The following is a 72,089-nucleotide window of genomic DNA, read 5'->3' as shown; positions in this document are numbered from 1 at the left end:
GAGATGTGATGTCTGGAGCCGCTCCTCTGTATTGAGGTGTGATGTCTGGAGCCGCTCCTCTGTATTGAGGTGTGATGTCTGGAGATGCTCCTCTGTATTGAGGTGTGATGTCTGGAGCCGCTCCTCTGTATTGAGGTGTGGTGTCTGGAGCCGCTCCTCTGTATTGAGGTGTGATGTCTGGAGCCGCTCCTCTGTATTGAGGTGTGGTGTCTGGAGCCGCTCCTCTGTATTGAGGTGTGGTGTCTGGAGCCGCTCCTCTGTATTGAGGTGTGGTGTCTGGAGACGCTCCTCTGTATTGAGGTGTGATGTCTGGAGCCGCTCCTCTGTATTGAGGTGTGGTGTCTGGAGCCGCTCCTCTGTATTGAGGTGTGATGTCTGGAGCCGCTCCTGTGTATTGAGGTGTGGTGTCTGGAGCCGCTCCTCTGTATTGAGGTGTGATGTCTGGGGACGCTCCTCTGTATTGAGGTGTGATGTCTGGAGACGCTCCTCTGTATTGAGGTGTGGTGTCTGGAGCCGCTCCTCTGTATTGAGATGTGGTGTCTGGAGCCGCTCCTCTGTATTGAGGTGTGATGTCTGGGGCCGCTCCTCTGTATTGAGGTGTGGTGTCTGGAGCCGCTCCTCTGTATTGTCTGTATTGAGGTGTGGTGTCTGGAGCCGCTCCTCTGTATTGAGGTGTGGTGTCTGGAGCCGCTCCTCTGTATTGAGGTGTGGTGTCTGGAGCCTCTCCTCTGTATTGAGGTGTGGTGTCTGGAGCCGCTCCTCTGTATTGAGGTGTGATGTCTGGAGACGCTCCCCTGTATTGAGGTGTGATGTCTGGAGCTGCTCCTCTGTATTGAGGTGTGGTGTCTGGAGATGCTCCTCTGTATTGAGGTGTGGTGTCTGGAGCCGCTCCTCTGTATTGAGGTGTGATGTCTGGGGCCGCTCCTCTGTATTGAGGTGTGGTGTCTGGAGCCGCTCCTCTGTATTGAGATGTGGTGTCTGGAGCCGCTCCTCTGTATTGAGGTGTGGTGTCTGGAGCCGCTCCTCTGTATTGAGGTGTGGTGTCTGGAGCCTCTCCTCTGTATTGAGGTGTGGTGTCTGGAGCCTCTCCTCTGTATTGAGGTGTGGTGTCTGGAGCCGCTCCTCTGTATTGAGGTGTGATGTCTGGAGACGCTCCCCTGTATTGAGGTGTGATGTCTGGAGCTGCTCCTCTGTATTGAGGTGTGGTGTCTGGAGATGCTCCTCTGTATTGAGGTGTGGTGTCTGGAGCCGCTCCTCTGTATTGAGGTGTGATGTCTGGAGCCGCTCCTCTGTATTGAGGTGTGGTGTCTGGAGCCGGTCCTCTGTATTGAGGTGTGGTGTCTGGAGCCGCTCCTCTGTATTGAGGTGTGATGTCTGGAGCCGCTCCTCTGTATTGAGGTATGGTGTCTGGAGCCGCTCCTCTGTATTGAGGTATGGTGTCTGGAGCCGCTCCTCTGTATTGAGGTGTGATGTCTGGAGACGCTCCTCTGTATTGAGGTGTGGTGTCTGGAGCCGCTCCTCTGTATTGAGGTGTGGTGTCTGGAGACGCTCCTCTGTATTGAGGTGTGATGTCTGGGGCCGCTCCTCTGTATTGAGGTGTGGTGTCTGGAGCCGCTCCTCTGTATTGAGGTGTGATGTCTGGAGCCGCTCCTCTGTATTGAGGTGTGATGTCTGGAGACGCTCCTCTGTATTGAGGTGTGGTGTCTGGAGCCGCTCCTCTGTATTGAGGTGTGGTGTCTGGAGCCGCTCCTCTGTATTGAGGTGTGGTGTCTGGAGTCGCTCCTCTGTATTGAGGTGTGATGTCTGGAGCCGCTCCTCTGTATTGAGGTGTGGTGTCTGGAGACGCTCCTCTGTATTGAGGTGTGATGTCTGGGGCCGCTCCTCTGTATTGAGGTGTGATGTCTGCAGCCGCTCCTCTGTATTGAGGTGTGGTGTCTGGAGCCGCTCCTCTGTATTGAGGTGTGATGTCTGGGGCCGCTCCTCTGTATTGAGGTGTGATGTCTGGAGCCGCTCCTCTGTATTGAGGTGTGATGTCTGGAGATGCTCCTCTGTATTGAGGTGTGGTGTCTGGAGACGCTCCTCTGTATTGAGGTGTGGTGTCTGGAGCCGCTCCTCTGTATTGAGGTGTGGTGTCTGGAGCCGCTCCTCTGTATTGAGGTGTGATGTCTGGAGCCGCTCCTCTGTATTGAGGTGTGGTGTCTGGAGACGCTCCTCTGTATTGAGGTGTGGTGTCTGGAGCCGCTCCTCTGTATTGAGGTGTGGTGTCTGGAGACGCTCCTCTGTATTGAGGTGTGGTGTCTGGAGCCGCTCCTCTGTATTGAGGTGTGGTGTCTGGAGCCGCTCCTCTGTATTGAGGTGTGGTGTCTGGAGCCGCTCCTCTGTATTGAGGTGTGGTGTCTGGAGACGCTCCTCTGTATTGAGGTGTGATCTCTGGAGACGCTCCTCTGTATTGAGGTGTGGTGTCTGGAGCCGCTCCTCTGTATTGAGGTGTGGTGTCTGGAGCCGCTCCTCTGTATTGAGGTGTGGTGTCTGGAGCCGCTCCTCTGTATTGAGGTGTGGTGTCTGGAGCCGCTCCTCTGTATTGAGGTGTGGTGTCTGGAGCCGCTCCTCTGTATTGAGGTGTGATGTCTGGAGCCGCTCCTCTGTATTGAGGTGTGATGTCTGGAGCCGCTCCTCTGTATTGAGGTGTGGTGTCTGGAGATGCTCCTCTGTATTGAGGTGTGATGTCTGGAGACGCTCCTCTGTATTGAGGTGTGGTGTCTGGAGCCGCTCCTCTGTATTGAGGTGTGATGTCTGGAGCCGCTCCTCTGTATTGAGGTGTGGTGTCTGGAGACGCTCCTCTGTATTGAGGTGTGATGTCTGGAGACGCTCTTCTGTATTGAGGTGTGGTGTCTGGAGCCGCTCCTCTGTATTGAGGTGTGGTGTCTGGAGATGCTCCTCTGTATTGAGGTGTGGTGTCTGGAGCCGCTCCTCTGTATTGAGGTGTGGTGTCTGGAGCCGCTCCTCTGTATTGAGGTGTGGTGTCTGGGGCCGCTCCTCTGTATTGAGGTGTGGTGTCTGGGGCCGCTCCTCTGTATTGAGGTGTGGTGTCTGGAGCCGCTCCTCTGTATTGAGGTGTGGTGTCTGGAGCCGCTCCTCTGTATTGAGGTGTGATGTCTGGAGCCGCTCCTCTGTATTGAGGTGTGATGTCTGGAGACGCTCCTCTGTATTGAGGTGTGATGTCTGGAGCCGCTCCTCTGTATTGAGGTGTGGTGTCTGGAGCCGCTCCACTGTATTGAGGTGTGATGTCTGGAGCTGCTCCTCTGTATTGAGGTGTGGTGTCTGGAGACGCTCCTCTGTATTGAGGTGTGGTGTCTGGAGCCGCTCCTCTGTATTGAGGTGTGATGTCTGGAGCCGCTCCTCTGTATTGAGGTGTGGTGTCTGGAGCCGCTCCTCTGTATTGAGGTGTGATGTCTGGAGACGCTCCTCTGTATTGAGGTGTGCTGTCTGGAGCTGCTCCTCTGTATTGAGGTGTGATGTCTGGAGCCGCTCCTCTGTATTGAGGTGTGATGTCTGGGGCCGCTCCTCTGTATTGAGGTGTGGTGTCTGGGGCCGCTCCTCTGTATTGAGGTGTGGTGTCTGGAGCCGCTCCTCTGTATTGAGGTGTGATGTCTGGAGACGCTCCTCTGTATTGAGGTGTGGTGTCTGGAGCCGCTCCTCTGTATTGAGGTGTGATGTCTGGAGCCGCTCCCCTGTATTGAGGTGTGGTGTCTGGAGCCGCTCCTCTGTATTGTCTGTATTGAGGTGTGATGTCTGGAGCCGCTCCTCTGTATTGTCTGTATTGAGGTGTGATGTCTGGAGCCGCTCCTCTGTATTGTCTGTATTGAGGTGTGATGTCTGGAGCCGCTCCTCTGTATTGAGGTGTGGTGTCTGGAGCCGCTCCTCTGTATTGAGGTGTGATGTTTGGAGCCGCTCCTCTGTATTGAGGTGTGATGTCTGGAGCCGCTCCTCTGTATTGAGGTGTGATGTCTGGAGCCGCTCCTCTGTATTGAGGTGTGGTGTCTGGGGCCGCTCCTCTGTATTGAGGTGTGGTGTCTGGAGACGCTCCTCTGTATTGAGGTGTGGTGTCTGGAGCCGCTCCTCTGTATTGAGGTGTGGTGTCTGGAGCCGCTCCTCTGTATTGAGGTGTGATGTCTGGAGCCGCTCCTCTGTATTGAGGTGTGGTGTCTGGAGCCGCTCCTCTGTATTGAGGTGTGATGTCTGGAGATGCTCCCCTGTATTGAGGTGTGATGTCTGGAGCCGCTCCTCTGTATTGAGGTGTGATGTCTGGAGCCGCTCCTCTGTATTGAGGTGTGGTGTCTGGAGCCTCTCCTCTGTATTGAGGTGTGATGTCTGGAGACGCTCCTCTGTATTGAGGTGTGATGTCTGGAGCCGCTCCTCTGTATTGAGGTGTGATGTCTGGAGACGCTCCTCTGTATTGAGGTGTGATGTCTGGGGCCGCTCCTCTGTATTGAGGTGTGATGTCTGGAGCCGCTCCTCTGTATTGAGGTGTGGTGTCTGGAGCCGCTCCCCTGTATTGAGGTGTGGTGTCTGGAGCCGCTCCTCTGTATTGAGGTGTGGTGTCTGGAGTCGCTCCTCTGTATTGAGGTGTGGTGTCTGGAGCCGCTCCTCTGTATTGAGGTGTGGTGTCTGGAGCCGCTCCTCTGTATTGAGGTGTGGTGTCTGGAGCCGCTCCTCTGTATTGAGGTGTGGTGTCTGGAGCCGCTCCTCTGTATTGAGGTGTGGTGTCTGGAGCCGCTCCTCTGTATTGAGGTGTGATGTCTGGAGCCTCTCCTCTGTATTGAGGTGTGATGTCTGGAGACACTCCCCTGTATTGAGGTGTGGTGTCTGGAGACGCTCCTCTGTATTGAGGTGTGGTGTTTGGGGCCGCTCCTCTGTATTGAGGTGTGATGTCTGGAGCCGCTCCTCTGTATTGAGGTGTGGTGTCTGGAGCCGTTCCTCTGTATTGAGGTGTGGTGTCTGGAGCCGTTCCTCTGTATTGAGGTGTGGTGTCTGGAGACGCTCCTCTGTATTGAGGTGTGGTGTTTGGGGCCGCTCCTCTGTATTGAGGTGTGATGTCTGGAGCCGCTCCTCTGTATTGAGGTGTGGTGTCTGGAGACGCTCCTCTGTATTGAGGTGTGGTGTCTGGAGCCGCTCCTCTGTATTGAGGTGTGGTGTTTGAGGCCGCTCCTCTGTATTGAGGTGTGGTGTCTGGAGACGCTCCTCTGTATTGAGGTGTGGTGTCTGGAGCCGCTCCTCTGTATTGAGGTGTGATGTCTGGAGCCGCTCCTCTGTATTGAGGTGTGATGTCTGGAGCCGCTCCTCTGTATTGAGGTGTGATGTCTGGAGACGCTCCTCTGTATTGAGGTGTGATGTCTGGAGACGCTCCTCTGTATTGAGGTGTGGTGTCTGGTGCCGCTCCCCTGTATTGAGGTGTGGTGTCTGGAGCCGCTCCTCTGTATTGAGGTGTGATGTCTGGAGCCGCTCCTCTGTATTGAGGTGTGGTGTCTGGAGCCGCTCCTCTGTATTGAGGTGTGATGTCTGGAGACGCTCCTCTGTATTGAGGTGTGATGTCTGGAGACGCTCCTCTGTATTGAGGTGTGATGTCTGGAGCCGCTCCTCTGTATTGAGGTGTGGTGTCTGGAGCCGCTCCTCTGTATTGAGGTGTGATGTCTGGAGCCGCTCCTCTGTATTGAGGTGTGGTGTCTGGAGCCGCTCCTCTGTATTGAGGTGTGGTGTCTGGAGCCGCTCCTCTGTATTGAGGTGTGGTGTCTGGAGACGCTCCTCTGTATTGAGGTGTGGTGTCTGGAGCCGCTCCTCTGTATTGAGGTGTGGTGTCTGGAGCCGCTCCTCTGTATTGAGGTGTGATGTCTGGAGCCGCTCCTCTGTATTGAGGTGTGGTGTCTGGAGCCGCTCCCCTGTATTGAGGTGTGGTGTCTGGAGCCGCTCCTCTGTATTGAGGTGTGATGTCTGGAGCCGCTCCTCTGTATTGAGGTGTGGTGTCTGGAGCCGCTCCTCTGTATTGAGGTGTGATGTCTGGAGCCGCTCCTCTGTATTGAGGTGTGATGTCTGGAGACGCTCCTCTGTATTGAGGTGTGGTGTCTGGAGCCGCTCCTCTGTATTGAGGTGTGGTGTCTGGAGACGCTCCTCTGTATTGAGGTGTGGTGTCTGGGGCCGCTCCTCTGTATTGAGGTGTGATGTCTGGAGACGCTCCTCTGTATTGAGGTGTGGTGTCTGGAGCCGCTCCTCTGTATTGAGGTGTGATGTCTGGAGCCGCTCCTCTGTATTGAGGTGTGGTGTCTGGAGCCGCTCCTCTGTATTGAGGTGTGATGTCTGGAGCCGCTCCTCTGTATTGAGGTGTGATGTCTGGAGACGCTCCTCTGTATTGAGGTGTGGTGTCTGGAGCCGCTCCTCTGTATTGAGGTGTGGTGTCTGGAGACGCTCCTCTGTATTGAGGTGTGGTGTCTGGAGACGCTCCTCTGTATTGAGGTGTGGTGTCTGGAGCCGCTCCTCTGTATTGAGGTGTGGTGTCTGGAGACGCTCCTCTGTATTGAGGTGTGGTGTCTGGAGCCGCTCCTCTGTATTGAGGTGTGATGTCTGGAGACGCTCCTCTGTATTGAGGTGTGGTGTCTGGAGACGCTCCTCTGTATTGAGGTGTGATGTCTGGAGCCGCTCCTCTGTATTGAGGTGTGATGTCTGGAGACGCTCTCTGTATTGAGGTGTGGTGTCTGGAGACGCTCCTCTGTATTGAGGTGTGGTGTCTGGAGACGCTCCTCTGTATTGAGGTGTGGTGTCTGGAGCCGCTCCTCTGTATTGAGGTGTGGTGTCTGGAGACGCTCCTCTGTATTGAGGTGCGGTGTCTGGAGCCGCTCCTCTGTATTGAGGTGTGGTGTCTGGAGCCGCTCCTCTGTATTGAGGTGTGATGTCTGGAGCCGCTCCTCTGTATTGAGGTGTGGTGTCTGGAGCCGCTCCTCTGTATTGAGGTGTGGTGTCTGGAGACGCTCCTCTGTATTGAGGTGTGGTGTCTGGAGACGCTCCTCTGTATTGAGGTGTAGTGTCTGGAGACGCTCCTCTGTATTGAGGTGTAGTGTCTGGAGACGCTCCCCTGTATTGAGATGTGATATTTCCTTATTTTTTTCAATTAAGATGACATTAAATTACACAGAAGTCCCCTCTATACATTGTTATGTGGTAAATGACTATTCTCGCTGGAAATGTGTTTTTTTATGCAATATCTACATAGGTGTATAGAGGCCCCATTTCCAACAACCACCGCTCCAGTGTCTAATGGTACATTGTGCTTGCTAACTGTGTTAGAAGGCTAATGGATGTTTAGAAATCCCCTGAAAACCCTTGTGCAAGTATGTTATAGCACAGCTGAAACCAGTTTTGCTGATTAGAGAAGCTATAAAACTGACCTTCCTTTGAGCTAGTTGAGAATCTGGAGCATTACATTTGTTGGTTCCATTAAACTCTAAAAATGGCCAGAAAAAGAGAACTTTCCTGTGAAACTCGACAGTCTATTCTTGTTCTTAGAAATGAAGAATATTCCATGTGAGAAATTGCCAAGAAACTGCAGATTTCCTACAACGGTGCGCGCTACTCCCTTCAGAGGAGAGCACAAACAGGCTGTAACCAGAGTAGAGAGAAGTGGAGGCCGCGCTGCACAACTGAGGAGAGCACAAACAGGCTGTAACCAGAGTAGAGAGAAGTGGGAGGCCGCGCTGCACAACTGAGGAGAGCACAAACAGGCTGTAACCAGAGTAGAGGGAAGTGGAGGCCGCGCTACACAATTGAGGAGAGCACAAACAGGCTGTAACCAGAGTAGAGGGAAGTGGAGGCCGCGCTGCACAACTGAGGAGAGCACAAACAGGCTGTAACCAGAGTAGAGGGAAGTGGAGGCCGCGCTGCACAACTGAGGAGAGCACAAACAGGCTGTAACCAGAGTAGAGAGAAGTGGAGGCCGCGCTGCACAACTGAGGAGAGCACAAACAGGCTGTAACCAGAGTAGAGAGAAGTGGAGGCCGCGCTGCACAACAGAGGAGAGCACAAACAGGCAGTAACCAGAGTAGAGAGAAGTGGAGGCCACGCTGCACAACTGAGGAGAGCACAAACAGGCTGTAACCAGAGTAGAGAGAAGTGGAGGCCGCGCTGCACAACTGAGGAGAGCACAAACAGGCTGTAACCAGAGTAGAGAGAAGTGGAGGCCGCGCTGCACAACTGAGGAGAGCACAAACAGGCTGTAACCAGAGTAGAGAGAAGTGGGAGGCCGCGCTGCACAACTGAGGAGAGCACAAACAGGCTGTAACCAGAGTAGAGAGAAGTGGAGGCCGCGCTGCACAACTGAGGAGAGCACAAACAGGCTGTAACCAGAGTAGAGAGAAGTGGAGGCCGCGCTGCACAACTGAGCAACAAGACACGTACATTACAGTCTCTAGTGTTAGAAATCCACGCCTCACAGGTCCTCAACTGCAGCTTCATTACATAGCACCCGCAAAACACCAGTCTCCACTGCTCCCAGCACAGATTCCTGTGGTCCCCGCTGCTCTTAGTACAGATCCCTGTGGTCCCCGCTGCTCCCAGTACAGATTCCTGTGGTCCCCGCTGCTCCCAGCACAGATCCCTGTGGTCCCCGCTGCTCCCAGTACAGATCCCTGTGGTCCCCGCTGCTCCCAGCACTGATCCCTGTGGTCTCCACTGCTCCCAGCACTGATCCCTGTGGTCTCCACTGCTCCCAGTACAGATCCCTGCGGTCCCCACTGCTCCCAATACAGATCATTGCGATCTCCACTGCTCCCAGTACAAATCCCTGCGCTCTCCACTGCTCCCAGTACAAATCCCTGTGGTCTCCACTGCTCCCAGTACAGATCCATGTGGTCTCCACTGCTCCCAGTACAGATCCCTGCGGTTCCCACTACTCCCAATACAGATCACTGCGGTCTCCACTGCTCCCAGTACAGATCCCTGTGGTCTCCACTGCTCCCAGTACAAATCCCTGCAGCCCCCACTGCTCCCAGTACAGATCCCTGTGGTCTCCACTGCTCCCAGTACAGATCCCTGCGGTCCCCACTGCTCCCAGTACAGATCACTGCGGTCTCCACTGCTCCCAGTACAAATCCCTGTGGTCTCCACTGCTCCCAGTACAGATCACTACGGTCTCCACTGCTCCCAGTACAGATCCCTGCGGTCTCCACTGCTCCCAGTACAGATCCCTGTGGTCTCCACTGCTCCCAGTACAGATCCCTGTGGTCTCCACTGCTCCAGTACAGATCACTGCGGTCTCCACTGCTCCCAGTACAAATCCCTGTGGTCTCCACTGCTCCCAGTACAGATCACTGCGGTCTCCACTGCTCCCAGTACAGATCACTGCGGTCTCCACTGCTCCCAGTACAGATCACTGCGGTCCCCACTGCTCCCAGTACAGATCACTGCGGTCTCCACTGCTCCCAGTACAAATCCCTGTGGTCTCCACTGCTCCCAGTACAGATCACTGCGGTCTCCACTGCTCCCAGTACAGATCCCTGCGGTCTCCACTGCTCCCAGTACAAATCCCTGTGGTCTCCACTGCTCCCAGTACAGATCACTGCGGTCTCCACTGCTCCCAGTACAGATCACTGCGGTCTCCACTGCTCCCAGTACAGATCCCTGCGGTCTCCACTGCTCCCAGTACAAATCCCTGTGGTCTCCACTGCTCCCAGTACAGATCACTGCGGTCTCCACTGCTCCCAGTACAGATCACTGCGGTCCCCACTGCTCCCAGTACAGATCCCTGTGGTCTCCACTGCTCCCAGTACAGATCCCTGTGGTCTCCACTGCTCCCAGTACAGATCCCTGTGGTCTCCACTGCTCCCAGTACAGATCCCTGTGGTCTCCACTGCTCTCAGTACAGATCACTGCGGTCCCCACTGCTCCCAGTACAGATCACTGCGGCCCCCACTGCTCCCAGTACAGATCCCTGCGGTCCCCACTGCTCTCAGTACAGATCACTGCGGTCTCCGCTGCTCCCAGGACAGATCTCTGTAGTCTCCACTGTTCCCAGTACAGATCCCTGTGGTCCCTACTGCTCCCAGTACAGATCCCTGTGGTCCCCACTGCTCCCAGTACAGATTCCTGCGCTCCCCACTGCTCCCAGTACAAATCCCTGCGGTCTCCACTGCTGACTATAGCCCAATTAGAGAATGTACCATTTATGACGACTTTTTCTTGTCCATCTCTTAGGCTACTTTCACATTTCCGCTGTTTGAAATCCGCCAGGTACTTCGTTGTGACGGAACGACGGATTCGTTGTTTTTAGCTGTCAACGGAGGAGTTATTTTACAGGATTCCGTTTGCAGAATGCTGTGAAATAACTGATCCGTTGCATCCGTTGTGCATCTGTTTTATGACAGATCTGTCATGATCAGTTTTTTTTTGGACAGCCCAATGGGAGTGCAACATATTTTGTAGACCTATAGAGCTCAACAAAATATGGAGGACAATGGGTCTCTGATTTTCCTCACCCTGGCACTGGTGGGTCCTCCTGCAGAGTCTCGGGGGCTTCTGGTGGTGGTCCTTTGCAATGTCTTCTGGCTTTTGTAAGGTATATGCAGCATTGTCTGGGTCTTAATTAGGGCTACTTTATATACCTTTCCTAATTTGGAGCCTTGCAATGTGATTGTGTACATACTGGGCATGCTCAGTAGAAAATGACGGAATCCAGCAACCATAGACAACCATTATACCTCTTGACGGATTACGGCGGAATCCTGCACCATAGACAACCATTATCTTTCAGCCAAGAATTGTCTTATTGCACTGATCAACGTGACTCTGAAAATGTCATATATACATTTTCCTCCAAATAAAAAATCCCCCCCACATTGTGTCCCTGAATGCAAATATGGACTGCACCCATTCAAAATGTCATTTGAGAAGGCAGCGCTGTGTCCCCCATTACCTATAGTCACTTTTCTGTAATCAAATAAATATACATACATTCATTAGCCACTGCGACACTCCTTCAAATTCATTACGAATCGTCTATCCTCTCTCACTCCCCCCAATTCATTATATGTCCATATACAGTGTCCTCTCTCACTCCCCCAATTCATTATATGTCCATATACAGTGTCCTCTCTCACTCCCCCAATCCATTATATGTCCATATACAGTGTCCTCTCTCTCCCCCAATTCATTATATGTCCATATACAGTGTCCTCTCTCTCCCCCAATTCATTATATATCCATATATAGTGTCCTCTCTCACTCCCCCAGTTGATTTATATGTCCAAATATAGTGTCCTCTCTCCCCCAATTCATTATATGTCCATGTATAGTGTCTGTAAAGACACAATCCTGTAAAATGTCTGTCAGGGGTTAATATTCTTAATTTGGCCAGACAAGAGCCCCTTTTGTGTGGTAACTCGTGTTTGTTGGGTCATGGTTTTCCCCAAGACTATTGGAGCCTCCCATTGTCTGAGGTTGTGTATTGCTCAGTTAATGTAACTTCCCTTAGCCTCTCTGTCTACGTCACTCAGAGGAGAATTACCTATGTGGATTGAAATGCCACCCAATCAGAGCACAGCCTTATTTCACCAATCCGGTGAGACCACATTCCCTGGAATGAGTGCCCGGGAGATATAAAGAGGGACTGTTGGAGTCACCAGGCGGTTCTTTTGCTACATGCTTTCAATCTAGGGGTTTCGGTCCCGGTTGGAATCCATTACCCAGTCTGGGCACTTCAGCACCGGCTAGGGAATCTGAAACTGGATTACATTGTGCAGGAGCATTGCCGAGGATCCTAGGATTCGGCCTGAAGAAACCAGGTTACGACGATTCGGTTACCTGGCTATGGACCTTGCTGTGCTCGTGAAGCTTCCTACACTTGCCACTATCCTGTTCTCGGTGGTGCTGATGGTTTGGGGTATGTGCCCTGGAGGCTCCGAAGGCACAAATATTCTATTCCCTGGTGAGCCAACAGAAGGGTGAGACTTTGTTACATGATGTGGTTTGCATAGTTTTGTGTCATGCCTTTGACTGTTGGGGACCCAATAAAGTCTAATTATTGTGGTTCCCTCACCCTGTGTTGTCTGAGTTGTCTTCTGCCCATGGGTACGGAGTGCAGGCGTTCAGTGGGCATGAGCCCTGGTCCATGCGGTCTTTCTAATGGCGGCCCGGCCAGCGGACAAGAGCACCCACTGACCCCCCGTGTCTCCACAGGAGAGCACTCACTGACCACCGTGTCTCCACAGGAGAGCACCCACCGACGCCAGTATCTACACAGGAGAGCACCAACTGACCCCCGTGTCCTCTGCCCTCCCCCAATTCATTATATGTCCATGTATAGTGTCCTCTCCCCTCCCCAATTCATTATATGTCCATCTATAGTGTCCTCCTTCCTCCATCTTCAATTCATTAGAAGTCCCTGTATTTTCTTCACCGGTCTCTAACTAGGCTGCACTCACTGAATGTATTGGGTGACACTCACTTGGCTGCCATAACTGAGGCACACAGGAACACATTTCCATTTAAAAGTCCAGTTGGTTTATTAAAAGCTGCATAAGCCACACTTGCAACTTAGGCCCCTTTCAAACATCAGTTTTTGCCATCAGTCACAATCCGTTTTCTCGACGGATCTGTCGCAGATTGTGGCTAAACTGATGCGATGGATCTGCTTTTCGACGGATGCGACTAGCTGAGGGCTAAATAGTAAATTGGAGCATGCTCAGTTAAAAAAAACGGATTCCGTCGCCGGATTCTGTCATTTAACGGGTGATGACGGACCCTGCGCCCATAGGCTTCCATTCTACCAAACAATGGACGGCGACGGATGCGTTGCTGTCCGTTTATTCGACGTACACAAAAAACTGTGGACGTTGTCTCCATTCGACGGACAAACATATTTCGATGGATCCATCAAACGACGGATGAAAAGTGAGGCCATCCGGCGCTAATACAAGTCAATGAGAAAAAAACGGATTAAGCGGCATCAGTTGACCGAATCCGTTTTTCTCAAAATTTGATGGATTGTGATTGATGGCAAAAAACTGATGTGTAAAAGGGGCCCTAAACACAAAAACCTCTTCCGGCTTAAAGGAATATACACGGTATTACAGTCCATTTGACTGTGGACTCACCCAGTGATCACACTGACCCCGGTCAGGATTAATGCACAGATTCTCAGTCCGTTCCTATCAGGAGATTTATCAGTCTCTGCACACAGTCACTAAAGTGAGTCCACACACCTCTCCATGAGGTTTCTTCATGGAAGCCTGGCAGCTTCCTCACACTCTGCCTCCTGGCAGCTTCCTCACACTCTGCCTCCTGGCAGCTTCCTCACACTCTGCCTCCTGGCAGCTTCCTCACACTCTGCCTCCTGGCAGCTTCCTCACACTCTGCCTCCTGGCAGCTTCCTCACACTCTGCCTCCTGGCAGCTTCCTCACACTCTGCCTCCTGGCAGCTCCCTCACACTCTGCCTCCTGGCAGCTCCCTCACACTCTGCCTCCTGGCAGCTTCCTCACACTCTGCCTCCTGGCAGCTTCCTCACACTCTGCCTCCAGGCAGCTTCCTCACACTCTGCCTCCAGGCAGCTTCCTCACACTCTGCCTCCAGGCAGCTTCCTCACACTCTGCCTCCAGGCAGCTTCCTCACACTCTGCCTCCAGGCAGCTTCCTCACACTCTGCCTCCAGGCAGCTCCCTCACACACTCCCTCCTGGCAGCTTCCTCACACTCTGCCTCCAGGCAGCTTCCTCACACTCTGCCTCCTGGCAGCTTCCTCACACTCTGCCTCCTGGCAGCTTCCTCACACTCTGCCTCCTGGCAGCTTCCTCACACTCTGCCTCCTGGCAGCTTCCTCACACTCTGCCTCCTGGCAGCTTCCTCACACTCTGCCTCCTGGCAGCTTCCTCACACTCTGCCTCCTGGCAGCTTCCTCACACTCTGCCTCCAGGCAGCTTCCTCACACTCTGCCTCCAGGCAGCTTCCTCACACTCTGCCTCCAGGCAGCTCCCTCACACACTCCCTCCTGGCAGCTTCCTCACACTCTGCCTCCAGGCAGCTTCCTCACACTCTGCCTCCTGGCAGCTTCCTCACACTCTGCCTCCTGGCAGCTTCCTCACACTCTGCCTCCTGGCAGCTTCCTCACACTCTGCCTCCTGGCAGCTTCCTCACACTCTGCCTCCTGGCAGCTTCCTCACACTCTGCCTCCTGGCAGCTTCCTCACACTCTGCCTCCTGGCAGCTTCCTCACACTCTGCCTCCTGGCAGCTTCCTCACACTCTGCCTCCTGGCAGCTTCCTCACACTCTGCCTCCTGGCAGCTTCCTCACACTCTGCCTCCTGGCAGCTTCCTCACACTCTGTCTCCTGGCAGCTTCCTCACACTCTGCCTCCTGGCAGCTCCCTCACACTCTGCCTCCTGGCAGCTTCCTCACACTCTGTCTCCTGGCAGCTTCCTCACACTCTGCCTCCTGGCAGCTTCCTCACACTCTGCCTCCTGGCAGCTTCCTCACACTCTGCCTCCTGGCAGCTTCCTCACACTCTGCCTCCTGGCAGCTTCCTCACACTCTGCCTCCTGGCAGCTTCCTCACACTCTGCCTCCTGGCAGCTTCCTCACACTCTGCCTCCTGGCAGCTCCCTCACACTCTGCCTCCTGGCAGCTCCCTCACACTCTGCCTCCTGGCAGCTTCCTCACACTCTGCCTCCTGGCAGCTCCCTCACACTCTGCCTCCTGGCAGCTCCCTCACACTCTGCCTCCTGGCAGCTTCCTCACACTCTGCCTCCTGGCAGCTTCCTCACACTCTGCCTCCTGGCAGCTTCCTCACACTCTGCCTCCTGGCAGCTTCCTCACACACTGCCTCCTGGCAGCTCCCTCACACTCTGCCTCCTGGCAGCTCCCTCACACACTCCCTCCTGGCAGCTCCCTCACACTCTGCCTCCTGGCAGCTCCCTCACACTCTGCCTCCTGGCAGCTCCCTCACACTCTGCCTCCTGGCAGCTCCCTCACACTCTGCCTCCTGGCAGCTCCCTCACACACTGCCTCCTGGCAGCTCCCTCACACACTGCCTCCTGGCAGCTCCCTCACACACTGCCTCCTGGCAGCTCCCTCACACACTCCCTCCTGGCAGCTTCCTCACACACTGCCTCCTGGCAGCTCCCTCACACACTGCCTCCTGGCAGCTCCCTCACACACTCCCTCCTGGCAGCTTCCTCACACTCTGCCTCCTGGCAGCTTCCTCACACTCTGCCTCCTGGCAGCTTCCTCACACTCTGCCTCCTGGCAGCTCCCTCACACTCTGCCTCCTGGCAGCTCCCTCACACTCTGCCTCCTGGCAGCTTCCTCACACTCTGCCTCCTGGCAGCTTCCTCACACTCTGCCTCCTGGCAGCTTCCTCACACACTGCCTCCTGGCAGCTTCCTCACACACTGCCTCCTGGCAGCTTCCTCACACACTGCCTTCTGGCAGCTTCCTCACACTCTGCCTTCTGGCAGCTTCCTCACACTCTGCCTCCTGGCAGCTTCCTCACACTCTGCCTCCTGGCAGCTTCCTCACACTCTGCCTCCTGGCAGCTCCCTCACACTCTGCCTCCTGGCAGCTCCCTCACACTCTGCCTCCTGGCAGCTCCCTCACACTCTGCCTCCTGGCAGCTTCCTCACACTCTGCCTCCTGGCAGCTTCCTCACACTCTGCCTCCTGGCAGCTCCCTCACACACTGCCTCCTGGCAGCTCCCTCACACTCTGCCTCCTGGCAGCTCCCTCACACTCTGCCTCCTGGCAGCTCCCTCACACTCTGCCTCCTGGCAGCTCCCTCACACACTGCCTCCTGGCAGCTTCCTCACACACTGCCTCCTGGCAGCTCCCTCACACACTGCCTCCTGGCAGCTCCCTCACACACTCCCTCCTGGCAGCTTCCTCACACACTGCCTCCTGGCACCTTCCTCACACTCTGCCTCCTGGCACCTTCCTCACACTCTGCCTCCTGGCACCTTCCTCACACTCTGCCTCCTGGCACCTTCCTCACACTCTGCCTCCTGGCACCTTCCTCACACTCTGCCTCCTGGCAGCTCCCTCACACACTGCCTCCTGGCAGCTCCCTCACACACTGCCTCCTGGCAGCTCCCTCACACACTGCCTCCTGGCAGCTCCCTCACACACTGCCTCCTGGCAGCTCCCTCACACACTGCCTCCTGGCAGCTCCCTCACACACTGCCTCCTGGCAGCTCCCTCACACACTGCCTCCTGGCAGCTCCCTCACACTCTGCCTCCTGGCAGCTTCCTCACACTCTGCCTCCTGGCAGCTCCCTCACACACTGCCTCCTGGCAGCTCCCTCACACACTCCCTCCTGGCAGCTTCCTCACACTCTGCCTCCTGGCAGCTTCCTCACACTCTGCCTCCTGGCAGCTTCCTCACACTCTGCCTCCTGGCAGCTCCCTCACACTCTGCCTCCTGGCAGCTCCCTCACACTCTGCCTCCTGGCAGCTTCCTCACACTCTGCCTCCTGGCAGCTTCCTCACACTCTGCCTCCTGGCAGCTTCCTCACACACTGCCTCCTGGCAGCTTCCTCACACACTGCCTCCTGGCAGCTTCCTCACACACTGCCTTCTGGCAGCTTCCTCACACTCTGCCTTCTGGCAGCTTCCTCACACTCTGCCTCCTGGCAGCTTCCTCACACTCTGCCTCCTGGCAGCTTCCTCACACTCTGCCTCCTGGCAGCTCCCTCACACTCTGCCTCCTGGCAGCTCCCTCACACTCTGCCTCCTGGCAGCTCCCTCACACTCTGCCTCCTGGCAGCTTCCTCACACTCTGCCTCCTGGCAGCTTCCTCACACTCTGCCTCCTGGCAGCTCCCTCACACACTGCCTCCTGGCAGCTCCCTCACACTCTGCCTCCTGGCAGCTCCCTCACACTCTGCCTCCTGGCAGCTCCCTCACACTCTGCCTCCTGGCAGCTCCCTCACACACTGCCTCCTGGCAGCTTCCTCACACACTGCCTCCTGGCAGCTCCCTCACACACTGCCTCCTGGCAGCTCCCTCACACACTCCCTCCTGGCAGCTTCCTCACACACTGCCTCCTGGCACCTTCCTCACACTCTGCCTCCTGGCACCTTCCTCACACTCTGCCTCCTGGCACCTTCCTCACACTCTGCCTCCTGGCACCTTCCTCACACTCTGCCTCCTGGCACCTTCCTCACACTCTGCCTCCTGGCAGCTCCCTCACACACTGCCTCCTGGCAGCTCCCTCACACACTGCCTCCTGGCAGCTCCCTCACACACTGCCTCCTGGCAGCTCCCTCACACACTGCCTCCTGGCAGCTCCCTCACACACTGCCTCCTGGCAGCTCCCTCACACACTGCCTCCTGGCAGCTCCCTCACACACTGCCTCCTGGCAGCTCCCTCACACACTGCCTCCTGGCAGCTCCCTCACACTCTGCCTCCTGGCAGCTTCCTCACACTCTGCCCCCTGGCAGCTTCCTCACACTCTGCCCCCTGGCAGCTTCCTCACACTCTGCCCCCTGGCAGCTTCCTCACACACTGCCTCCTGGCAGCTTCCTTACACACTGCCTCCTGGCAGCTTCCTCACACTCTGCCTCCTGGCAGCTTCCTCACACTCTGCCCCCTGGCAGCTTCCTCACACACTGCCTCCTGGCAGCTTCCTCACACACTGCCTCCTGGCAGCTTCCTCACACTCTGCCTCCTGGCAGCTTCCTCACACTCTGCCCCCTGGCAGCTTCCTCACACACTGCCTCCTGGCAGCTCCCTCACACACTGCCTCCTGGCAGCTTCCTCACACACTGCCTCCTGGCAGCTTCCTCACACACTGCCTCCTGGCAGCTTCCTCACACACTGCCTCCTGGCAGCTTCCTCACACTCTGCCTCCTGGCAGCTTCCTTACACACTGCCTCCTGGCAGCTTCCTCACACTCTGCCTCCGGGCAGCTTCCTCACACACTGCCTCCGGGCAGCTTCCTCACACACTGCCTCCTGGCAGCTTCCTCACACACACTCAGCCTCCTGGCAGCTTCCTTACACACTGCCTCCTGGCAGCTTCCTCACACTCTGCCTCCTGGCAGCTTCCTTACACACTGCCTCCTGGCAGCTTCCTCACACTCTGCCTCCTGGCAGCTTCCTCACACTCTGCCTCCTGGCAGCTTCCTCACACTCTGCCTCCTGGCAGCTTCCTCACACTCTGCCTCCTGGCAGCTTCCTCACACTCTGCCTCCTGGCAGCTTCCTCACACTCTGCCTCCTGGCAGCTTCCTCACACTCTGCCTCCTGGCAGCTTCCTCACACTCTGCCTCCTGGCAGCTTCCTCACACTCTGCCTCCTGGCAGCTTCCTCACACTCTGCCTCCTGGCAGCTTCCTCACACTCTGCCTCCTGGCAGCTTCCTCACACTCTGCCTCCTGGCAGCTTCCTCACACTCTGCCTCCGGGCAGCTTCCTCACACTCTGCCTCCGGGCAGTTTCCTCACACACTGCCTCCTGGCAGCTTCCTCACACACACTCAGCCTCCTGGCAGCTTCCTTACACACTGCCTCCTGGCAGCTTCCTCACACTCTGCCCCCTGGCAGCTTCCTCACACACTGCCTCCTGGCAGCTTCCTCACACACTGCCTCCTGGCAGCTTCCTCACACACTGCCTCCTGGCAGCTTCCTCACACACTGCCTCCTGGCAGCTTCCTCACACACTGCCTCCTGGCAGCTTCCTCACACTCTGCCTCCTGGCAGCTTCCTTACACACTGCCTCCGGGCAGCTTCCTCACACACTGCCTCCTGGCAGCTTCATCACACACACTCAGCCTCCTGGCAGCTTCCTCACACTCAGCCTCCTGGCAGCTTCCTCACACTCAGCCTCCTGGCAGCTTCCTCACACTCAGGCTCCTGGCAGCTTCATCACACACACTCAGCCTCCTGGCAGCTTCCTCACACTCAGCCTCCTGGCAGCTTCCTCACACTCAGCCTCCTGGCAGCTTCCTCACACTCAGGCTCCTGGCAGCTTCCTCACACTCAGCCTCCTGGCAGCTTCCTCACACTCAGCCTCCTGGCAGCTTCCTCACACTCAGCCTCCTGGCAGCTTCCTCACACTCAGCCTCCTGGCAGCTTCCTCACACTCAGCCTCCTGGCAGCTCCCTCACACTCAGCCTCCTGGCAGCTTCCTCACACTCAGCCTCCTGGCAGCTTCCTCACACTCTGCCTCCTGGCACCTTCCTCACACTCAGCCTCCTGGCAGCTTCCTCACACTCTGCCTCCTGGCAGCTCCCTCACACTCAGCCTCCTGGCAGCTTCCTCACACTCAGCCTCCTGGCAGCTTCCTCACACTCAGCCTCCTGGCAGCTTCCTCACACTCTGCCTCCTGGCACCTTCCTCACACACTGCCTCCTGGCAGCTTCCTCACACTCTGCCTCCTGGCAGCTTCCTTACACACACATTGCCTCCTGGCAGCTTCCTCACACACACTCTTCCTCCTGGCACCTTCCTCACACACTGCCTCCTGGCAGCTTCCTCACACTCTGCCTCCTGGCAGCTTCCTTATACACTGCCTCCTGGCAGCTTCCTCACACTCAGCCTCCTGGCAGCTTCCTCACACTCTGCCTCTGGCACCTTCCTCACACTCAGCCTCCTGGCAGCTTCCTTACACACTGCCTCCTGGCAGCTTCCTCACACACTCCCTCCTGGCAGCTCCCTCACACTCTGCCTCCTGGCAGCTTCCTCACACTCTGCCTCCTGGCAGCTTCCTCACACTCTGCCTCCTGGCAGCTTCCTTACACACTCTGCCTCCTGGCAGCTTCCTCACACTCTGCCTCCTGGCAGCTTCCTTACACACACATTGCCTCCTGGCAGCTTCCTCACACTCTGCCTCCTGGCAGCTTCCTTACACACTCTGCCTCCTGGCAGCTTCCTCACACACTGCCTCCTGGCAGCTTCCTTACACACTCTGCCTCCTGGCAGCTTCCTCACACTCTGCCTCCTGGCAGCTTCCTTACACACACATTGCCTCCTGGCAGCTTCCTTACACACACATTGCCTCCTGGCAGCTTCCTCACACACACTCTGCCTCCTGGCAGCTTCCTCACACTCTGCCTCCTGGCAGCTTCCTCACACTCTGCCTCCTGGCAGCTTCCTCACACTCTGCCTCCTGGCAGCTTCCTCACACACACTCTGCCTCCTGGCAGCTTCCTCACACTCTGCCTCCTGGCAGCTTCCTCACACTCTGCCTCCTGGCAGCTTCCTTACACACACATTGCCTCCTGGCAGCTTCCTCACACTCTGCCTCCTGGCAGCTTCCTTACACACTGCCTCCTGGCAGCTTCCTTACACACACATTGCCTCCTGGCAGCTTCCTCACACACTGCCTCCTGGCAGCTTCCTTACACACACATTGCCTCCTGGCAGCTTCCTTACACACTGCCTCCTGGCAGTCTCTCTCTGTCTGGCTCCTGCCAGTCTCTCCACACAGACGGACGTCCCTCAGCTGTTTTCCATCCAGAGGCTCCTGTTTCTCAGAGATTAGCTCCTCTCTCAGGAGGCTTCTCCTGCAGTGCTGCTGCACACACTGCTCACAGACTCCACACCACCTGCCATGTGTCAAACAACAGACTCCAATAAAGAACCATGCGGCCTGTCAGCCACATGTCAGACACACCCATGGGCGGGGTATGTGATTATCCAGACCTGTCCAGCACACTCATTATTCTTAAAGGGAATCTGACCCTTAGATACAATACCAAGACTTGTGGAACTACAGTTCCCATAGTAACATTTTCACGTTCATTTCGCTGGGGATTTTCTCCACTGCAACACATAGCGACCATTTACAACATAGGTGGTGGCTATCTCACAATATATATATATATATATATATATATATATTTTCATTTTATATATATATATATATATATATATATATATATATATATATATATACATACACACACACACAGTATATCACAAAAGTGAGTACACCCCTCACATTTTTCTAAATATTTTCTTACATCTTTTCATGAACAACACTGAAGATCTGACCCTGTGATACAATGTGCAGTGTCAGTGTGCAGCTTGTATAACACTGCACATTTGTTGTCCTCTAAATAACTCATCACAGCCATTAATGTGTAAACCTCTGACAATAAAAGTGAGTACACCCTAAGTGATAATGGCCACATTGTGCCCCTGGTGTGAATATTTTGTGTGGCCACCATTATTTTCCAGCAAAGCCTTACCTTTCTTGTGCCTGGAGGTCAGTAGACCTTTATAGGAGCCACTGGATCCTCTTCATCCTCCATGACGACATCCTGGAGCTGGTGGATGTTACAGACCTTGTGCTCCTCCACCTTCTATTTGAAGAGGCTTCACAGATGATCCATAGAGTTTAAGTCTGGAGACGCTCGGCCGGTCCAGCACCTTTACCCTCAGTTTCTCTATTTAGGCAGTGGTGGTCTTGGAGGTGTTTGGAGTTGATATGTTGGAATATGAAGGGAGGGGATCCTGCTCTGCTTCAGTAGCTCACAGGACATGTTGGCATCATAGTTCCCTCAATGATCTATAACCCCCCATAGAGGGTAGCACTCATGCAGCCCCAAACCATGACCCTCCACCACCATGCCTGACTGTAGGCAAGACACACTTGTCTTTGCTCTCATCACCTGGAGCAGCTGCACACGCTAACACCATCTGACCTAAATAAGTTTATCTTGGTTTCATCAGACCTCAGTATGGTTCCAGTAATCCACATCCTTAGTTTGCCTGTCTTCAGTAAACGGTTTGTGGGCTTTCTTGTGCATCATGTTTAGAAGAGGCTTCTTTCTGGGACAACAGCCATGCAGAACAATTTCAATAAGTCAATAATAATATCAGCTGCTTCAACTGATAGCTTATAAAAAAAAGTGTCTGATTACCAAGGTGCCATACAAGAAACATCTTATGATGGGTAAAACCAGTGAGCTGTCTCAAGACCTTCCTTCACAACCCTATTGTTTCAAAACACACTGATGGCATTGGTTACAGAAGAATTTCCAAACTACTTAAGATTCCAGTCACTGTTGTGTCCATAATCTGGAAATGGAAAGAACATAATTTCACCATAAACCGGCCATGACCAGGTGCTCACACAAGATTTCAGACAAAGGAGTGAAAAGACTTATCAGAAGAGTTGTCCAAGAGCCAACAACAACTGTAGAGGCTACAGAAAGAGCTGGAATTAGCAGATAATGCACCCCCCCTTCATGGTCTGTATGCACGCTCCTGTATGCACGCTCACCACAAAAGACTCCATTGCTGAACCAAAATCAGGTTTCCGAGAGCCATAATGTTTTCAGTTTTTGGGATATGTAGCTGTTTGACTGTTTTTTTGTGCCATGCCGTGAGCTGATATATTGATATTATTTTGTGGTATATAAGATGTTTTGAATACCTATTATTACATTTTTTTATATAAGGACTATGGTTGCCGGCTGGAGCTGGATACATGTGCTCCGGTCGTGATATCCGTTATGTGGAGGGGTATAGGGACTATGGTTGCCGGCTAGAGCTGGATACATGTGCTCCGGTCGTGATATCCGTTATGTGGAGGGGTATAGGGACTATGGTTGCCGGCTGGAGCTGGATATATGTGCTCCGGTCGTGATATCCGTTATGTGGAGGGGTATAAGGACTATGGTTGCCGGCTGGAGCTGGATACATGTGCTCCGGTCGTGATATCCGTTATGTGGAGGGGTATAAGGACTATGGTTGCCGGCTGGAGCTGGATACATGTGCTCCGGTCGTGATATCCGTTATGTGGAGGGGTATAGGGACTATGGTTGCCGGCTAGAGCTGGATACATGTGCTCCGGTCGTGATATCCGTTATGTGGAGGAGTATAAGGACTATGGTTGCCGGCTGGAGCTGGATACATGTGCTCCGGTCGTGATATCCGTTATGTGGAGGGGTATAGGGACTATGGTTGCCGGCTAGAGCTGGATACATGTGCTCCGGTCGTGATATCCGTTATGTGGAGGAGTATAAGGACTATGGTTGCCGGCTGGAGCTGGATACATGTGCTCCGGTCGTGATATCCGTTATGTGGAGGAGTATAAGGACTATGGTTGCCGGCTGGAGCTGGATACATGTGCTCCGGTCGTGATATCCGTTATGTGGAGGAGTATAAGGACTATGGTTGCCGGCTGGAGCTGGATACATGTGCTCCGGTCGTGATATCCGTTATGTGGAGGAGTATAAGGACTATGGTTGCCGGCTAGAGCTGGATACATGTGCTCCGGTCGTGATATCCGTTATGTGGAGGAGTATAAGGACTATGGTTGCCGGCTGGAGCTGCATACATGTGCTCCGGTCGTGATATCCGTTATGTGGAGGAGTATAAGGACTATGGTTGCCGGCTGGAGCTGGATACATGTGCTCCGGTCGTGATATCCGTTATGTGGAGGAGTATAAGGACTATGGTTGCCGGCTGGAGCTGGATACATGTGCTCCGGTCGTGATATCCGTTATGTGGAGGAGTATAAGGACTATGGTTGCCGGCTGGAGCTGGATACATGTGCTCCGGTCGTGATATCCGTTATGTGGAGGAGTATAAGGACTATGGTTGCCGGCTGGAGCTGGATACATGTGCTCCGGTCGTGATATCCGTTATGTGGAGGGGTATAAGGACTATGGTTGCCGGCTAGAGCTGGATACATGTGCTCCGGTCGTGATATCCGTCATGTGGAGGAGTATAAGGACTATGGTTGCCGGCTGGAGCTGGATATATGTGCTCCGGTCGTGATATCCGTTATGTGGAGGGGTATAGGGACTATGGTTGCCGGATAGAGCTGGATATATGTGCTCCGGTGGTGATATCCGTTATGTGGAGGGGTATAAGGACTATGGTTGCCGGCTGGAGCTGGATATATGTGCTTCGGTCGTGATATCCGTTATGTGGAGGGGTATAGGGACTATGGTTGCCGGCTAGAGCTGGATACATGTGCTCCGGTCGTGATATCCGTTATGTGGAGGGGTATAGGGACTATGGTTGCCGGCTGGAGCTGGATATATGTGCTCCGGTCATGATATCCGTTATGTGGAGGAGTATAAGGACTATGGTTGCCGGCTAGAGCTGGATACATGTGCTCCGGTCGTGATATCCGTTATGTGGAGGAGTATAAGGACTATGGTTGCCGGCTGGAGCTGGATACATGTGCTCCGGTCGTGATATCCGTTATGTGGAGGGGTATAAGGACTATGGTTGCCGGATAGAGCTGGATATATGTGCTCCGGTGGTGATATCCGTTATGTGGAGGGGTATAAGGACTATGGTTGCCGGCTGGAGCTGGATATATGTGCTCCGGTCATGATATCCGTTATGTGGAGGGGTATAAGGACTATGGTTGCCGGCTGGAGCTGGATACATGTGCTCCGGTCGTGATATCCGTTATGTGGAGGGGTATAAGGACTATGGTTGCCGGATAGAGCTGGATATATGTGCTCCGGTGGTGATATCCGTTATGTGGAGGGGTATAAGGACTATGGTTGCCGGCTGGAGCTGGATATATGTGCTCCGGTCATGATATCCGTTATGTGGAGGGGTATAAGGACTATGGTTGCCGGCTGGAGCTGGATACATGTGCTCCGGTCGTGATATCCGTTATGTGGAGGGGTATAAGGACTATGGTTGCCGGATAGAGCTGGATATATGTGCTCCGGTGGTGATATCCGTTATGTGGAGGGGTATAAGGACTATGGTTGCCGGCTGGAGCTGGATACATGTGCTCCGGTCATGATATCCGTTATGTGGAGGAGTATAAGGACTATGGTTGCCGGCTGGAGCTGGATATATGTGCTCCGGTCATGATATCCGTTATGTGGAGGAGTATAAGGACTATGGTTGCCGGCTGGAGCTGGATATATGTGCTCCGGTCATGATATCCGTTATGTGGAGGAGTATAAGGACTATGGTTGCCGGCTAGAGCTGGATACATGTGCTCCGGTCGTGATATCCGTTATGTGGAGGGGTATAAGGACTATGGTTGCCGGCTGGAGCTGGATACACGAGCTCCGGTCGTGATATCCGTTATGTGGAGGGGTATAGGGACTATGGTTGCCGGCTGGAGCTGGATATATGTGCTCCGGTGGTGATATCCGTTATGTGGAGGGGTACAGGGACTATGGTTGCCGGCTAGAGCTGGATACATGTGCTCCGGTCGTGATATCCGTTATGTGGAGGGGTATAGGGACTATGGTTGCCGGCTGGAGCTGGATATATGTGCTCCGGTCGTGATATCCGTTATGTGGAGGAGTATAAGGACTATGGTTGCCGGCTAGAGCTGGATACATGTGCTCCGGTCGTGATATCCGTTATGTGGAGGGGTATAAGGACTATGGTTGCCGGATAGAGCTGGATATATGTGCTCCGGTGGTGATATCCGTTATGTGGAGGGGTATAAGGACTATGGTTGCCGGATAGAGCTGGATATATGTGCTCCGGTGGTGATATCCGTTATGTGGATGGGTATAAGGACTATGGTTGCCAGCTGGAGCTGGATATATGTGCTCCGGTCGTGATATCCGTTATGTGGAGGGGTATAAGGACTATGGTTGCCGGCTGGAGCTGGATATATGTGCTCCGGTCGTGATATCCGTTATGTGGAGGGGTATAAGGACTATGGTTGCCGGCTAGAGCTGGATACATGTGCTCCGGTCGTGATATCCGTTATGTGGAGGGGTATAGGGACTATGGTTGCCGGCTGGAGCTGGATATATGTGCTCCGGTCGTGATATCCGTTATGTGGAGGGGTATAAGGACTATGGTTGCCGGCTGGAGCTGGATACATGTGCTCCGGTCGTGATATCCGTTATGTGGAGGAGTATAAGGACTATGGTTGCCGGCTAGAGCTGGATACATGTGCTCCGGTCGTGATATCCGTTATGTGGAGGGGTATAGGGACTATGGTTGCCGGATAGAGCTGGATATATGTGCTCCGGTGGTGATATCCGTTATGTGGAGGGGTATAAGGACTATGGTTGCCGGCTGTAGCTGGATATATGTGCTCCGGTCATGATATCCGTTATGTGGAGGGGTATAAGGACTATGGTTGCCGGCTAGAGCTGGATACATGTGCTCCGGTCGTGATATCCGTTATGTGGAGGGGTATAAGGACTATGGTTGCCGGATAGAGCTGGATACACGAGCTCCGGTGGTGATATCCGTCATGTGGAGGGGTATAGGGACTATGGTTGCCGGCTGGAGCTGGATATATGTGCTCCGGTGGTGATATCCGTTATGTGGAGGGGTATAAGGACTATGGTTGCCGGATAGAGCTGGATACACGAGCTCCGGTGGTGATATCCGTCATGTGGAGGGGTATAGGGACTATGGTTGCCGGCTGGAGCTGGATATATGTGCTCCGGTCGTGATATCCGTTATGTGGAGGGGTATAAGGACTATGGTTGCCGGATAGAGCTGGATACACGAGCTCCGGTGGTGATATCCGTCATGTGGAGGGGTATAGGGACTATGGTTGCCGGCTGGAGCTGGATATATGTGCTCCGGTCGTGATATCCGTTATGTGGAGGGGTACAGGGACTATGGTTGCCGGCTGGAGCTGGATATATGTGCTCCGGTCGTGATATCCGTTATGTGGAGGGGTATAAGGACTATGGTTGCCGGCTGCAGCTGGATATATGTGCTCCGGTCGTGATATCCGTTATGTGGAGGGGTACAGGGACTATGGTTGCCGGCTGGAGCTGGATATATGTGCTCCGGTCGTGATATCCGTTATGTGGAGGGGTATAGGGACTATGGTTGCCGGCTGGAGCTGGATATATGTGCTCCGGTGGTGATATCCGTTATGTGGAGGAGTATAAGGACTATGGTTGCCGGATAGAGCTGGATACATGTGCTCCGGTGGTGATATCCGTTATGTGGAGGGGTATAGGGACTATGGTTGCCGGCTGGAGCTGGATATATGTGCTCCGGTGGTGATATCCGTTATGTGGAGGAGTATAAGGACTATGGTTGCCGGCTGGAGCTGGATATATGTGCTCCGGTCGTGATATCCGTTATGTGGAGGGGTATAAGGACTATGGTTGCCGGCTGGAGCTGGATATATGTGCTCCGGTCATGATATCCGTTATGTGGAGGGGTATAAGGACTATGGTTGCCGGCTGGAGCTGGATATATGTGCTCCGGTTGTGATATCCGTTATGTGGAGGGGTACAGGGACTATGGTTGCCGGCTGGAGCTGGATATATGTGCTCCGGTCGTGATATCCGTTATGTGGAGGGGTATAAGGACTATGGTTGCCGGCTGGAGCTGGATATATGTGCTCCGGTCGTGATATCCGTTATGTGGAGGAGTATAAGGACTATGGTTGCCGGATAGAGCTGGATACATGTGCTCCAGTCGTGATATCCGTTATGTGGAGGAGTATAAGGACTATGGTTGCCGGATAGAGCTGGATATATGTGCTCCGGTCATGATATCCGTTATGTGGAGGGGTATAAGGACTATGGTTGCCGGCTGGAGCTGGATATATGTGCTCCGGTCGTGATATCCGTTATGTGGAGGGGTATAAGGACTATGGTTGCCGGCTGGAGCTGGATATATGTGCTCCAGTCGTGATATCCGTTATGTGGAGGGGTATAAGGACTATGGTTGCCGGCTGGAGCTGGATATATGTGCTCCAGTCGTGATATCCGTTATGTGGAGGAGTATAAGGACTATGGTTGCCGGATAGAGCTGGATATATGTGCTCCAGTCGTGATATCCGTTATGTGGAGGAGTATAAGGACTATGGTTGCCGGATAGAGCTGGATATATGTGGAGGGGTATAAGGACTATGGTTGCCGGCTGGAGCTGGATATATGTGCTCCGGTCATGATATCCGTTATGTGGAGGAGTATAAGGACTATGGTTGCCGGCTGGAGCTGGATACATGTGCTCCGGTCGTGATATCCGTTATGTGGAGGAGTATAAGGACTATGGTTGCCGGATAGAGCTGGATATATGTGCTCCAGTCGTGATATCCGTTATGTGGAGGAGTATAAGGACTATGGTTGCCGGATAGAGCTGGATATATGTGGAGGGGTATAAGGACTATGGTTGCCGGCTGGAGCTGGGTATATGTGCTCCGGTGGTGATATCCGTTATGTGGAGGGGTATAAGGACTATGGTTGCCAGCTGGAGCTGGATATATGTGCTCCGGTCGTGATATCCGTCATGTGGAGGAGTATAAGGACTATGGTTGCCGGCTGGAGCTGGATACATGTGCTCCGGTCGTGATATCCGTTATGTGGAGGAGTATAAGGACTATGGTTGCCGGCTGGAGCTGGATATATGTGCTCCGGTCATGATATCCGTTATGTGGAGGAGTATAAGGACTATGGTTGCCGGCTGGAGCTGGATATATGTGCTCCGGTCATGATATCCGTTATGTGGAGGAGTATAGGGACTATGGTTGCCGGCTGGAGCTGGATATATGTGCTCCGGTCGTGATATCCGTTATGTGGAGGAGTATAAGGACTATGGTTGCCGGCTGGAGCTGGATATATGTGCTCCGGTCATGATATCCGTTATGTGGAGGAGTATAAGGACTATGGTTGCCGGCTGCAGCTGGATATATGTGCTCCGGTCATGATATCCGTTATGTGGAGGAGTATAAGGACTATGGTTGCCGGCTGGAGCTGGATATATGTGCTCCGGTCGTGATATCCGTTATGTGGAGGGGTATAAGGACTATGGTTGCCGGCTGGAGCTGGATATATGTGCTCCGGTGGTGATATCCGTTATGTGGAGGGGTATAAGGACTATGGTTGCCGGCTGGAGCTGGATATATGTGCTCCGGTGATGATATCCGTTATGTGGAGGAGTATAAGGACTATGGTTGCCGGCTGGAGCTGGATATATGTGCTCCGGTCATGATATCCGTTATGTGGAGGAGTATAAGGACTATGGTTGCCGGCTGGAGCTGGATATATTTGCTCCGGTCATGATATCCGTTATGTGGAGGGGTATAAGGACTATGGTTGCCAGCTGCAGCTGGATATATGTGCTCCGGTCGTGATATCCGTTATGTGGAGGGGTATAAGGACTATGGTTGCCAGCTGCAGCTGGATATATGTGCTCCGGTCGTGATATCCGTCATGTGGAGGAGTATAAGGACTATGGTTGCCGGTCCGGTCATGATATCCGTCGTCTGCCAGCGCAGAGGCTGTGACCACAGACTAAACTGGCAGGAAATACAGAAGCTGCGGGCCAACCCTTTGTTTGGAAACAGTGGGTATAGCCTGGTATGAGGGCCGTGGCACTACTGGTCCTGGTTTGGGATCTCGTGGTCCGGCGGCAACACATTGTGACCATCGACCCAGAGTTGTTGTAAGACCGTGGACGGTAGAAATAAAAATTGTTGCATTATTAACCTTCCAAGGTGATTAATATAATTGAGAACCGCTGACCCTCACACCCACACGAAAAACATAGTTTATTTGAATGTTGACGCCCCAACACAACCTCGTCCACCAATATATTAAAGAAAAGACACCCTCTAACGTCTGACATAACCCAATTGGTGTAATGCCCCACGATGGCCATTGATTCCCATGGAGCTTCATTCTGAGAACAAAGCACCATAAGTTACTGCTGACCGGCAGCTCTGAATTTCTCATGCTCGTGTCGCTGACCATCAATGACCTCTGGAGCCTCGTTCTAAGAACATTCTCATAACAAGGCTTCATAGGAATCGATGGGTGTTGTAGAACATTACTCTTTGGATTATGATGGAACTTCGAGGATTTATTTTTAATTGGTGAACGAGGGTGTGTGGAGGAGTCTTTACTCAAATAAACTATTTTTTCCTGTGTCTGTGTTTTGTAACTCTATTCTTCCCGGTTAGTAATGGGGGTATCTGACAGATGCTTCTCCATTACTAACCCCCGGGCTTGATGCCAGCTGTCAATTCACAGGAGCCATGCACTATATGAGGGTAGCATTTCCAGGCCCTTCTCTGGATCCCACCTCCACAGATGGACCCACTCTCCGGATGAAGATACATATGGGGTTAATAATATTGCTGACCTCTCTCCAGTGATGTGTGGCCCCAGGTGAGTAAACACCAGTATACAGAGTCCGCACTTCTTCTGCAGCTTCAGGGACCCCGGAGTCATCTGCTCCAGTGTTTGTCCATTAGAGCAGGGAGTAAACACTCAGCACAGAGCTGTGTACACTGCGGGCGGCACTACATGCTCCTCCGCCTGCTCCTCGCCTGACGGTGGCTCCAGCCCTCCCAGCGATCATCACTTACTGAGCGGTGAGGAGGCATCAATCACCTTCAGTAAATACTCCAGCAGCCGCAGCTATACTGGACTTCTGCTCCACAAATGTGGACCCCGCTAATGCTTTCCTGTTTAAAAAAATCACGCATTATCATTTTTTTAATCTTTTCCTGAATAAATCTAATAAAACCCCCAAAAGTTACATAATTCATTGCCAATAAGATTCAACTCAGCCGTCCAGCATCCTCAGTCTAAGCCCCCTGATCTCTGTACAGGCTGTCAGATTACTGCCAATCATCCCCATCCCTGGAAATAAACAGATCCGACCGTCTCCAGAAGAAATACAGCCCGAGCCACACGAGAACAAATAGCCACGTGATATAATCAAGATAGACTTCAACTTCAGCATATTCTGCACTGATACATTTCTTATGATTTCAAAGTGCAGGGGAAGGAGGGGTTAAATCCGCGCAATCCGTCAAAGAATGCAGAAGAGATGTTGATAAGTTAATCAATCTTTTATTCCATCGGTCTACGCGTTTCAAGGTATATAACCTCTTCTTCAGGACCACAATATCAACAACAGTTTGTTGATATTGTGGTCCTGAAGAAGAGGTTATATACCTTGAAATGCGTAGACCAATGGAATAAAAGATTAACTTCTCAACATCTCTTCTGCATTCTTTGACGGAGTGCGCGGATTTAACCCCTCCTTCCCCTCCACTTTGAAGTCTTAACCACGTGGGGCCGCGGCAGCCGCCATTATCTCATGCTATCTGTGGTGGTTGTGACCTCTCACAAGTGGTGAGTGTAAATTATTACATATTTACCATGTGCTTATCTGATAAACCCTATTAGCGCTTCTTTTTTCTAGCTTTACTACATTTCTTATGATAACATAATAGTATTCTGACCGCAAAAATACAAAATAACATTGTGCAACCGCCACTACTAGGGGGAGCTCCCTGTATACAGAGATACATGATAAGCTCCTGTCTGCAGCCACCACTAGGGGGAGCTCCCTGTATACAGAGATACATGATAAGATCCTGTCTGCAGCCACCACTAGGGGGAGCTCCCTGTATACAGAGATACATGATAAGATCCTGTCTGCAGCCACCACTAGGGGGAGCTCCCTGTATACAGAGATACATGATAAGATCCTGTCTGCAGCCACCACTAGGGGGAGCTCCCTGTATACAGAGATGCATGATAAGATCCTGTCTGCAGTCACCACTAGTGGGAGCTCCCTGTATACAGAGATACATGATAAGATCCTGTCTGCAGCCACCACTAGGGAGAGCTCCCTGTATACAGAGATACATGATAAGATCCTGTCTGCAGCCTCCACTAGGGGGAGCTCCCTGTATACAGAGATACATGATAAGATCCTGTCTGCAGCCACCACTAGGGGGAGCTCCCTGTATACAGAGATACATGATAAGATCCTGTCTGCAGCCACCACTAGGGGGAGCTCCCTGTATACAGAGATACATGATAAGATCCTGTCTGCAGCCACCACTAGGGGGAGCTCTCTGTATACAGAGATAAATGATAAGATCCTGTCTGCAGCCACCACTAGGGGGAGCTCCCTGTATACAGTGATACATAAGATTCTGTCTGCAGCCACCACTAGGGGGAGCTCCCTGTATACAGAGATACATGATAAGATCCTGTCTGTAGCCACCACTAGGGGGAGCTCCCTGTATACAGAGATACATGATAAGCTCCTGTCTGCAGCCTCCACTAGGGGGAGCTCCCTGTATACAGAGATACATGATAAGATCCTGTCTGCAGTCACCACTAGGGGGAGCTCCCTGTATACAGTGATACATAAGATTCTGTCTGCAGCCACCACTAGGGGGAGCTCCCTGTATACAGAGATACATGATAAGATCCTGTCTGCAGTCACCACTAGGGGGAGCTCCCTGTATACAGAGATACATGATAAGATCCTGTCTGCAGCCACCACTAGGGGGAGCTCCCTGTATACAGAGATACATGATAAGATCCTGTCTGCAGCCACCACTAGGGGGAGCTCCCTGTATACAGAGATACATGATAAGCTCCTGTCTGCAGTCACCACTAGGGGGAGCTCCCTGTATACAGAGATACATGATAAGATCCTCTCTGCAGCCACCACTAGGGAGAGCTCCCTGTATACAGAGACACATGATAAGATCCTCTCTGCAGCCACCACTAGGGGGAGCTCCCTGTATACAGAGATACATGATAAGATCCTGTCTGCAGCCACCACTAGAGGGAGCTCCCTGTATACAGAGATACATGATAAGATCCTGTCTGCAGCCACCACTAGGGGAGCTCCCTGTATACAGAGATACATGATAAGATCCTGTCTGCAGCCACCACTAGGGGGAGCTCCCTGTATACAGAGATACATGATAAGATCCTGTCTGAAGCCACCACTAGGGGGAGCTCCTTGTATACAGAGATACATCATAAGATCCTGTCTGCAGCCACCACTAGGGGGAGCTCCCTGTATACAGAGATACATGATAAGATCCTGTCTGTAGCCACCACTAGGGGGAGCTCCCTGTATACAGAGATACATGATAAGATCCTGTCTGCAGTCACCACTAGGGGGAGCTCCCTGTATACAGAGATACATGATAAGATCCTGTCTGCAGCCACCACTAGGGGGAGCTCCCTGTATACAGAGATACATGATAAGCTCCTGTCTGCAGCCTCCACTAGGGGGAGCTCTCTACTTACAGAGATACATGATAAGATCCTGTCTGCAGTCACCACTAGGGGGAGCTCCCTGTATACAGTGATACATAAGATTCTGTCTGCAGCCACCACTAGGGGGAGCTCCCTGTATACAGAGATACATGATAAGATCCTGTCTGCAGTCACCACTAGGGGGAGCTCCCTGTATACAGAGATACATGATAAGATCCTGTCTGCAGCCACCACTAGGGGGAGCTCCCTGTATACAGAGATACATGATAAGATCCTGTCTGCAGCCACCACTAGGGGGAGCTCCCTGTATACAGAGATACATGATAAGCTCCTGTCTGCAGTCACCACTAGGGGGAGCTCCCTGTATACAGAGATACATGATAAGATCCTCTCTGCAGCCACCACTAGGGAGAGCTCCCTGTATACAGAGACACATGATAAGATCCTCTCTGCAGCCACCACTAGGGGGAGCTCCCTGTATACAGAGATACATGATAAGATCCTGTCTGCAGTCACCACTAGGGGGAGCTCCCTGTATACAGAGATACATGATAAGATCCTGTCTGCAGCCACCACTAGGGGGAGCTCCCTGTATACAGAGATACATGATAAGCTCCTGTCTGCAGCCACCACTAGAGGGAGCTCCCTGTATACAGAGATACATGATAAGATTCTGTCTGCAGCCACCACTAGAGGGAGCTCCCTGTATACAGAGATACATGATAAGATCCTGTCTGCAGCCACCACTAGAGGGAGCTCCCTGTATACAGAGATACATGATAAGATTCTGTCTGCAGCCTCCACTAGAGGGATCTCCCTGTATACAGAGATACATGATAAGATCCTGTCTGCAGCCACCACTAGAGGGAGCTCCCTGTATACAGAGATACATGATAAGATCCTGTCTGCAGCCACCACTAGGGGAGCTCCCTGTATACAGAGATACATGATAAGATCCTGTCTGCAGTCACCACTAGGGGAGCTCCCTGTATACAGAGATACATGATAAGATCCTGTCTGCAGCCACCACTAGGGGGAGCTCTCTGTATACAGAGATACATGATAAGATCCTGTCTGCAGCCACCACTATGGGGAGCTCCCTGTATACAGAGATACATGATAAGATCCTGTCTTCAGTCACCACTAGGGGGAGCTCCCTGTATACAGAGATACATGATAAGATCCTGTCTGCAGCCACCACTAAGGGGAGCTCCCTGTATACAGAGATACATGATAAGATCCTGTCTGCAGCCACCACTAGGGGGAGCTCCCTGTATACAGAGATACATGATAAGATCCTGTCTGCAGCCACCACTAGGGGGAGCTCCCTGTATACAGAGATACATGATAAGATCTTGTCTGCAGTCACCACTAGGGGAAGCTCCCTGTATACAGAGATACATCATAAGATCCTGTCTGCAGCCACCACTAGGGGAAGCTCCCTGTATACAGAGATACATCATAAGATCCTGTCTGCAGCCACCACTAGGGGGAGCTCCCTGTATACAGAGATACATGATAAGGTCCTGTCTGCAGCCACCACTAGGGGGAGCTCCCTGTATACAGAGATACATGATAAGATCCTGTCTGCAGCCACCACTAGGGGGAGCTCCCTGTACACAGAGATACATGATAAGATCCTGTCTGCAGCCACCACTAGAGGGAGCTCCCTGTATACAGATACATAAGATCCTGTCTGCAGTCACCACTAGGGGGAGCTCCCTGTGTACAGAGATACATGATAATATCCTGTCTGCAGTCACCACTAGGGGGAGCTCCCTGTATACAGAGATACATGATAAGATCCTGTCTGCAGCCACCACTAGGGGGAGCTCCCTGTATACAGAGATACATGATAAGATCCTGTCTGCAGTCACCACTAGGGGGAGCTCCCTGTATACAGAGATACATGATAAGATCCTTTCTGCAGTCACCACTAGGGGGAGCTCCCTGTATACAGAGATACATGATAAGATCCTGTCTGCAGTCACCACTAGGGGGAGCTCCCTGTATACAGAGTTACAGGATAAGATCCTGTCTGCAGCCACCACTAGGGGGAGCTCCCTGTATACAGAGATACATGATAATATTGTCTGCAGCCACCACTAGGGGGAGCTCCCTATATAGAGAGATACATGATAAGATCCTGTCTGCAGCCACCACTAGGGGGAGCTCTCTACTTACAGAGATAGCGCTTAGAATACAGTTGTCTCTCCTCTTGGCTGCAGGCAGTATATTATGTGTTTGCAGGAAACTCCCTGTTTTCTCCCTTTGTTCTCCGTCCTCATTGTCTCGCTGTCCTCCTCCCTTCTCTGTCTCTACCTTTGTGTGTGTTATCTGCTTGCGATCTGTTTAGGATCTGTCTCTTCATCTATATTCTCGTATGTGGTGGAGCAGCCTCCCTCCTTGCTGTGTTTGTCCCTTCCCCTCTCTCCTCTCGTTTAGTGATTCCCGTTACTGTTTGTCTCTTTGCTATCCATTTCTCCTCTCCTCACTCTCAGATTCTCCCTCTCGGAGCTTCTCTTTCTCTCTCTCGTGTCCCTCGCTTCTTCTCTCCTCCGTCTCGCCTCTTTTTCTGCCTCTTTACCCTCCTCTCTGTTCTCGCTCTCTTTCCCCCTCTTAGTCTCTTATTGTCTCTTTATCCTTGGCTCTCTCTTTCTACCATTTATTATGTTTATTTTCATCTTATTTTTAACTTTCTTATCCTTTTTACCTTTCCTTAGAATTCAGATTCTGGAAGTTTCCTTATTTTTGCAGATTGGAGCATTACCCACGGTAGCCTGATGAGAGCCCCTGGAGATCGGTTTAGGTCGGGATGATCAGAGGTGGGATCCCTCTGCCTGGTTTAGGTGGGGATAATCGGAGGTGTGATCCCTCCATCTGGTTTAGGTCGGGATGATCGGAGGTGGGATCCCCTCTTCCTGGTTTAGGTCGAGATGATCTGAGGTGGGATCCCTCCGCCTGGTTTAGGTCGGGATGATCGGAGGTGGGATCCCCTCCGCTTGGTTTAGGTCGATGATCGGAGGTGGGATCCCCTCTGCTTGGTTTAGGTCGGGATGATTGGAGGTGGGATCCTCTCTGCCTGGTTTAGGTCGGGATGATTGGAGGTGGGATCCCCTCTGCCTGGTTTAGGTCAGGATGATTGGAGGTGGGATCCCCTCTGCCAGGTTTAGGTTGGGATGATCGGAGGTGGGATCCCCTCTGCCTGGTTTAGGTCGGGATGATCGGAGGTGGGATCCCCTCTGCCTGGTTTAGGTAGGGATGATCGGAGGTGGGATCCCCTCTGCCTGGTTTAGGTCGGGATGATCGGAGGTGGGATCCCCTCTGCCTGGTTTAGGTCGGGATGATCGGAGGTGGGATCCCCTCTGCCCGGTTTAGGTCGGGATGATCGGAGGTGGGATCCCCTCTGCCTGGTTTAGGTCGGGATGATCGGAGGTGGGATCCCCTCTGCCTGGTTTAGGTCGGGATGATCGGAGGTGGGATCCCCTCTGCCTGGTTTAGGTCGGGATGATCGGAGGTGGGATCCCCTCTGCCTGGTTTAGGTCGGGATGATCGGAGGTGGGATCCCCTCCGCTTGGTTTAGGTCGATGATCGGAGGTGGGATCCCCTCTGCTTGGTTTAGGTCGATGATCGGAGGTGGGATCCCCTCTGCTTGGTTTAGGTCGGGATGATCGGAGGTGGGATCCCCTCCGCTTGGTTTAGGTCGATGATCGGAGGTGGGATCCCCTCTGCTTGGTTTAGGTCGGGATGATCGGAGGTGGGATCCCCTCTGCCTGGTTTAGGTCGGGATGATCGGAGGTGGGATCCCCTCTGCCTGGTTTAGGTCGGGATGATCGGAGGTGGGATCCCCTCTGCCTGGTTTAAGTCGGGGGCTGTTGCGAGGATTATCTGAGGTTGGGATCCCTCCGCCTGGTTTAGGTCGGGATGATCGGAGGTGGGATCCCCTCTGCCTGGTTTAGGTCTGGATGATCGGAGGTGGGATCCCCTCTGCCTGGTTTAGGTCGGGATGATCGGAGGTGGGATCCCCTCTGCCTGGTTTAGGTCGGGATGATCGGAGGTGGAATCCCCTCTGCCTGGTTTAGGTCGGGATGATCGGAGGTGGGATCCCCTCCGACTGGTTTAAGTCGGGGGCTGTTGCGAGGATTATCTGAGGTTGGGATCCCTCCGCCTGGTTTAGGTCGGGATGATCGGAGGTGGAATCCCCTCTGCCTGGTTTAGGTCGGGATGATCGGAGGTGGGATCCCCTCTGCCTGGTTTAGGTCGGGATGATCGGAGGTGGGATCCCCTCTGCCTGGTTTAGGTCGGGATGATCGGAGGTGGGATCCGCTCTGCCTGGTTTAGGTCGGGATGATCGGAGGTGGGATCCCCTCTGCCTGGTTTAGGTCGGGATGATCGGAGGTGGGATCCCCTCTGCCTGGTTTAGGTCGGGATGATCGGAGGTGGGATCCCCTCTGCCTGGTTTAGGTCGGGATGATCGGAGGTGGGATCCCCTCTGCCTGGTTTAGGTCGGGATGATCGGAGGTGGGATCCCCTCTGCCTGGTTTAGGTCGGGATGATCGGAGGTGGGATCCCCTGTGCCTGGTTTAGGTCAGGATGATTGGAGGTGGGATCCCCTCTGCCTGGTTTAGGTCGGGATGATCGGAGGTGGGATCCCCTCTGCCTGGTTTAGGTCGGGATGATCAGAGGTGGGATCCCCTCTGCCTGGTTTAGGTCGGGATGATCGGAGGTGGGATCCCCTCTGCCTGCTTTAGGTCGGGATGATCGGAGGTGGGATCCCCTCTGCCTGGTTTAGGTCGGGATGATCGGAGGTGGGATCCCCTCTGCCTGGTTTAGGTCGGGATGATCGGAGGTGGGATCCCCTCTGCCTGGTTTAGGTCGGGATGATCGGAGGTGGGATCCCCTGTGCCTGGTTTAGGTCAGGATGATTGGAGGTGGGATCCCCTCTGCCTGGTTTAGGTCGGGATGATCGGAGGTGGGATCCCCTCTGCCTGGTTTAGGTCGGGATGATCGGAGGTGGGATCCCCTCTGCCTGGTTTAGGTCGGGATGATCGGAGGTGGGATCCCCTCTGCCTGGTTTAGGTCGGGATGATCGGAGGTGGGATCCCCTCTGCCTGGTTTAGGTCGGGATGATCGGAGGTGGGATCCCCTCTGCCTGGTTTAGGTCGGGATGATCGGAGGTGGGATCCCCTCTGCCTGGTTTAGGTCGGGATGATCGGAGGTGGGATCCCCTCTGCCTGGTTTAGGTCGGGATGATCGGAGGTGGGATCCCCTCTGCCTGGTTTAGGTCGGGATGATCAGAGGTGGGATCCCCTCTGCCTGGTTTAGGTCGGGATGATCGGAGGTGGGATCCCCTCTGCCTGCTTTAGGTCGGGATGATCGGAGGTGGAATCCCCTCTGCCTGGTTTAGGTCGGGATGATTGGAGGTGGGATCCCCTCTGCCTGGTTTAGGTCGGGATGATCAGAGGTGGGATCCCCTCTGCCTGGTTTAGGTCGGGATGATCGGAGGTGGGATCCCCTCTGCCTGGTTTAGGTCGGGATGATCGGAGGTGGGATCCCCTCTGCCTGGTTTAGGTCGGGATGATCGGAGGTGGGATCCCCTCTGCCTGGTTTAGGTCGGGATGATCGGAGGTGGGATCCCCTCCGCTTGGTTGGAGCTGTATGCAGAGCAGGAGCTGGTGTCTAGCTGCAGCGGAGTCTACTGGCAGGACGTCGTCCCGACTACTCCATGCTACCCAACTTTGGAGAATTTGGTTGTCAGCGACGAGCCCCTGGGTGAGTGTCTGCAATGCAGTGGTGTTTGCGGTAGATGTCGCTTCTAATAAACGCTGCTCATTCACTTAGCTGTCTTCCAGAAAAAAATACAGTCATTTTTGGAAGGAGGGGGAGCCGAGTAAGGAAGGGATAAATTATTAATGGCCGGAGAGTCTTTCCTTTACTTTTCATTAACGTTTTAAGGTTTTTTTTGTCTTTTTTTTTTTCAATGACATCAATGCAAATGAGTCTATCAGGGGCCAAAATGACTGGCACATTTTGTGAATGGAATACTCAGTGACTGTGATGACGTCATTGGAAGGCTTGGGGTCCGAGCTCTGATGGGGATTGGCCGCTGGAGTCCCGGGTGGAGCTTATTGGCTGGGCACCACTCATCCAACGCCTACACACTGGGAGCCAGGAGCTACATATAAAAGCCTGGCTTCCCCCATTGGAGAGCATTGAGATTGGAGTAGTTTGTGAGAAGTCTCGGTGATCTGCACTCTACACAAGGACCACCGCCGGTGAGTAGCTGGGAGCGGCCATTAGTGGGGGGCAGCCCCGTTCATCAGTGTTGGATGTTGGCCATTAGAGGCTGTCGTCAGTTGGCTGGAGGCTTGGAGGGACCATTGGAGACTTGTTGCTGTCCAGTGGTGGTGCTGGATCCTCGGCATGCCTGGGCTGGCTGGGGCTTGTAGTGCGCTTGTAATAATGGTGTCGGGGAGATTGCAGGTGGTGTGTGATGAATGTGGAGCGTCTGCAGGGTGCCGGGGTCCGGGCTGCTCTCACATCATTACTCCTTAATGCTGATGGCGTTCCTGGCAGGCGGCCAACGCTTCTCCCTTAAATCTTTGCAGGAAGGACATTATGGTCGTGCTGAAGATCTCCTCTCTTCTCGCTGTCCTGGGGTTGCTGGTGTGCCAGATGTACAGCTCGCAGGCGGCTCCCGTCAGGTAAGCTGGATGTCAGTGAGGCTGGCACTGTGCGGACCCCGCGCGGACCCCGCACACCATTCACCACCTGCCTTTCTTCCCATGAAGACCTGGCTTGGACTCATTACCGGACCGGGTGACAGTCAGTGACTACGAGGCGCGGAGGCTACTCAATGCACTGGTCAAAGAATTTGTGCAGATGACGGCAGAAGAGATGGAGCAGACGAATGATGGGAGCAGGTAAGAGCGGAGGAGTCCCGAAATATCCGACCGTGACCCGCAGCACAGAGCGGGCTCTATATGTAGGGATCAGTGCACAGCAGAGAGCGGGCTCTATATGTAGGGATCAGTGCACAGCAGAGAGCGGGCTCTATATATAGGGATCAGTGCACAGCACAGAGCGGGCTCTATATGTAGGGATCAGTGCACAGCACAGACTGACGGCTCTGTATATAGGGATCAGTGCACAGCACAGAGCGGGCTCTATATGTAGGGATCAGTGCACAGCACAGAGCGGGCTCTATATGTAGGGATCAGTGCACAGCACAGAGCAGGCTCTATATGTAGGGATCAGTGCACAGCACAGACTGACGGCTCTGTATGTAGGGATCAGTGCACAGCACAGAACAGGCTCTATATGTAGGGATCAGTGCACAGCACAGAGCAGGCTCTATATGTAGGGATCAGTGCACAGCACAGAGCAGGCTCTATATGTAGGGATCAGTGCATAGCACAGACTGACGGCTCTGTATGTAGGGATCAGTGCACAGCACAGAGCGGGCTCTATATGTAGGGATCAGTGCACAGCACAGAGCAGGCTCTATATGTAGGGATCAGTGCACAGCACAGAGCGGGCTCTATATGTAGGGATCAGTGCACAGCACAGAGCGGGCTCTATATGTAGGGATCAGTGCACAGCACAGAGCAGGCTCTATATGTAGGGATCAGTGCACAGCACAGAGCAGGCTCTATATGTAGGGATCAGTGCACAGCACAGAGCAGGCTCTATATGTAGGGATCAGTGCACAGCACAGAGCAGGCTCTATATGTAGGGATCAATGCACAGCACAGACTGACGGCTCTATATGTAGGGATCAGTGCACAGCACAGAGCAGGCTCTATATGTAGGGATCAGTGCACAGCACAGAGCGGGCTCTATATGTAGGGATTAGTGCACAGCACAGAGCAGGCTCTATATGTAGGGATCAGTGCACAGCACAGACTGACGGCTCTGTATATAGGGATCAGTGCATAGCACAGAGCAGGCTCTATATGTAGGGATCAGTGCACAGCACAGAGCAGGCTCTATATGTAGGGATCAGTGCACAGCACAGAGCAGGCTCTATATGTAGGGATCAGTGCACAGCACAGACTGACGGCTCTGTATGTAGGGATCAGTGCACAGCACAGAGCAGGCTCTATATGTAGGGATCAGTGCATAGCACAGAGCAGGCTCTATATGTAGGGATCAGTGCACAGTACAGAGCAGGCTCTATATGTAGGGATCAGTGCACAGCACAGACTGACGGCTCTGTATGTAGGGATCAGTGCACAGCACAGACTGACGGCTCTGTATGCAGGGATCAGTGCACAGCACAGACTGACGGCTCTGTATATAGGGATCAGTGCACAGCACAGACTGACGGCTCTATATGTAGGGATCAGTGCACAGCACAGAGCAGGCTCTATATGTAGGGATCAGTGCACAGCACAGACTGACGGCTCTGTATGCAGGGATCAGTGCACAGCACAGACTGACGGCTCTGTATATAGGGATCAGTGCACAGCACAGACTGACGGCTCTATATGTAGGGATCAGTGCACAGCACAGAGCAGGCTCTATATGTAGGGATCAGTGCACAGCACAGACTGACGGCTCTGTATGTAGGGATCAGTGCACAGCACAGAGCAGGCTCTATATGTAGGGATCAGTGCACAGCACAGAGCAGGCTCTATATGTAGGGATCAGTGCATAGCACAGACTGACGGCTCTGTATGTAGGGATCAGTGCACAGCACAGAGCGGGCTCTATATGTAGGGATCAGTGCACAGCACAGAGCAGGCTCTATATGTAGGGATCAGTGCACAGCACAGAGCAGGCTCTATATGTAGGGATCAGTGCACAGCACAGAGCGGGCTCTATATGTAGGGATCAGTGCACAGCACAGAGCAGGCTCTATATGTAGGGATCAGTGCACAGCACAGAGCAGACTCTATATGTAGGGATCAGTGCACAGCACAGAGCAGGCTCTATATGTAGGGATCAGTGCACAGCACAGAGCAGGCTCTATATGTAGGGATCAATGCACAGCACAGACTGACGGCTCTATATGTAGGGATCAGTGCACAGCACAGAGCAGGCTCTATATGTAGGGATCAGTGCACAGCACAGAGCGGGCTCTATATGTAGGGATTAGTGCACAGCACAGAGCAGGCTCTATATGTAGGGATCAGTGCACAGCACAGACTGACGGCTCTGTATATAGGGATCAGTGCACAGCACAGAGCAGGCTCTATATGTAGGGATCAGTGCACAGCACAGAGCAGGCTCTATATGTAGGGATCAGTGCACAGCACAGAGCAGGCTCTATATGTAGGGATCAGTGCACAGCACAGACTGACGGCTCTGTATGTAGGGATCAGTGCACAGCACAGAGCAGGCTCTATATGTAGGGATCAGTGCATAGCACAGAGCAGGCTCTATATGTAGGGATCAGTGCACAGTACAGAGCAGGCTCTATATGTAGGGATCAGTGCACAGCACAGACTGACGGCTCTGTATGTAGGGATCAGTGCACAGCACAGACTGACGGCTCTGTATATAGGGATCAGTGCACAGCACAGACTGACGGCTCTGTATGTAGGGATCAGTGCACAGCACAGACTGACGGCTCTATATGTAGGGATCAGTGCACAGCACAGAGCAGACTGCCAGCTCTATATATAGGGATCAGTGCACAGTACAGAGCAGACTGCAGCCTCTATGTGTAGGGATCACTGCACAGCACAGACTGCAGCCTCTATGTGTAGGGATCACTGCACAGCACAGACTGCAGCCTCTATATGTAGGGATCACTGCACAGCACAGAGCAGACTGCAGCCTCTATATGTAGGGATCAGTGCACAGAGCAGATTGCCAGCTCTATATATAGGGATCACTGCACAGCACAGACTGCAGCCTCTATATGTAGGGATCACTGCACAGCACAGAGCACACTGCAGCCTCTATATGTAGGGATCACTGCACAGCACAGAGCAGACTGCAGCCTCTATATATAGGGATCAGTGCACAGCACAGAGCAAACTGCTGGCTCTATATATAGGGATCACTGCACAGCACAGAGCAGACTGCAGCCTCTATGTGTAGGGATCACTGCACAGCACAGAGCAGACTGCAGCCTCTATATATAGGGATCAGTGCACAGTACAGAGCAGACTGCAGCCTCTATATATAGGGATCAGTGCACAGCACAGAGCAGACTGCAGCCACTATATGTAGGGATCACTGTACAGCACAGAGCAGACTGCAGCCGCTATGTGTAGGGAGTATGTTTGTACCTTATATTAAGTTTTATAAAGCACAGATCACATCTTCATGTTATGCTGGATCCCACACATAGGGGGCAGCACTGATCATGATCCACAGTGATGGCTGCACAGCACTGGGTGTGTGGCTGCGCAGCTCTGGGTGTGTGGCTGCGCAGCACTGGGTGTGTGGCTGCGCAGCTCTGGGTGTGTGGCTGCGCAGCTCTGGGTGTGTGGCTGCGCAGCTCTGGGTGTGTGGCTGCGCAGCACTGGGTGTGTGGCTGCGCAGCTCTGGGTCTGTGGCTGCGCAGCTCTGGGTCTGTGGCTGCGCAGCTCTGGGTCTGTGGCTGCGCAGCACTGGGTGTGTGGCTGCGCAGCTCTGGGTCTGTGGCTGCGCAGCACTGGGTGTGTGGCTGCGCAGCTCTGGGTGTGTGGCTGCGCAGCTCTGGGTGTGTGGCTGCGCAGCTCTGGGTGTGTGGCTGCGCAGCACTGGGTGTGGCTGCACAGCACTGGGTCTGTGGCTGCGCAGCACTGGGTCTGTGGCTGCGCAGCACTGGGTCTGTGGCTGCGCAGCACTGGGTCTGTGGCTGCGCAGCTCTGGGTCTGTGCAGCACTGGGTCTGTGGCTGCGCAGCACTGAGTCTGTGGCTGCGTAGCACTGGGTCTGTGGCTGCGCAGCTCTGGGTCTGTGCAGCACTGGGTCTGTGGCTGCGCAGCTCTGGGTCTGTGGCTGCGCAGCTCTGGGTCTGTGGCTGCGCAGCTCTGGGTCTGTGGCTGCGCAGCTCTGGGTCGGTGGCTGCGCAGCTCTGGGTCTGTGCAGCACTGGGTCTGTGGCTGCGCATCTCTGGGTCTGTGGCTGCGCAGCTCTGGGTCTGTGGCTGCGCAGCTCTGGGTCTGTGGCTGCGCAGCTCTGGGTCTGTGGCTGCGCAGCTCTGGGTCAGTGGCTGCGCAGCTCTGGGTCGGTGGCTGCGCAGCTCTGGGTCGGTGGCTGCGCAGCTCTGGGTCTGTGCAGCACTGGGTCTGTGGCTGCGCAGCACTGGGTCTGTGGCTGCGCAGCTCTGGGTCTGTGGCTGCGCAGCTCTGGGTCTGTGGCTGCGCAGCTCTGGGTCTGTGGCTGCGCAGCTCTGGGTCAGTGGCTGCACAGCTCTGGGTCTGTGGCTGCGCAGCTCTGGGTCGGTGGCTGCGCAGCTCTGGGTCGGTGGCTGCGCAGCTCTGGGTCTGTGCAGCTCTGGGTCTGTGGCTGCGCAGCTCTGGGTCAGTGGCTGCGCAGCTCTGGGTCTGTGGCTGCGCAGCTCTGGGTCGGTGGCTGCGCAGCTCTGGGTCGGTGGCTGCGCAGCTCTGGGTCGGTGGCTGCGCAGCTCTGGGTCGGTGGCTGCGCAGCTCTGGGTCGGTGGCTGCGCAGCTCTGGGTCTGTGGCTGCGCAGCTCTGGGTCGGTGGCTGCGCAGCTCTGGGTCGGTGGCTGCGCAGCACTGGGTCTGTGGCTGGTGCATATATCTGACCTGTTGATCTGCGCTCACCTGTGTTCTGACAACTGTTATTATTCACCCTCATCATCCTCAGAAAGCGTTAACTCTTTCAGTGCCGCAGACGTCCGCAGAGTGTCTGCCCCTATGTATGTTTCCATTAGTCATAAAGAGAAGGAATGACCCCCTTGGAGAGCCCATGGGGTGTGAGCGCGAGGTACGGTGTTATGGAGAGGTGCGGGGTGGGGGTCTCTGGCACAGTCCTGCATGCGCCCCATATGAAGGCATGTAGTGTAATGACAGCTGCTTTGTCTGCAGGGAGAGGAGTAATATTATAACTGGTGACATCATCCCCCGAGCAGCGATCAATAGCAGCGCATGGACTGCATCGCAATACCACCGCCACTACAGCATGACCCGAGCATGGCTGCACCCCTCACTGCAGGGAGGCTCCACTCACACTCAGCATGCCTCACCCCACACTGCAGAGAGGCTCCACTCACACTCAGCATGCCTCACCCCACACTGCAGAGAGGCTCCACTCACACTCAGCATGCCTGCACCCCACACTGCAGAGAGGCTCCACTCACACTCAGCATGCCTCACCCCACACTGCAGAGAGGCTCCACTCACACTCAGCATGCCTCACCCCACACTGCAGAGAGGCTCCACTCACACTCAGCATGCCTCACCCCACACTGCAGAGAGGCTCCACTCACACTCAGCATGCCTGCACCCCACACTGCAGAGAGGCTCCACTCACACTCAGCATGCCTCACCCCACACTGCAGAGAGGCTCCACTCACACTCAGCATGCCTCACCCCACACTGCAGAGAGGCTCCACTCACACTCAGCATGCCTCACCCCACACTGCAGAGAGGCTCCACTCACACTCAGCATGCCTCACCCCACACTGCAGAGAGGCTCCACTCACACTCAGCATGCCTCACCCCACACTGCAGAGAGGCTCCACTCACACTCAGCATGCCTCACCCCACACTGCAGAGAGGCTCCACTCACACTCAGCATGCCTCACCCCACACTGCAGAGAGGCTCCACTCACACTCAGCATGCCTCACCCCACACTGCAGGGAGGCTCCACTCACACTCAGCATGCCTGCACCCCTCACTGCAGAGAGGCTCCACTCACACTCAGCATGCCTCACCCCACACTGCAGGGAGGCTCCACTCACACTCAGCATGCCTCACCCCACACTGCAGAGAGGCTCCACTCACACTCAGCATGCCTCACCCCACACTGCAGAGAGGCTCCACTCACACTCAGCATACCTGCACCCCACACTGCAGAGAGGCTCCACTCACACTCAGCATGCCTCACCCCACACTGCAGAGAGGCTCCACTCACACTCAGCATGCCTCACCCCACACTGCAGAGAGGCTCCACTCACACTCAGCATGCTTGCACCCCTCACTGCAGAGAGGCTCCACTCACACTCAGCATGCCTGCACCCCACACTGCAGAGAGGCTCCACTCACACTCAGCATGCCTGCACCCCACACTGCAGAGAGGCACCACTCACACTCAGCATGCTTGCACCCCACACTGCAGAGAGGCTCCACTCACACTCAGCATGCCTGCACCCCAAACTGCAGCGGAGACTGCACCTGGAGTCACCCACTCACACTCAGCATGCTTGCACCCCACACTGCAGAGAGGCTCCACTCACACTCAGCATGCATGCACCCCAGACTGCAGAGAGGCTCCACTCACACTCAGCATGCCTCACCCCACACTGCAGAGAGGCTCCACTCACACTCAGCATGCCTCACCCCACACTGCAGAGAGGCTCCACTCACACTCAGCATGCCTCACCCCACACTGCAGAGAGGCTCCACTCACACTCAGCATACCTGCACCCCTCACTGCAGAGAGGCTCCACTCACACTCAGCATGCTTGCACCCCTCACTGCAGAGAGGCTCCACTCACACTCAGCATGCCTGCACCCCACACTGCAGAGAGGCTCCACTCACACTCAGCATGCCTGCACCCCACACTGCAGAGAGGCTCCACTCACACTCAGCATGCTTGCACCCCACACTGCAGAGAGGCTCCACTCACACTCAGCATGCCTGCACCCCAAACTGCAGCGGAGACTGCACCTGGAGTCACCCACTCACACTCAGCATGCTTGCACCCCACACTGCAGAGAGGCTCCACTCACACTCAGCATGCCTCACCCCACACTGCAGAGAGGCTCCACTCACACTCAGCATGCCTCACCCCACACTGCAGAGAGGCTCCACTCACACTCAGCATGCCTCACCCCTCACTGCAGGGAGGCTCCACTCACACTCAGCATGCCTCACCCCACACTGCAGAGAGGCTCCACTCACACTCAGCATGCCTCACCCCACACTGCAGAGAGGCTCCACTCACACTCAGCATGCCTCACCCCACACTGCAGAGAGGCTCCACTCACACTCAGCATGCCTCACCCCACACTGCAGAGAGGCTCCACTCACACTCAGCATGCCTCACCCCACACTGCAGAGAGGCTCCACTCACACTCAGCATGCCTCACCCCTCACTGCAGGGAGGCTCCACTCACACTCAGCATGCCTCACCCCACACTGCAGAGAGGCTCCACTCACACTCAGCATGCCTCACCCCACACTGCAGAGAGGCTCCACTCACACTCAGCATGCCTGCACCCCACACTGCAGAGAGGCTCCACTCACACTCAGCATGCCTCACCCCACACTGCAGAGAGGCTCCACTCACACTCAGCATGCCTCACCCCACACTGCAGAGAGGCTCCACTCACACTCAGCATGCCTCACCCCACACTGCAGAGAGGCTCCACTCACACTCAGCATGCCTCACCCCACACTGCAGAGAGGCTCCACTCACACTCAGCATGCCTCACCCCACACTGCAGAGAGGCTCCACTCACACTCAGCATGCCTCACCCCACACTGCAGAGAGGCTCCACTCACACTCAGCATGCCTCACCCCACACTGCAGAGAGGCTCCACTCACACTCAGCATGCCTCACCCCACACTGCAGGGAGGCTCCACTCACACTCAGCATGCCTGCACCCCTCACTGCAGAGAGGCTCCACTCACACTCAGCATGCCTCACCCCACACTGCAGGGAGGCTCCACTCACACTCAGCATGCCTCACCCCACACTGCAGAGAGGCTCCACTCACACTCAGCATGCCTCACCCCACACTGCAGAGAGGCTCCACTCACACTCAGCATACCTGCACCCCACACTGCAGAGAGGCTCCACTCACACTCAGCATGCCTCACCCCACACTGCAGAGAGGCTCCACTCACACTCAGCATGCCTCACCCCACACTGCAGAGAGGCTCCACTCACACTCAGCATGCTTGCACCCCTCACTGCAGAGAGGCTCCACTCACACTCAGCATGCCTGCACCCCACACTGCAGAGAGGCTCCACTCACACTCAGCATGCCTGCACCCCACACTGCAGAGAGGCTCCACTCACACTCAGCATGCTTGCACCCCACACTGCAGAGAGGCTCCACTCACACTCAGCATGCCTGCACCCCAAACTGCAGCGGAGACTGCACCTGGAGTCACCCACTCACACTCAGCATGCTTGCACCCCACACTGCAGAGAGGCTCCACTCACACTCAGCATGCATGCACCCCAGACTGCAGAGAGGCTCCACTCACACTCAGCATGCCTCACCCCACACTGCAGAGAGGCTCCACTCACACTCAGCATGCCTCACCCCACACTGCAGAGAGGCTCCACTCACACTCAGCATGCCTCACCCCACACTGCAGAGAGGCTCCACTCACACTCAGCATACCTGCACCCCTCACTGCAGAGAGGCTCCACTCACACTCAGCATGCTTGCACCCCTCACTGCAGAGAGGCTCCACTCACACTCAGCATGCCTGCACCCCACACTGCAGAGAGGCTCCACTCACACTCAGCATGCCTGCACCCCACACTGCAGAGAGGCTCCACTCACACTCAGCATGCTTGCACCCCACACTGCAGAGAGGCTCCACTCACACTCAGCATGCCTGCACCCCAAACTGCAGCGGAGACTGCACCTGGAGTCACCCACTCACACTCAGCATGCTTGCACCCCACACTGCAGAGAGGCTCCACTCACACTCAGCATGCATGCACCCCAGACTGCAGAGAGGCTCCACTCACACTCAGCATGCCTCACCCCACACTGCAGAGAGGCTCCACTCACACTCAGCATGCCTGCACCCCACACTGCAGAGAGGCTCCACTCACACTCAGCATCTGCACCCCACACTGCAGAGAGGCTCCACTCACACTCAGCATGCATGCACCCCACACTGCAGAGAGGCTCCACTCACACTCAGCATGCCTGCACCCCACACTGCAGAGAGGCTCCACTCACACTCAGCATCTGCACCCCACACTGCAGAGAGGCTCCACTCACACTCAGCATGCATGCACCCCACACTGCAGAGAGGCTCCACTCACACTCAGCATGCCTGCACCCCACACTGCAGAGAGGCTCCACTCACACTCAGCATGCCTGCACCCCACACTGCAGCGGAGACTGCACCTGGAGTCACCCACTCACACTCAGCATGCTTGCACCCCACACTGCAGGGAGGCTCCACTCACACTCAGCATGCCTGCACCCCACACTGCAGAGAGGCTCCACTCACACTCAGCATGCCTGCACCCCACACTGCAGCGGAGACTGCACCTGGAGTCACCCACTCACACTCAGCATGCTTGCACCCCACACTGCAGGGAGGCTCCACTCACACTCAGCATGCCTGCACCCCACACTGCAGAGGCTCCACTCACACTCAGCATGCATGCACCCCACACTGCAGAGAGGCTCCACTCACACTCAGCATGCCTGCACCCCACACTGCAGAGAGGCTCCACTCACACTCAGCATGCCTGCACCCCACACTGCAGCGGAGACTGCACCTGGAGTCACCCACTCACACTCAGCATGCTTGCACCCCACACTGCAGAGAGGCTCCACTCACACTCAGCATGCCTCACCCCACACTGCAGAGAGGCTCCGCTCACACTCAGCATGCCTGCACCCCACACTGCAGAGAGGCTCCACTCACACTCAGCATGCCTGCACCCCACACTGCAGCGGAGACTGCACCTGGAGTCACCCACTCACACTCAGCATGCTTGCACCCCACACTGCAGGGAGGCTCCACTCACACTCAGCATGCCTGCACCCCACACTGCAGGGAGGCTCCACTCACACTCAGCATGCCTGCACCCCACACTGCAGAGAGGCTCCACTCACACTCAGCATGCCTGCACCCCACACTGCAGAGAGGCTCCACTCACACTCAGCATGCTTGCACCCCTCACTGCAGGGAGGCTCCACTCACACTCAGCATGCCTGCACCCCACACTGCAGAGAGGCTCTACTCACACTCAGCATGCCTGCACCCCACACTGCAGGGAGGCTCCACTCACACTCAGCATGCCTGCACCCCACACTGCAGAGAGGCTCCACTCACACTCAGCATGCCTGCACCCCACACTGCAGAGAGGCTCCACTCACACTCAGCATGCTTGCACCCCTCACTGCAGAGAGGCTCCACTCACACTCAGCATGCCTGCACCCCTCACTGCAGGGAGGCTCCACTCACACTCAGCATGCTTGCACCCCTCACTGCAGGGAGGCTCCACTCACACTCAGCATGCCTGCACCCCTCACTGCAGAGAGGCTCCACTCACACTCAGCATGCTTGCACCCCTCACTGCAGGGAGGCTCCACTCACACTCAGCATGCCTGCACCCCACACTGCAGAGAGGCTCCACTCACACTCAGCATGCTTGCACCCCTCACTGCAGGGAGGCTCCACTCACACTCAGCATGCCTGCACCCCACACTGCAGGGAGGCTCCACTCACACTCAGCATGCCTGCACCCCACACTGCAGAGAGGCTCCACTCACACTCAGCATGCCTGCACCCCACACTGCAGGGCACTGTGCCCCGTCTGCCACTCACACTCCGCATGGTGCAGCAGGCAGGTGTGGTTAGCAGCATGACATGTGAATGTGCAGAGTTGCATGAGAGTGCATGTGTCTTTCTTTTGGCTGCTTTTTGGCATGTCTCTTTTTTCTGTTTCCCCCCCTGCAGCCTGGATAGACCCATGTCCAAACGTTGCTCGGGTCTGAGTACTTGCACGCTGTGGAAACTCTCTCAGGATTTGCACAAATTAAACTCTTATGGTCGCACCGATGTCGGGGCCGGCACGCCTGGCAAGAAGAGAAGCGCCCTGGCCGCCATGGACAATGAACATTACGCAAACTATGGCGAGCAGTTTGATATTAATAACTAGAAGGCACGGCTGCTGCATGTGGAGATATCAGGGCCCCGCCGGAGCGCACAACCTCTCATATAGATAGGTGTAGGAGCCCCCGACCCCAGAACATGAGCTGCACCCCCCGATCTGCACAATCCACAGCTCAGCGTTTTGTCCCTTTTCATTGCTGCTTATGTACAAATAAAATCCTCTCATCCGCCTGCTCCGCACTCAATTAATAAACCTATTTTTCTACAAGGAGAAGTTTTGTGGTTCAATAGTTTCCTTATAATATATATAAAGGGGGGGCACTCATAGCTCAGAGAGGGTGGGGGGCAACATCAGACCGTGGTGAGGAGAGCGCAGGTAACAAGGGTGGGGGGCAACATCAGACCGCGGTGAGGAGAGCGCAGGTAACAAGGGTGGGGGGCAACATCAGACCGCGGTGAGGAGAGCGCAGGTAACACAAGGGTAGGGGGCAACATCAGACCGCGGTGAGGAGAGCGCAGGTAACACAAGGGTGGGGGGCAACATCAGACCGCGGTGAGGAGAGAGCAGGTAACAAGGGTGGGGGGCAACATCAGACCGCGGTGAGGAGAGCGCAGGTAACAAGGGTGGGGGGCAACATCAGACCGCGGTGAGGAGAGCGCAGGTAACACAAGGGTAGGGGGCAACATCAGACCGCGGTGAGGAGAGCGCAGGTAACACAAGGGTGGGGGGCAACATCAGACCGCGGTGAGGAGAGAGCAGGTAACAAGGGTGGGGGGCAACATCAGACCACGGTGAGGAGAGCGCAGGTAACACAAGGGTGGGGGGCAACATCAGACCACGGTGAGTAGAGCGCAGGTAACACAAGGGTGGGGGGCAACAACAGACCGCGGTGAGGAGAGCGCAGGTAACAAGGGTGGGGGGCAACATCAGACCGCGGTGAGGAGAGCGCAGGAAACACAAGGGTGGGGGGCAACATCAGACCGCGGTGAGGAGAGAGCAGGTAACACAAGGGTAGGGGGCAACATCAGACCGCGGTGAGGAGAGCGCAGGAAACACAAGGGTGGGGGGCAACATCAGACCCCGGTGAGGAGAGAGCAGGTAACACAAGGGTAGGGGGCAACATCAGACCGCGGTGAGGAGAGCGCAGGTAACACAAGGGTGGGGGGCAACATCAGACCGCGGTGAGGAGAGAGCAGGTAACAAGGGTGGGGGGCAACATCAGACCGCGGTGAGGAAAGCGCACGTAACACGGGTAGGGGGCAACATCAGACCGCGGTGAGGAGAGCGCAGGTAACACAAGGGTGGGGGGCAACATCAGACCGCGGTGAGGAGAGAGCAGGTAACAAGGGTGGGGGGCAACATCAGACCGCGGTGAGGAAAGCGCACGTAACACGGGTAGGGGGCAACATCAGACCGCAGTGAGGAGAGCGCAGGTAACAAACTAATCCATCAAGGTAAGAGATGATTTCATTCTTGATACATTGTAGCCTGTGATTGGAATACTCGTGTGTTGATACAATGTTGCCTGTGATTGGATTACTCGTGTGTTGATACAATGTTGCCTGTGATTAGAATACTCGTGTGTTGATACATTGTTGCCTGTGATAGGAATACTCGTGTGTTGATACATTGTTGCCTGTGATTGGAATACTCGTGCGTTGATACAATGTTGCCTGTGATTGGAATACTCGTGTGTTGATACATTGTAGCCTGTGATTGGAGTACTCGTGTGTTGATACATTGTAGCCTGTGATTGGAATACTCGTGTGTTGATACATTGTTGCCTGTGATTGGAATACTCGTGTGTTGATACATTGTTGCCTGTGATTGGAACACTCGTGTGTTGATACATTGTTGCCTGTGATTGGAATACTCGTGTGTTGGTACATTGTTGCCTGTGATTGGAATACTCGTGTGTTGGTACATTGTTGCCTGTGATTGGAATACTCGTGTGTTGATATATTGTTGCCTGTGATTGGATTACTCATACATTGATACAATGTTGCCTGTGATTAGAATACTCGTGCGTTGATACATTGTAACCTGTGATTGGAATACTCGTGTGTTGATACAATGTTGCCTGTGATTGGAATACTCGTGTGTTGATACAATGTTGCCTGTGATTGGATTACTCGTGTGTTGATACAATGTTGCCTGTGATTGGAATACTCGTCTGTTGATACATTGTTGCCTGTGATTGGAATACTCGTGTGTTGATACAATGCTGCCTGTGATTGGAATACTCGTGTGTTGATACATTGTTGCCTGTGATTAGAATACTCGTGTGTTGATACAATGTTGCCTGTGATTGGAATATTCGTGTGTTGATACAATGTTGCCTGTGATTGGAATACTCGTGTGTTGATACAATGTTGCCTGTGATTGGAATATTCGTGTGTTGATACAATGTTTCCTGTGATTGGAATACTCGTGTGTTGTTACATTGTAGCTTGTGATTAGAATACTCGTGTGTTGATACAATGTTGCCTGTGATTGGAATACTCGTGTGTTGATACAATGTTGCCTGTGATTGGAATACTCGTGTGTTGATACATTGTTGCCTGTGATTGGAATACTCGTGTGTTGATACAATGTTGCCTGTGATTGGAAAACTCGTGTGTTGATACAATGTTGCCTGTGATTGGTATACTCGTGTGTTGATTCATTGTTGCCTGTGATTGGAATACTCGTGTGTTGATACATTGTTGCCTGTGATTGGAATACTCGTGTGTTGATACAATGTTGCCTGTGATTGGAATACTCGTGTGTTGATTCATTGTTGCCTGTGATTGGAATACTCGTGTATTGATACATTGTAGCCTGTGATTAGAATACTCGTGTGTTGATACAATGTTGCCTGTGATTGGTATACTCGTGTCTTGATACATTGTAGCCTGTGATTAGAATACTCGTGTATTGATACATTGTAGCCTGTGATTAGAATACTCGTGTGTTGATACAATGTTGCCTGTGATTGGAATATTGTTGATACAATGTTGCCTGTGATTGGAATATTCGTGTGTTGATACAATGTTGCCTGTGATTGGAATACTCGTGTGTTGATACAATGTTGCCTGTGATTGGAATATTCGTGTGTTGATACAATGTTGCCTGTGATTGGAATACTCGTGTGTTGATACAATGTTGCCTGTGATTGGAATATTCGTGTGTTGATACAATGTTGCCTGTGATTGGAATATTCGTGTGTTGATACAATGTTGCCTGTGATTGGAATACTCGTGTATTGATACATTGTTGCCTGTGATTGGAATATTCGTATGTTGATACAATGTTGCCTGTGATTGGAATACTCGTGTGTTGATACATTGTAGCCTGTGATTGGAATACTCGTGTGTTGATACATTATTGCCTGTGATTGGAATACTCGTGTGTTGATACAATGTTGCCTGTGATTGGAATTCTCGTGCGTTGATACATTGTAGCCTGTGATTGGAATACTCGTGCGTTGATACATTGTTGCCTGTGATTGGAATACTCGTGCGTTGATACAATGTTGCCTGTGATTGGAATACTCGTGTGTTGATACATTGTTGCCTGTGATTGGAATATTCGTGTGTTGATACAATGTTGCCTGTGATTGGAATACTCGTGTGTTGATACATTGTTGCCTGTGATTGGAATACTCGCGTGTTGATACATTGTAGCCTGTGATTGGAATACTCGTGTGTTGATACATTATTGCCTGTGATTGGTATACTCGTGTGTTGATACAATGTTGCCTGTGATTGGAATACTCGTGTGTTGATACATTGTTGCCTGTGATTGGAATACTCGTATGTTGATACATTATTGCCTGTGATTGGAATACTCGTGTGTTGATACATTGTTGCCTGTGATTGGAATACTCGTGCGTTGATACATTGTTGCTGTGATTGGAATACTCATGCGTTGATACAATGTTGCCTGTGATTAGAATACTCGTGTGTTGATACAATGTTGCCTGTGATTGGAATACTCGTGTGTTGATACATTGTTGCCTGTGATTGGTATACTCGTGTGTTGATACATTGTAGCCTGTGATTGGAATACTCGTGTGTTGATACAATGTTGCCTGTGATTGGAATACTCGTGTGTTGATATATTGTTGCCTGTGATTGGAATACTCGTGTGTTGATACATTGTTGCCTGTGATTGGTATACTCGTGTGTTGATACATTGTTGCCTGTGATTGGAACACTCGTGTGTTGATACATTGTAGCCTGTGATTGGAATACTCGTGTGTTGATACAATGGTGCCTGTGATTGGAATACTCGTGTGTTGATACAATGGTGCCTGTGATTGGAATACTCGTGTGTTGATACATTGTTGCCTGTGATTGGAATACTCGTGTGTTGATACAATGTTGCCTGTGATTGGAATACTCGTGTGTTGATACATTGTTGCCTGTGATTGGAATACTCGTGTGTTGATACATTGTAGCCTGTGATTGGAATACTCGTGTGTTGATACATTATTGCCTGTGATTGGAATACTCGTGTGTTGATACATTGTTGCCTGTGATTGGAATACTCGTGCGTTGATACATTGTTGCCTGTGATTGGAATACTCGTGTGTTGATACATTGTAGCCTGTGATTGTATCAACACACGAGTATTCCAATCAGAGGCAACAATGTATCAACAAACGAGTATTCCAATCACAGGCAACATTGTATCAACACACGAATATTCCAATCACAGGCAACATTGTATCAACACACGAGTATTCCAATGTTGCCTGTGAGTGGAATATCGTTGATACATTGTTGCCTGTGATAGGAATAATCGTGTGTTGATACAATGTTGCCTGTGATTGGAATATTCGTGTGTTGATACATTATTGCCTGTGATTGGTATACTCGTGTGTTGATACATTGTTGCCTGTGATTGGAATACTCGTGCGTTGATACATTGTAGTCTGTGATTGGAATACTCGTGCGTTGATACATTGTTGCCTGTGATTGGAATACTCGTGTGTTGATATATTGTAGTCTGTGATTGGAATACTCGTGTGTTGATACATTGTTGCCTGTGATAGGAATACTCGTGTGTTGATATATTGTTGCCTGTGATTGGAATACTCATGTGTTGATATATTGTTGCCTGTGATTGGAATACTCGTGTGTTGATACAATGTTGCCTGTGACTGGAATACTCGTGTGTTGATACAATGTTGCCTGTGATTGGAATACTCGTGTGTTGATACAATGTTGCCTGTGATTGGAATACTCGTGTGTTGATACAATGCTGCCTGTGATTGTAATACTCGTGTGTTGATACATTGTAGCCTGTGATTGGAATACTCGTGCGTTGATACATTGTAGCCTGTGATTGGAATACTCGTGCGTTGATACATTGTAGTCTGTGATTGGAATACTCGTGTGTTGATACATTGTTGCCTGTGATTGGAATACTCATGTGTTGATATATTGTTGCCTGTGATTGGAATACTCATGTGTTGATATATTGTTGCCTGTGATTGGAATACTCGTGTGTTGATTCATTGTAGCCTGTGATTGGTATACTTGTGTGTTCATACATTGTTGCCTGTGATTGGAATACTCGTGCGTTGATACATTGTAGCCTGTCATTAGTATACTTGTGTGTTGATACAATGTTGCCTGTGATTGGAATACTCGTGTGTTGATACAATGTTGCCTGTGATTGGTATACTTGTGTGTTCATACATTGTTGCCTGTGATTGGTATACTTGTGTGTTCATACATTGTTGCCTGTGATTGGTATACTAGTGTGTTGATACATTGTTGCCTGTGATTGGAATACTCGTGTGTTGATATATTGTTGCCTGTGATTGGTATACTTGTGTGTTCATACATTGTTGCCTGTGATTGGTATACTCGTGTGTTGATACATTGTAGCCTGTGATTGGTATACTCGTGTGTTGATACAATGTTGCCTGTGATTGGAATACTCGTGTGTTGATACATTGTAGCCTGTGATTGGTATACTCGTGTGTTGATACATTGTTGCCTGTGATTGGAATATTCGTGTGTTGATACAATGTTGCCTGTGATTGGTATACTCGTGTGTTGATACAATGTTGCCTGTGATTGGAATACTCGTGTGTTGATATATTGTTGCCTGTGATTGGAATACTCGTGCGTTGATATATTGTTGCCTGTGATTGGTATACTTGTGTGTTCATACATTGTTGCCTGTGATTGGTATACTCGTGTGTTGATACATTGTAGCCTGTGATTGGAATACTCATGTGTTGATACAATGTTGCCTGTGATTGGTATACTCGTGTGTTGATACAATGTTGCCTGTGATTGGAATACTCGTGTGTTGATACAATGTTGCCTGTGATTGGAATACTCGTGTGTTGATACAATGTTGCCTGTGATTGGAATACTCGTGTATTGATACAATGTTGCCTGTGATTGGAATACTCGTGTGTTGATATATTGTTGCCTGTGATTGGAATACTCGTGTGTTGATACAATGTTGCCTGTGATTGGTATACTCGTGTGTTGATACATTGTTGCCTGTGATTGGAATACTCGTGTGTTGATATATTGTTGCCTGTGATTGGAATACTCGTGTGTTGATACAATGTTGCCTGTGATTGGTATACTCGTGTGTTGATACAATGTTGCCTGTGATTGGAATACTCGTGTGTTGATATATTGTTGCCTGTGATTGGAATACTCGTGTGTTGATACAATGTTGCCTGTGATTGGAATACTCGTGCGTTGATACAATGTTGCCTGTGATTGGTATACTCGTGTGTTGATATATTGTTGCCTGTGATTGGAATACTCGTGTGTTGATACAATGTTGCCTGTGATTGGAATACTCGTGTGTTGATACATTGTTACCTGTGATTGGAATACTCGTGTGTTGATACAATGTTGCCTGTGATTGGTATACTCGTGTGTTGATACAATGTTGCCTGTGATTGGAATACTCGTGTGTTGATATATTGTTGCCTGTGATTGGAATACTCGTGTGTTGATACAATGTTGCCTGTGATTGGAATACTCGTGTGTTGATACAATGTTGCCTGTGATTGGAATACTTGTGTGTTGATACAATGTTGCCTGTGATTGGAATACTCGTGTGTTGATACAATGTTGCCTGTGATTGGAATACTCGTGTGTTGATACAATGTTGCCTGTGATTGGAATACTCGTGTGTTGATACAATGTTGCCTGTGATTGGTATACTCGTGTGTTGATACAATGTTGCCTGTGATTGGTATACTCGTGTGTTGATACAATGTTGCCTGTGATTGGAATACTCGTGTGTTGATACATTGTTGCCTGTGATTGGTATACTCGTGTGTTGATACATTGTTGCCTGTGATTGGTATACTCGTGTGTTGATACATTGTTGCCTGTGATTGGAATACTCGTGTGTTGATACAATGTTGCCTAATTGGTATACTCGTGTGTTGATACAATGTTGCCTGTGATTGGTATACTCGTGTGTTGGTACAATGTTGCCTGTGATTGGAATACTCGTGCGTTGATACATTGTTGCCTGTGATTGGTATACTCGTGTGTTGATACATTGTTGCCTGTGATTGGTATACTCGTGCGTTGATACATTGTTGCCTGTGATTGGTATACTCGTGTGTTGATACATTGTTGCCTGTGATTGGAATACTCGTGTGTTGATACAATGTTGCCTGTGATTGGTATACTCGTGTGTTGGTACAATGTTGCCTGTGATTGGTATACTCGTGTGTTGATACATTGTTGCCTGTGATTGGTATACTCGTGTGTTGATACATTGTAGCCTGTCATTAGTATACTCGTGTGTTGATACAATGTTGCCTGTGATTGGAATACTCGTGTGTTGATACATTGTTGCCTGTGATTGGTATACTCGTGTGTTGATACATTGTAGCCTGTCATTAGTATACTCGTGTGTTGATACATTGTTGCCTGTGATTGGTATACTCGTGTGTTGATACATTGTTGCCTGTGATTGGTATACTCGTGTGTTGATACATTGTAGCCTGTCATTAGTATACTCGTGTGTTGATGCAATGTAACAGTGATTGGAATATTCGTGTGTTGATACAATGTTGCCTGTGATTGGAATACTCGTGTGTTGATACAATGTTGCCTGTGATTGGAATATTCGTGTGTTGATACAATGTTGCCTGTGATTGGAATATTCGTGTGTTGATACAATGTTGCCTGTGATTGGAATACTCGTGTATTGATACATTGTTGCCTGTGATTGGAATACTCGTGTGTTGATACAATGTTGCCTGTGATTGGAATACTCGTGCGTTGATACAATGTTGCCTGTGATTGGTATACTCGTGTGTTGATATATTGTTGCCTGTGATTGGAATACTCGTGTGTTGATACAATGTTGCCTGTGATTGGAATACTCGTGTGTTGATACATTGTTACCTGTGATTGGAATACTCGTGTGTTGATACAATGTTGCCTGTGATTGGTATACTCGTGTGTTGATACAATGTTGCCTGTGATTGGAATACTCGTGTGTTGATATATTGTTGCCTGTGATTGGAATACTCGTGTGTTGATACAATGTTGCCTGTGATTGGAATACTCGTGTGTTGATACAATGTTGCCTGTGATTGGAATACTCGTGTGTTGATACAATGTTGCCTGTGATTGGAATACTCGTGCGTTGATACAATGTTGCCTGTGATTGGTATACTCGTGTGTTGATACATTGTTGCCTGTGATTGGTATACTCGTGTGTTGATACAATGTTGCCTGTGATTGGAATACTCGTGCGTTGATACAATGTTGCCTGTGATTGGTATACTCGTGTGTTGATATATTGTTGCCTGTGATTGGAATACTCGTGTGTTGATACAATGTTGCCTGTGATTGGAATATTCGTGTGTTGATACAATGTTGCCTGTGATTGGAATATTCGTGTGTTGATACAATGTTGCCTGTGATTGGAATACTCGTGTATTGATACATTGTTGCCTGTGATTGGAATATTCGTATGTTGATACAATGTTGCCTGTGATTGGTATACTCGTGTGTTGATACATTGTTGCCTGTGATTGGAATACTCGTGTGTTGATACATTGTAGCCTGTGATTGGAATACTCGTGTGTTGATACATTGTTGCCTGTGATTGGAATACTCGTGTGTTGATACAATGTTGCCTGTGATTGGAATTCTCGTGCGTTGATACATTGTAGCCTGTGATTGGAATACTCGTGCGTTGATACATTGTTGCCTGTGATTGGAATACTCGTGCGTTGATACAATGTTGCCTGTGATTGGAATACTCGTGTGTTGATACATTGTTGCCTGTGATTGGAATATTCGTGCGTTGATACAATGTTGCCTGTGATTGGAATACTCGTGTGTTGATACATTGTTGCCTGTGATTGGAATACTCGCGTGTTGATACATTGTAGCCTGTGATTGGAATACTCGTGTGTTGATACATTATTGCCTGTGATTGGTATACTCGTGTGTTGATACAATGTTGCCTGTGATTGGAATACTCGTGTGTTGATACATTGTTGCCTGTGATTGGAATACTCGTATGTTGATACATTATTGCCTGTGATTGGAATACTCGTGTGTTGATACATTGTTGCCTGTGATTGGAATACTCGTGCGTTGATACATTGTTGCTGTGATTGGAATACTCATGCGTTGATACAATGTTGCCTGTGATTAGAATACTCGTGTGTTGATACAATGTTGCCTGTGATTGGAATACTCGTGTGTTGATACATTGTTGCCTGTCATTGGTATACTCGTGTGTTGATACATTGTAGCCTGTGATTGGAATACTCGTGTGTTGATACAATGTTGCCTGTGATTGGAATACTCGTGTGTTGATACATTGTAGCCTGTGATTGTATCAACACACGAGTATTCCAATCAGAGGCAACAATGTATCAACAAACGAGTATTCCAATCACAGGCAACATTGTATCAACACACGAATATTCCAATCACAGGCAACATTGTATCAACACACGAGTATTCCAATGTTGCCTGTGAGTGGAATATCGTTGATACATTGTTGCCTGTGATAGGAATAATCGTGTGTTGATACAATGTTGCCTGTGATTGGAATATTCGTGTGTTGATACATTATTGCCTGTGATTGGTATACTCGTGTGTTGATACATTGTTGCCTGTGATTGGAATACTCGTGCGTTGATACATTGTAGTCTGTGATTGGAATACTCGTGCGTTGATACATTGTTGCCTGTGATTGGAATACTCGTGTGTTGATATATTGTAGTCTGTGATTGGAATACTCGTGTGTTGATACATTGTTGCCTGTGATTGGAATACTCGTGTGTTGATACATTGTTGCCTGTGATTGGAATACTCATGTGTTGATACATTGTTGCCTGTGATTGGAATACTCATGTGTTGATATATTGTTGCCTGTGATTGGAATACTCGTGTGTTGATACAATGTTGCCTGTGACTGGAATACTCGTGCGTTGATACATTGTAGCCTGTGATTGGAATACTCGTGCGTTGATACATTGTAGCCTGTGATTGGAATACTCGTGCGTTGATACATTGTAGTCTGTGATTGGAATACTCGTGCGTTGATACATTGTAGTCTGTGATTGGAATACTCGTGTGTTGATACATTGTTGCCTGTGATTGGAATACTCATGTGTTGATATATCGTTGCCTGTGATTGGAATACTCATGTGTTGATATATTGTTGCCTGTGATTGGAATACTTGTGTGTTGATTCATTGTAGCCTGTGATTGGTATACTTGTGTGTTCATACATTGTTGCCTGTGATTGGAATACTCGTGCGTTGATACATTGTAGCCTGTCATTAGTATACTTGTGTGTTGATACAATGTTGCCTGTGATTGGAATACTCGTGTGTTGATACAATGTTGCCTGTGATTGGTATACTTGTGTGTTCATACATTGTTGCCTGTGATTGGTATACTTGTGTGTTCATACATTGTTGCCTGTGATTGGTATACTAGTGTGTTGATACATTGTTGCCTGTGATTGGAATACTCGTGTGTTGATATATTGTTGCCTGTGATTGGTATACTCGTGTGTTGATACATTGTAGCCTGTGATTGGTATACTCGTGTGTTGATACAATGTTGCCTGTGATTGGAATACTCGTGTGTTGATACATTGTAGCCTGTGATTGGTATACTCGTGTGTTGATACATTGTTGCCTGTGATTGGAATATTCGTGTGTTGATACAATGTTGCCTGTGATTGGTATACTCGTGTGTTGATACAATGTTGCCTGTGATTGGAATACTCATGTGTTGATATATTGTTGCCTGTGATTGGAATACTCGTGCGTTGATATATTGTTGCCTGTGATTGGTATACTTGTGTGTTGATACAATGTTGCCTGTGATTGGTATACTCGTGTGTTGATACAATGTTGCCTGTGATTGGAATACTCATGTGTTGATACAATGTTGCCTGTGATTGGTATACTCGTGTGTTGATACATTGTAGCCTGTGATTGGTATACTCGTGTTTTGATACATTGTAGCCTGTGATTGGTATACTCGTGTGTTGATACAATGTTGCCTGTGATTGGAATACTCATGTGTTGATACAATGTTGCCTGTGATTGGTATACTCGTGTGTTGATACATTGTAGCCTGTGATTGGTATACTCGTGTGTTGATGCAATGTTGCCTGTGATTGGTATACTCGTGTGTTGATACATTGTTGCCTGTGATTGGAATACTCGTGTGTTGATATATTGTTGCCTGTGATTGGAATACTCGTGTGTTGATACAATGTTGCCTGTGATTGGTATACTCGTGTGTTGATACAATGTTGCCTGTGATTGGAATACTCGTGTGTTGATATATTGTTGCCTGTGATTGGAATACTCGTGTGTTGATACAATGTTGCCTGTGATTGGAATACTCGTGTGTTGATATATTGTTGCCTGTGATTGGAATACTCGTGTGTTGATACAATGTTGCCTGTGATTGGAATACTCGTGTGTTGATACAATGTTGCCTGTGATTGGAATACTCGTGCGTTGATACAATGTTGCCTGTGATTGCTATACTCGTGTGTTGATATATTGTTGCCTGTGATTGGAATACTCGTGTGTTGATACAATGTTGCCTGTGATTGGAATACTCGTGTGTTGATACAATGTTGCCTGTGATTGGTATACTCGTGTGTTGATACAATGTTGCCTGTGATTGGAATACTCGTGTGTTGATATATTGTTGCCTGTGATTGGAATACTCGTGTGTTGATACAATGTTGCCTGTGATTGGAATACTCGTGCGTTGATACAATGTTGCCTGTGATTGGTATACTCGTGCGTTGATACATTGTTGCCTGTGATTGGTATACTCGTGCGTTGATACATTGTAGCCTGTGATTGGTATACTCGTGCGTTGATATATTGTTGCCTGTGATTGGAATACTCGTGTGTTGATACAATGTTGCCTGTGATTGGAATACTCGTGTGTTGATACAATGTTGCCTGTGATTGGAATACTCGTGTGTTGATACAATGTTGCCTGTGATTGGAATACTCGTGTGTTGATACAATGTTGCCTGTGATTGGAATACTCGTGTGTTGATACAATGTTGCCTGTGATTGGTATACTCGTGTGTTGATACAATGTTGCCTGTGATTGGTATACTCGTGTGTTGATACAATGTTGCCTGTGATTGGAATACTCGTGTGTTGATACATTGTTGCCTGTGATTGGTATACTCGTGTGTTGATACATTGTTGCCTGTGATTGGTATACTCGTGTGTTGATACATTGTTGCCTGTGATTGGAATACTCGTGTGTTGATACAATGTTGCCTAATTGGTATACTCGTGTGTTGATACAATGTTGCCTGTGATTGGTATACTCGTGTGTTGGTACAATGTTGCCTGTGATTGGAATACTCGTGCGTTGATACATTGTTGCCTGTGATTGGTATACTCGTGTGTTGATACATTGTTGCCTGTGATTGGAATACTCGTGCGTTGATACAATGTTGCCTGTGATTGGTATACTCGTGCGTTGATACATTGTTGCCTGTGATTGGTATACTCGTGTGTTGATACATTGTTGCCTGTGATTGGAATACTCGTGTGTTGATACATTGTTGCCTGTGATTGGTATACTCGTGTGTTGATACATTGTTGCCTGTGATTGGTATACTCGTGTGTTGATACATTGTTGCCTGTGATTGGAATACTCGTGTGTTGATACAATGTTGCCTAATTGGTATACTCGTGTGTTGATACAATGTTGCCTGTGATTGGTATACTCGTGTGTTGGTACAATGTTGCCTGTGATTGGAATACTCGTGCGTTGATACATTGTTGCCTGTGATTGGTATACTCGTGTGTTGATACATTGTTGCCTGTGATTGGAATACTCGTGCGTTGATACAATGTTGCCTGTGATTGGTATACTCGTGCGTTGATACATTGTTGCCTGTGATTGGTATACTCGTGTGTTGATACATTGTTGCCTGTGATTGGAATACTCGTGTGTTGATACAATGTTGCCTGTGATTGGTATACTCGTGTGTTGGTACAATGTTGCCTGTGATTGGTATACTCGTGTGTTGATACATTGTTGCCTGTGATTGGTATACTCGTGTGTTGATACATTGTAGCCTGTCATTAGTATACTCGTGTGTTGATACAATGTTGCCTGTGATTGGAATACTCGTGTGTTGATACATTGTTGCCTGTGATTGGTATACTCGTGTGTTGATACATTGTAGCCTGTCATTAGTATACTCGTGTGTTGATACATTGTTGCCTGTGATTGGTATACTCGTGTGTTGATACATTGTTGCCTGTGATTGGTATACTCGTGTGTTGATACATTGTAGCCTGTCATTAGTATACTCGTGTGTTGATACAATGTTGCCTGTGATTGGAATACTCGTGCGTTGATACAATGTTGCCTGTGATTGGTATACTCGTGCGTTGATACATTGTTGCCTGTGATTGGTATACTCGTGTGTTGATACATTGTTGCCTGTGATTGGAATACTCGTGTGTTGATACAATGTTGCCTGTGATTGGTATACTCGTGTGTTGGTACAATGTTGCCTGTGATTGGTATACTCGTGTGTTGATACATTGTTGCCTGTGATTGGTATACTCGTGTGTTGATACATTGTAGCCTGTCATTAGTATACTCGTGTGTTGATACAATGTTGCCTGTGATTGGAATACTCGTGTGTTGATACAATGTTGCCTGTGATTGGAATACTCGTGTGTTGATACATTGTTGCCTGTGATTGGTATACTCGTGTGTTGATACATTGTAGCCTGTCATTAGTATACTCGTGTGTTGATACATTGTTGCCTGTGATTGGTATACTCGTGTGTTGATACATTGTTGCCTGTGATTGGTATACTCGTGTGTTGATACATTGTAGCCTGTCATTAGTATACTCGTGTGTTGATACATTGTTGCCTGTGATTGGAATACTCGTGTGTTGATACATTGTTGCCTGTGATTGGTATACTCGCGTGTTGATACATTGTAGCCTGTCATTAGTATAGTCGTGTGTTGATACATTGTTGCCTGTGATTGGAATACTCGTGTGTTGATACATTGTTGCCTGTGATTGGTATACTCGTGTGTTGATACATTGTTGCCTGTGATTGGAATACTCGTGCGTTGATACATTGTTGCCTGTGATTGGAATACTCGTGCGTTGATACATTGTTGCCTGTGATTGGTATACTCGTGCGTTGATACATTGTTGCCTGTGATTGGTATACTCGTGTGTTGATGCAATGTAGCAGTGATACATTCCTCCGCTCTCTGCATGCAGTAGATCCTTCTGTAGATGATGTGTGCCGGCCTCTACAATCCTGCTTAGTGGCCATTCTCGGGAATTCACCGGCCGTCTTCCTCTTGTCCTCAGCAGATGAGACGTCTGAGGGTTTCCTAGGATTTGGCCTCTGATGTAACAGTTTAGACATTTCCTTATTAGGATCCGCCTGCGGGTGATGAGAATCCACTAGATTACTATGTGCCAAGAATAGATGTCACCGGCGATCATTATCTGCAGTAGGGAGTCTACGTCATGCAGCGGGCTAATGCACTACAAGTCTCAGGATGTCTCCTGATATTGTCTATATATATCACAGATATTAATTCTGTATGTCTTATTGACTCCAAAAGCAACGTGACGGCGCAGAAGAGAGCGTGCAACACGGCGACCTGCGTCACCCACCGCCTGGCGGACTTCCTCAGCCGGTCCGGGGGGATGGTGAAGAGCAACTTCGTGCCCACAAATGTCGGCTCCAAAGCATTCGGCAGGAGAAGACGAAGCCTCCATGTCTAGAGCCGGCCGTGACATCAGGAATACGGTAATTGTCTGAGCCGGTCACCGGCCCCCAGGACGGCATGGAGCACGGAGGGATCATATAACGAATGCGGGGATAATACGGAGCATAGAACAGAATCCTATTATTTCAAAGAAACTGACCTACACATCCAACAGGTGTGAACAGGCGCAGCTGAAAGCACAATATAACTGCAGGAACACGCACAGCTGCACTCTACATGCTAAGCATGAATAAGGGCACTCTGGTATTGCATCACTGCTATCTATAGGAATATTGCAAAAAAGACATACTTAGCTTATGTATTGCCCAATGCATGTGAGCCCGGTGACCACGACAAGGTAATCTCATATATATGTTTGCATTCAAATATTCCTATGGCAGTAATGCAATACTAGTGTTCCCTTATTCATTGTTAGCATTTTACAGTGCAGCTGTATATATTTTGTAATCATAAAACAGAATCTGCTATGGAAGGTAATAACCATTACATATGTACATATTAAGTATCAGCGCTGAGTATAATACACCATACATAATATGTACATGAAGTATCAGCGCTGAGTATAATACACCATACATAATATGTACATGAAGTATCAGCACTGAGTATAATACACCGTACATAATATGTACATGAAGTATCAGCACTGAGTATAATACACCATACATAATATGTACATGAAGTATCAGCACTGAGTATAATACACCGTACATAATATGTACATGAAGTATCAGCGCTGAGTATAATACACCATACACAATATGTACATGAAGTATCAGCACTGAGTATAATACACCATACATAATATGTACATGAAGTATCAGCACTGAGTATAATCCACCATACATAATATGTACATGAAGTATCAGCACTGAGTATAATCCACCATACATAATATGTACATGAAGTATCAGCACTGAGTATAATACACCATACATAATATGTACATGAAGTATCAGCACTGAGTATAATCCACCGTACATAATATGTACATGAAGTATCAGCACTGAGTATAATACACCATACATAATATGTACATGAAGTATCAGCACTGAGTATATTACACCATACATAATATGTACATGAAGTATCAGCACTGAGTATAATACACCATACATAATATGTACATGAAGTATCAGCGCTGAGTATAATACACCATACATAATATGTACATGAAGTATCTGCACTGAGTATAATACACCATACATAATATGTACATGAAGTATCAGCACTGAGTATAATACACCATACATAATATGTACATGAAGTATCAGCGCTGAGTATATTACACCGTACATAATATGTACATGAAGTATCAGCGCTGAGTATAATACACCGTACATAATATGTACATGAAGTATCAGCGCTGAGTATAATACACCGTACATAATATGTACATGAAGTATCAGCGCTGAGTATAATACACCATACATAATATGTACATGAAGTATCAGCACTGAGTATAATACACCGTACATAATATGTACATGAAGTATCAGCGCTGAGTATAATACACCGTACATAATATGTACATGAAGTATCAGCGCTGAGTATAATACACCATACATAATATGTACATGAAGTATCAGCGCTGAGTATAATACACCATACATAATATGTACATGAAGTATCAGCACTGAGTATAATACACCATACATAATATGTACATGAAGTATCAGCACTGAGTATATTACACCATACACAATATGTACATGAAGTATCAGCACTGAGTATAATACACCATACACAATATGTACATGAAGTATCAGCACTGAGTATAATCCACCATACACAATATGTACATGAAGTATCAGCACTGAGTATAATACACCGTACATAATATGTACATGAAGTATCAGCGCTGAGTATAATCCACCATACATAATATGTACATGAAGTATCAGCACTGAGTATAATACACCGTACATAATATGTACATGAAGTATCAGCGCTGAGTATAACACACCATACATAATATGTACATGAAGTATCAGCGCTGAGTATAATCCACCATACATAATATGTACATGAAGTATCAGCACTGAGTATAATCCACCATACACAATATGTACATGAAGTATCAGCACTGAGTATAATCCACCATACATAATATGTACATGAAGTATCAGCACTGAGTATAATCCACCATACACAATATGTACATGAAGTATCAGCACTGAGTATAATCCACCATACATAATATGTACATGAAGTATCAGCACTGAGTATAATCCACCATACACAATATGTACATGAAGTATCAGCACTGAGTATAATCCACCATACATAATATGTACATGAAGTATCAGCACTGAGTATAATCCACCATACACAATATGTACATGAAGTATCAGCACTGAGTATAATCCACCATACATAATATGTACATGAAGTATCAGCACTGAGTATAATCCACCATACACAATATGTACATGAAGTATCAGCACTGAGTATAATACACCATACATAATATGTACATGAAGTATCAGCACTGAGTATAATACACCATACATAATATGTACATGAAGTATCAGCACTGAGTATAATACACCATACATAATATGTACATGAAGTATCAGCGCTGAGTATATTACACCATACATAATATGTACATGAAGTATCAGCACTGAGTATAATCCACCATACATAATATGTACATGAAGTATCAGCGCTGAGTATATTACACCATACATAATATGTACATGAAGTATCAGCACTGAGTATAATACACCATACACAATATGTACATGAAGTATCAGCACTGAGTATAATCCACCATACATAATATGTACATGAAGTATCAGCACTGAGTATAATACACCATACATAATATGTACATGAAGTATCAGCGCTGAGTATAATACACCATAAATAATATGTACATGAAGTATCAGCACTGAGTATAATCCACCATACAGAATATGTACATGAAGTATCAGCACTGAGTATAATACACCATACACAATATGTACATGAAGTATCAGCACTGAGTATAATACACCATACATAATATGTACATGAAGTATCAGCGCTGAGTATAATACACCATACATAATATGTACATGAAGTATCAGCACTGAGTATAATACACCATACAGAATATGTACATGAAGTATCAGCACTGAGTATAATACACCATACACAATATGTACATGAAGTATCAGCGCTGAGTATAATACACCATACATAATATGTACATGAAGTATCAGCGCTGAGTATAATACACCATACACAATATGTACATGAAGTATCAGCACTGAGTATAATACACCATACACAATATGTACATGAAGTATCAGCACTGAGTATAATACACCATACATAATATGTACATGAAGTATCAGCGCTGAGTATAATACACCATACATAATATGTACATGAAGTATCAGCGCTGAGTATAATACACCATACACAATATGTACATGAAGTATCAGCACTGAGTATAATACACCATACAGAATATGTACATGAAGTATCAGCACTGAGTATAATACACCATACATAATATGTACATGAAGTATCAGCACTGAGTATAATACACCATACAGAATATGTACATGAAGTATCAGCACTGAGTATAATACACCATACACAATATGTACATGAAGTATCAGCACTGAGTATAATACACCATACACAATATGTACATGAAGTATCAGCGCTGAGTATAATACACCATACATAATATGTACATGAAGTATCAGCGCTGAGTATAATACACCATACACAATATGTACATGAAGTATCAGCACTGAGTATAATACACCATACAGAATATGTACATGAAGTATCAGCACTGAGTATAATACACCATACACAATATGTACATGAAGTATCAGCACTGAGTATAATACACCATACATAATATGTACATGAAGTATCAGCACTGAGTATAATACACCATACATAATATGTACATGAAGTATCAGCACTGAGTATAATCCACCATACACAATATGTACATGAAGTATCAGCACTGAGTATAATACACCATACATAATATGTACATGAAGTATCAGCACTGAGTATAATACACCATACACAATATGTACATGAAGTATCAGCACTGAGTATAATACACCATACATAATATGTACATGAAGTATCAGCACTGAGTATAATACACCATACACAATATGTACATGAAGTATCAGCGCTGAGTATAATACACCATACATAATATGTACATGAAGTATCAGCACCGAGTATAATACACCATACATAATATGTACATGAAGTATCAGCACTGAGTATATTACACCATACAGAATATGTACATGAAGTATCAGCACTGAGTATAATACACCATACATAATATGTACATGAAGTATCAGCGCTGAGTATAATACACCATACATAATATGTACATGAAGTATCAGCACTGAGTATAATACACCATACATAATATGTACATGAAGTATCAGAACTGAGTATAATACACCATACATAATATGTACATGAAGTATCAGCACTGAGTATAATACACCATACACAATATGTACATGAAGTATCAGCGCTGAGTATAATACACCATACACAATATGTACATGAAGTATCAGCGCTGAGTATAATACACCATACATAATATGTACATGAAGTATCAGCACTGAGTATAATACACCATACATAATATGTACATGAAGTATCAGCGCTGAGTATAATACACCATACACAATATGTACATGAAGTATCAGCGCTGAGTATAATACACCATACACAATATGTACATGAAATATCTGCACTGAGTATATTACACCATACACAATATGTACATGAAGTATCAGCACTGAGTATAATACACCATACATAATATGTACATGAAGTATCAGCGCTGAGTATAATACACCATACACAATATGTACATGAAGTATCAGCGCTGAGTATAATACACCATACATAATATGTACATGAAGTATCAGCACTGAGTATATTACACCATACATAATATGTACATGAAATATCTGCACTGAGTATAATACACCATACATAATATGTACATGAAATATCTGCACTGAGTATAATACACCATACATAATATGTACATGAAGTATCAGCACTGAGTATAATACACCATACATAATATGTACATGAAGTATCAGCGCTGAGTATAATACACCATACATAATATGTACATGAAGTATCAGCGCTGAGTATAATACACCATACACAATATGTACATGAAGTATCAGCACTGAGTATAATACACCATACATAATATGTACATGAAGTATCAGCACTGAGTATAATACACCATACATAATATGTACATGAAGTATCAGCGCTGAGTATAATACACCATACATAATATGTACATGAAGTATCAGCGCTGAGTATAATACACCATACATAATATGTACATGAAGTATCAGCGCTGAGTATAACACACCATAAATAATATGTACATGAAGTATCAGCGCTGAGTATAATCCACCATACACAATATGTACATGAAGTATCAGCGCTGAGTATAATGCACCATACACAATATGTACATGAAGTATCAGCGCTGAGTATAATACACCATACACAATATGTACATGAAGTATCAGCGCTGAGTATAATACACCATACATAATATGTACATGAAGTATCAGCGCTGAGTATAATACACCATACATAATATGTACATGAAGTATCAGCGCTGAGTATAATACACCATACACAATATGTACATGAAGTATCAGCACTGAGTATAATACACCATACATAATATGTACATGAAGTATCAGCACTGAGTATAATCCACCATACACAATATGTACATGAAGTATCAGCACTGAGTATAATACACCATACACAATATGTACATGAAGTATCAGCGCTGAGTATAATACACCATACACAATATGTACATGAAGTATCAGCGCTGAGTATAATACACCATAAATAATATGTACATGAAGTAT

The 72,089-nt window shown here is 50.2% G+C and overlaps 1 protein-coding gene across 2 annotated transcripts; it reads left to right on the top strand.

The window, feature by feature from the left end:
- Positions 1-39,040: 39,040 nt before the first annotated feature.
- Positions 39,041-66,200, top strand: CALCB (calcitonin related polypeptide beta). 2 transcript variants are annotated; one of them, XM_075325344.1, is made up of 4 exons: positions 39,041-39,208; positions 39,542-39,637; positions 39,725-39,856; positions 50,728-51,147. In XM_075325344.1, exons 2-4 carry the CDS (start codon positions 39,552-39,554, stop codon positions 50,927-50,929), a joined length of 420 nt encoding a protein of 139 aa, XP_075181459.1. In that variant the 5' UTR covers positions 39,041-39,208; positions 39,542-39,551; the 3' UTR covers positions 50,930-51,147. The 2 variants fall into 2 exon arrangements, with proteins under 2 accessions (XP_075181459.1, XP_075181460.1); XM_075325345.1 differs by lacking the exon at positions 50,728-51,147 and adding an exon at positions 66,016-66,200 and having other exon boundaries at positions 39,071-39,208.
- Positions 66,201-72,089: the final 5,889 nt, after the last annotated feature.

The sequence above is a fragment of the Anomaloglossus baeobatrachus genome, chromosome 10 (assembly GCF_048569485.1).
Source record: "Anomaloglossus baeobatrachus isolate aAnoBae1 chromosome 10, aAnoBae1.hap1, whole genome shotgun sequence".
NCBI lineage: Eukaryota > Metazoa > Chordata > Amphibia > Anura > Aromobatidae > Anomaloglossus > Anomaloglossus baeobatrachus.
The sequence above is the reverse complement of the archived record's forward strand: the minus strand, read 5'-3'. Positions and strand labels throughout refer to the sequence as shown.

Coding starts and splice junctions, on each gene's coding strand:
- CALCB (XM_075325344.1), top strand. CDS start 39,552: ATGGTCGTGCTGAAGATCTCCTCTCTTCTCGCTGTCCTGGGGTTGCTG. Junction 39,638..39,724: donor TCGCAGGCGGCTCCCGTCAG/GTAAGCTGGATG, acceptor CTTCCCATGAAG/ACCTGGCTTGGACTCATTAC. Junction 39,857..50,727: donor CAGACGAATGATGGGAGCAG/GTAAGAGCGGAG, acceptor CCCCCCCTGCAG/CCTGGATAGACCCATGTCCA.